Here is a 69843-nt window from a genome sequence, read left to right on the forward strand (position 1 = left end):
AGACTGCTCCTCCGGCTCTGAACACACAAAGGAAGCAGCAGAGCCAAACAGAAGCACGCACGCACACTTCTCATGGTCAGGACTGTCTGCAAGCAGAGAATCAGCTCCATATTACACAACTGTGACAGTGCAAGACTTCAGTGAGTGATCGCATGGAAAGACAACAACATATCCAACTGATGTACAAAAATAAAAATAGCTTTTTATTTCTTCAGCAATAAAAAGATGATGAAACACAAAATTCTTTAATACAGTTCTTTGCAAATCATTTTAGATCATCTGAATATTTAGTTTCTTAACCTTTCAATCATCCATACATTTGATCCTCCTGTTATAGTCTGCAGTATTCTCTGATTCATGCATAGATAAATCTTTGCAAACCTCGTCAAGAGCCAGCCAAAATCAATACTTACTCAGTCACCAATATCAAAAGTTGGTAACTTGACAAAAAGGCACTTCTCCCTCCTCTGTGTTAAAGACAGCAGCTCTTTTTATGCTCAGATGTCCTGTAATCTTGTATTTTCTGTCTCACAGCTTCTGCTTCTTCACCGGAGGAGCAATGTGCACCAAACACGGTCGGATGTTGAACTGGACTTGACGATGAGCCGCTCGTCCTTTGCTTCGTCTTCAACCACTTTAATCCTCGCCGTGACACTGCCCCTTCCCCTTCCCCTCTCTGTTTATCGTTTACATCTCTACACCCCATCGCCCTCCCCTCATTTCATCTCATTTCCTTTGCACTCAGTGCTATCTTATTCTTTCTAAAAATAACACAATAGTAATCACAATAGCTTGCTTGGAGTGACTTGAAAAGTTGCCCCAATTTGGAGTCAAAGCACAGCCCACCTCCACGTCCATTCAGAAGTTAAGCATGGAGACGCTGCGAGAAAACAGTAATTGTTGGGTGTTGAAATGTCCCATAAATTGTTCATCTTTTCATCATGCTTGTTAGTTTATGTTTTGGAAATCATCCGTGCAGACTGAGTGAACATCAAACATGACAGTGATAAGAACACTGTGGGAGACATGCCCATTTTGGTCTAATTTAACTGAATGTATTTAAGGAGTTTGAAACATTAAGGTGGTTGGGAGCTGGTTTAGATTTACTGACAACAGTGTGAGTGAGTCTGTTCTGTAACATGCATTAGCTGGAAATCACAGCAACTAAATAAGACATGAGGTGAGTGAGGTGAATTTTTTTTTGTGTGTCTTTGTTAATACCAATTAACAACACAGAATAAAAGTTTTTCACTGGCTGCCAGTTTTGAAACTTGTTCTTTGACTAATGTCAGTCTTTTCGATCTGACCCTCTGCATGACAGCCCCTCCTTGACGTGTTTTTACGCCTATGCCCCAGGAAAAAAAACATTGACTCTTAGAGGAACATGCTGTGAGAACACATCTTTCTTCCTTTCTACAGAGCACAGAGGAGAAGAGGTGAGTATAAAGAGGTTAGAAGGAGAAGTGACTGCAGATAAAGCCCCGTGGAGAAGAACAAGGAGGAAAAGTCTTACAGGGCCAGGAGGGCAACTCAACAAGACGAAGCCTATCTCATTTCCTGAGTCACCTCCATTCGGGCCCATCAAAGAACTTACTCTCATCCGACTAATGATATATTACGAGTGCAGCCAGATTACGATTGCTGGGTCCTTGAGGGCCTCAGGCTTACGAGCCGTTTCAGTTACCCACAGGTCACAGTAATGTCACACAGCAACAAACAGATGTACTGAGTTGTACCAGCAGCATTATTCAACATGACACGGAGCAGCACATGAACCTCAGACGATGTCATCTGTGTGATTCAAGATAAAACATACGTCATAGCAGGTCCTACTTGCCCATTCAACTGACTAATGACGTAGGCTGTTTACAATGAGCCTGATGCGTATCAGAGAGCACTTTATTCTCCGACTGTTCGCCCCGCTTAATATTCATGAAATGTTTAAGTTCTAAAGACGTTGTTAATAAAACGCAGCAATTGGCAGCAGTAAGGACAGGCTATTAGAAGACAATTGCAAATACTTATTCACTGTGGCAAAACTGAAGTAGGCAAACTGCGCTTTGGCCACAGCCACAATTTAAACGTCAAGACAAAGATCACAGATTAACCCAACATATCATCTGAAGTCTGAGCACAGATAATACAAATGGCACGTCTGGTTTAGGACAACAACATGAATGATAATGTGTTCATTAATGTATACAATTTTTTCAGAAAAGTAAAAAGTGCGATGTTTACAACACTACAAAAACTGTGACAATTTAAGTTCCAGCAAAAACTTTAGATTTAAAAGTGAAGGTAGTCTAGTAACCACATCATCAGTGCTTTAAAAGTCCAAGAACCTCCAGACAGAAATATTAGCCCCCACACAGCTCTTCCAAACAAACTAGTTTTATTTTGAATGCTTACATTATTTTACTTTACAAAATCTGCCAGGGGCAAAATTATTGGGCCACCCAATGCTAATTGATAATTGTGAATCCTTTTTGATGGATTAAAGCTTGCAGTCATTTGTTGTGAATTTCAACAAGTCTCAAACATGCCTCCTGAGTAATCTCAGCTCATTCTTCTTTAGCCAATCTGTCAAGCTGCTCTAGATTTGATGGTCTTCTCGGACTTTGCTCTTCTGTTCACCTCACAGATTTTCAATGGGATTCAAATGAGGTCAGTCAATAACTTTCACTTTGGTCTTCTTCAGGAGCATGTTTTGGGTCGTTATTGTGTTGGAAAACAAAGCACTGACCAGACTAGTTTTGTTGCTTACAGCTTGATATTTTCTTCAAAATCTTCACATATTCTTCTTTCTCCACATCCACAGCATAATACTCCCAACTCCTGTGTTTCACTGTGGGGACGGTGTTCTTTGGGTTGTAGCCGCTCCTTTTTTCTCCAAACATGAGCAGCATCTTTATGGTCAAAAAGCTGTAGCTTCATCTCATCTGTTCTTGTCCTTAGTATGCTTCAGTCTGACTTCAAGGTGTCTCTTCTGCACGAATAGTTTTCTCTTGCTAACCTCACAATCCATTCCTGTGCAGTCCTAGTCTTGTTCTGTGGCGCACTCTTTGTTTTTATACTGTGTATAAATTGGAAGATAACCCTCAGCTTTAACCTGATTTTATAAGTTTCAAGTATCGCAAAGTTAAAGTGCATCATTGCACAGCAGTGGTTTGTGCTTTGGCTCAATTAAAGTTTTTCCTTCTGCTGAAAAATCTTATGCGGAAACACAATTGATGCTTTCTAAAGGAAACTACTGTGTTTAGAAATGTTATGTTGAAAAGCCCTTGCTGTGTTTAAAAAGTACTTTTTCCTTAGTGGTCTGATATTACAAACCTATGTTTTAAAAACATTGTGAGGTGTGAATGCGACTCACAGTAAGACCAGGTTAGCTCTTTGCTTATATTGTGCACACGCGTACTGTTTACATTCATATTCAACATTTCTGTATTTACATAATTTAATCATTAAGAAATCCTTTTGTATGACTAACAAAGGGACACAAGACAAATATTTTACAGTTTTTTTTTTAATTTTTGTTGGAATGAGAGCTTCTGTTATGTACAATAGTGGACAGAAACAAATGTTACAGAAATTATAAATATACTCTTGCTCCATCTGGTGATATTCAGTACTGACCATATTATGTCACACTGATAATTATTCAATGTTCAAGTCAGCCCTCTGTTCCCTTTATAAATCAGTATAAGGTGAGCAGTACCTGTGCAGTACAATCAATATGTAACCAGAACGCAATTTAAAGACAAAATATGCAGATTGGCTGCCCCCTGATGGCTACTGTTAATGAGCTGGTTGGACAAAAACGGGAAGCAGAGGTTGGATGGCTGCCTTTGCTGACACACCAACATGTGGAGAATCCACTGTTTACTCTCGCAGAGATAAGGGGAGGAAGGTGAAGTAAGGGTGAGGAAGAAGAGACACATAACTAATCATCTTAGAACCTCAGCCAGTACATGGCACTGCGCATTCTGTTGTAGTCCGGTAACTGCTCAATGGGGCCTGGTGGAGAGAAGGAGGGACAGGTTACAGAAAATAGTTGCAGCATGAGCTGCATCCTTGCTGTGAAGAGACTAAAAGTACAGCAGAACTCACCGACAGCAGCCACAGCAGGACACTTATCGTAAATGTATTTGCAGCAGATGTCACGCACCATCTTGGGGGTCACAGCCTGAAAGGAAAGATTTAGAGTTAAAACGCTCATCCGGGAGAGACTACAGGACTAAGCCAAATCTGAGAAGGTACTGTATGATGCTGTGAAGACACAGAACATCGTGATCTTTTTGTCCTTTAGAGTAAACTTACATCAATCCGAGCATCCCACTCTGCTATAGGAATACGCCGGCCGTAGTTCAAAATGTGTCTGCCAATGTCATCACAGATTGGTGTTGTTCCTAGAAGGTAAACAGGAGTGTCAACTTATAATTCATGAGAGTGGTGTGTCCGAGTTCATAAAAAGAGAACGTTTTCATTCTTTTTTTCTGTGATTAAAACATACTGTACTGTGTGAGACTTTCAGGGATGCAGTGCACACAGTATCATCAGGTAGTGTCATTGCTCTCAAATTCATTCTGCTGCACATGTTCAGCTCAAAAACGTTTTAGGACTTTACTTTTTTGAAAGGAGCTTATGAAAAAGATCTAAAAATTCCAGGTTTTCAACGGTGTGCAAAAACTATATGCACATGTATAATCCATTACAGATATTACGTACCATTGAGCTGTCCAACCAGGCTAGCCTTCAGAGCATTCCTGCCTCTGGCGACATCACTCTCTGTCACTGTGGTGCACAGATTCATCCTGCAGGGAGCAAAATATGAAGGAATTAAACCTTTAGCAACAAACCACAGACTCTAATGTTCCCGTTGCATCTCTCTGTCCGTGAACCATTACTGACCAGGCATTCTGGGACCAGTGCATCATGTCGTCGATGTTGTTCTTATCGGCCACAAAGTAAATGCCCAGCAGGCCAGTGTCGCTGTAAGAGGAGTGGAAGGCCTGGAAGCTGTGACAGAGGTTATCCTCCACCGCCAGGCGAGCCAGGCGGCTGCTCAGGTGCTGAAAAAGAGAAGAAAAAGGAATATGTTATTATATTTCTTCATAACTAAAGAAGAAACCAAGAGTCAAGTTTTTCCAGTTGAAGTGATTCGTGTATTCAATAGCTGACACTCACAATATAATTACAGTATTACTAAAAAAAAAGTACTCTTTTTTGTTTACATTTTAATCACTTTCTTGTCAGACATAACAAAGACTTGTTCATCTCAGCAAGATCCTCCTTTCTGAGTTTAAATCTCAAATCTGATATACTATACACTGTGGCAGCAACACTTTTACCTGAGAACAAATAAAGCTTAAAAGATAAAGAACCAGCATGATGATGTCATGTTTGTGGACATTTCAATACTACAGTTACACTTTCATCGTTGCCGTCTGTTCTACACTGTACATTTTAAAAAATAAATAACATTTCCAACCTTTCCACCACCGTAGGTAAGGTCATAGCTGCCGATGATGGCGTTGGCCACCATAAGAGGCACGATGTCTGGACTAGCAGCACTAGCACCCTCCACGGCGATGGCAATGTGTGCCAAGGGAAAAGCATCGTCACGCATACGGACCTGAGGAGAGGAAGAAGACCATTTACCATAATTTTGAATGTCCCCACGTCTCATTCTAAACAAGAACCAGGTTTTTGAAATCTTTATAAACACAAATACTGAAGAAAAAAAAAATGAAGATGCAGTTTTTATTTGTTTTTTTAATTAACACATCTCACCTCACTGCCAGTAAACCGGCAGGGTGATAACACAGGGACAGCATCTCCCTCGTACTCAAAAGACACTCCACTGAAGTGAGACTTGGCCAAACCAACCAGCTCGTCGTGGCTCACACCTGTAGAGGAAACACACCAGATAAGCATCAAGGCTTTCAAGGAAATGTAGAGCATTACAATGCACCATAATGCGTCCTAACAGCGTAAGAGGAAGAACACCTACCTCCAGCAGCAGCGAGCACCATGCGAGGAGCTTTATAGTGGCTGTTGATGTAATCCACTAAATCCTGGCGGGTCAGATTCCTGTGAGCATTGTATAAAAGATTAGTCATTTTTTTACATAAAGGTGTAAATTGTGTGATTTTTTTGCTGTGTTAGTTAAAGAATTATAACAACTATCATTAGAGCTGTGCCATATCATATTGTCTGCAATAATACCAGTATAAATTTATATGCAGTATAAAAATTATTGCGATAGCAAACAGGTGACAATTTATTAGCTCCAAAAAAAAAAGAAAGAAAAAAAAAAAAAAAAAGTACAATATAAGCATATTTCCCTCATTGCTGGATTTTTCAAAAATGGCAATTTTGATTTTCGTGAAGGTTTCGGGAATCATCGAGTGACACCACTGACTAGCAAGTCGGTGGCAAACAGTCTGATGTCACATTTTCAGCTCGCCTAAGATCACTTGGAACATCAGCCAAGTAGGTAGTAAAAATAGTACCTGGTATCAGGTAGTACCACCTAAATGGAAAACCCTAAAAACTAAGTCAAGCTATACTGAGCCAACTCGAATAGCCCGAGTAGTCTTTCCCCTGACAGCTGTTCTAAGACATAATAATAATAATCTAGAGATATTCATGAGCAGGCAGCTCCTCCCACCTGGCACTGCTGGAGGGGCCCAGCACACTGTGTCCCAGAGCAGTCCCCTGGAAGGCTGTGGCATGCAGCAGGTCCAGGCAAACTTCCTGCAGGTTGCTCTCAACTTCCTCCAACTCACGCAGGACCACGCTCCGCTGCTGCTCGATTTCAGCCTCGTTAAGGGAGCAGCTCTGCACGACTTCTGACAGCAGCTCAACAGCTGGAAAACACAGATGTTGTTCACAACTAAGAGGAGAAATGCACATACTAGGTGCTAAGAAACAATGAAAGTTGGAATTTCTTCCCTTCATAGTAGAGAACCAAGTATAAATGACTGATTTATTGTTATATTCTCATTAAATAGTTTATCTCACTGTGATGTCTTGGCGATCACTGTATTATTAAAACTAGAGAAGAATCTGTGTTTTTTTTTTTTTTTTGCCTCTCACCTTTAGGCAGGTCTTTGGTCAGGGTCTTCATATAGTATGCAGTGTGCTCCCGGGAGGTGTAGGCGCTCAAGTGAGCACCCATAGACTCCACCTGCTGCTCAAGGGCTGTTTGTGGGTGCTTCTTGGTTCCCTGCAAAGAAGACAAAACACATTTACTGAAGGGGGGGATGTAATTGCAACCTCTGTCATTTTGGATATATAAATTCTACTTTAACAAATAGCCCTGTAGGATAGCAAAGGTCATGAAGTTTACCTTGAAAGCCATGTGCTCCAGGAAAAAGCCTGCTCCATTATTCTTCTCACTCTCGTAGCGACTGCCTGCACCGATCCACAGTCCAACCTGTGACAAAGAAGAGATGGCATGTGCTGAATAAATATGCTGAGGTTTACATGAGTAAAAGTGTCTATCGTGTGCTTAAACAACTCCAACTTATAGCATTATTTATGACGTGTTCTTACAGTGCATGTAGCATGTCCAGTCTCCTCAGACGCAACCCTCAAACCATTGTCCAGTGTAGTAAGACGGGTTTCAGGGGCTCCTGACAGACTCTGGGCATAGCTTACTGAGGCCTGTCCACGCCTCAAGGACAGCAGGATGGGCTGGAGAAGTTACAGATGCAAAACATTAAAACAATAAATTTTAAAATAGGACTCTGGAGAACCACTTTTATATTTTATTATACTACATAACATCCCAATATAAGAACATTTGGTGTACCATCCCAATGATCTATCTGCAAGTTCAAAAGGACTCTCCTGCTAGCGGTGGCTTTTAATTAAAATGATCCATTTTGTTCTGTGTTTACAACTGATTACCTGGGAGGAAAGCATGTTTTTTCTGACTTTGTATGCGCTAATAGGTAATAAATATCAGTTCATTAGCACAATCTTTATCACCTGCAGAATGAGTGATCAAAAAAAGAAAGGCTAACCCCAAATCCCTCTAGAGCAGTGTCTTTTTAAGACGGTACAGCTGTAATGACATGTCAGGGGCTGTCACTAGTAAACAGAACTGTACTGTTATTACAAAATCTGGTAAAATCTTGAATTTATGCTACAAGTATAACCCAACCTGGGTGTTATTACGACGTTTTCATGTTATTTTCGAGTTGACGTATTCGTTCTTATCCGGCTCTTCAGCCGCATCAACAACAGTAGTCATGTGTCTTTCCAAAGTCGCTACACTATCGGTGCTAGCCTCACTTGTCTTTGAGGGCAAGTGAGGACAAATAGCAAATGTTACCTCGTCAATGACCAAATTTAAGTAAAACGACAATAAGACTGCTTGAAAGATCTTTAATGAAGTGGACAAAGTGCTTTAGGTAGCTGTTACAATATGTATTGATTCATAAGCCGATTGACCTTGCATTCAGTGATAGCTAACTAATGCTAACCGGTTACAGACTCTCCATAGCTGTACAGCGAATAGCACAGCTAGCTAGCTTCCTGGCTAGCACGTACCAGAACACTTTTAGTGTTGCGGAACATTCCGCCAATATATTCCACATTTTTTAACAAAGTATTCTGTACGACCTTTAAAGAGATACTTACTCTGTGGGTTTTGGCAAGGGCTCGACCCACAGTGCTCCCCACTCGGCATACGGACGCAGCCATTTCTTCGTACGGTTACAGAAGGCAGTCTCGGCTGTTCGGTTGGTGCTAGATTGGATCTGTCGAAGGGACGACGCCGTGATTGGTTCTTACAGTGTGATGCAGGCGCCAGCACCTCTGCTATTATTGGTTTAGACTTCGTTAGCCGAAGGAAAGCAGCCAATCACAACACAATAGAGTTCCCCGCTGATCCAATCTAGTACAACCTAGGCGCGCTCATGTGTCTTCTTCGCGTGGACTTCCCTTACAGTACCGTTGAGCTGTGCATGATCGCCGCCACCTGTTCACTGTCGTTACTGACAGCTTCTCCATTCTGTTTACGGTATCTTCTGTTTGAGGAATTCATTAGCGAGTCTCAATGTCAGCGATATTAAATAATACTAAGCCTCATTAGCTTTTTGCATTTTACTCCATCTCTGTTAGAAAGAGATTTCCGGTGAGAGTGTAGTGATCTCCGTTTTTCACAAAAGCAATCCCAGTTCTTTCAGTCTATCTCCTCCTGATCGCTGTTGGTATATTTTAACCCCTCATACTTCTTTTCTGACCTTTTCATGATTATTTTGGGCTTTCTATATATAAAACTGTAATTAATGCAAAATCACCACTAAAATGAAATCGTTTATCTAGTTTCCACAATGTTATCTTATTAGATGTTACACATCTCTTCTGTTGTCAGACATTGTTGAGTTACCATCATAGGGTGAGAGAAAGAAGACGAGGAGGTGGCAGAAACCCACAGTTGGTGTTTTTGAGCTACATCCTTTAATGGTAGCTTAGGAAGAGACTTTACTTTTTCTGCTGAGGGACTCTTGTCTTTGATGGGGAACGGTGTTTTGGCACTGCACAGCTGGAGGACTTCAGGGGAGGAAGCGAGTAGGGGCATTTAACTCTGAATCCCTCAACACGTACTGTTGTACACATACTGAGGAACTTTCACAGCTGCCTAAAGATGAAAAATGACATCTGAAGTACTCCATCATTGTCTCCATTTAAATATACATAAAGCATAACGAAGGGAAAGCTGTTCCTGACCTTTTTATATATGAGCTGGAAGTCTCCTGTGTTTGCTGTGCGCTTAACTCTCCGATCCAGAACAACTCGTAAAGTGTCCTCCTGCACTGCAGCACAGAGATGGGCTGTCACAGGGGTTGATGGAGCCATGGTGGGACTAGAATTGATTTCTAACAACCACGGATGCAAGTCACGATCTGAAAAATGAACATGTTATAACATGTTAGCTGTTGATAATTATTCTGTTCTTATAACAGTAAAAATATTTAAATGTTATTTAAATGAAATGAATGCAGAGAGTGTAATGTGAAATACAGTGTGTCATGTATGGCGGGCCCATTGTACCTAGCATGAAATCAGCACCATAGAGCTCAAATGTGTTTTTGCGTGACTCTACCAGATCCTGTGCTGTCTGTAACGCATAGATGAGAGCTCTCTTCATTCATGGGACGACTACAGTATCCCACTGAGCTTCCCGGTCCTTGGTGCACAGAAATGTCTTGAACTGGTCAACCGACCACATATTGTCTACTGGAATGCTTCCGTGCCGCTGTAGCAAGGGCCTCAAGCTCTTCTGAATGGAGTTATTACACAAGTGCATGGAGCTTAAAAAATAAAAGACAAAATTGTTATTGGACAGAGGTAGAGTTTGTTAGGCTAGGATATAGAAGAGTGTTACAGGAGACACAAACTCAGGACATGCTTGTATATCAGCAGGTCATTTTGACTATGTCTACATGTCTAAGTACACTGAGTTGCTGCCATGTGATTGACTGATTGCATATTTGCATTAATGAGAAGTCAAACAAGTGGACCTAACAAATTGGCCGGTAAATATAGTTAACCAAATCCCACATGAGTTGCAACCTAGTTGGAACTATTTGAAGTTTGCAACAGCTTAATCCCTCCTGACAAAACTCATATAATTTCTTCATATATTTCTAATACACAAATTCCGAGGATTCCCACATTTCCTCCCCCTCAGCTCAATGGAAGCACTTACAGACTGTGCACTGTGGCTTTCTATTTGTTTGAAGTATGCGGAGGCAGATGTTAGAATTTGACTATACCCAGAGGAGAAAGTTAACAACTATTCAAATGATGCACAGATGGAAAATCAAATTTCCCGCCAAAAATGGCATGCAAAATAATGTTGCCCCTGTGCGGCCTTTCACTTCCTGTTTTTCTATTTTAATGTCAAACTGGTTTCATGTCTTCCCCTTCCTCTCATTTTCACCTCTTATGTTATTCATCTGACCTGTCCATTGAATCTAGCGTGTAAAGGCTGTGTGGAAAAGCGTAAGTAGCACTTTTTGTAGAACCACACGGTCAGAGGATTCCAGTCGGTGACCAGAAACCACTGGCGCACATCAAACTTGGTGTCATGGATAAGGAAGGGGCGCTCCAGGTACTTCTGTACCACCCATTTGTTTTCCTTGATAAGTTTTGGATCACCCTTCACCAGGTCGAGGATCTGGTCAAGACGATTAGCACATTTGATCCCTAGAAAGAAAGTAAAACAGATCAACCATGACTTTGTCAGACAATCTGGGAAAGGCCTGATTGTGCGTGGCCTTTCACCTCTGCCTCTGGACTTTGCTCCAGGTTTGATGATCCAGATGTTATGGATGCCTTCTATCTCCAGCTGGGGATTGACTATCTTCATCCTCTGCAGCATAGCCTTGCAGTGGATCACTAAATAATCACTGCTATCAATCTCTGCTCCACCACTGAGCAAGGAAGCACACAACAGAGTTGTACTTGACTGAGAAGAGCATGTTGGTCTGCTAAAGCCTCTGGATAATTCTCTAACACGCACATGGTGATGCATACTCACTGCACAACTAGATAGTAACTGTCTAAAAACTCTGCCCACTCCTGTGCGGGTGTTTGCTGTGTTTCCAAGTTAGTGTCTATGTCACTGTGCTCCAGACTCTGCAGAAAGTCCTCGCAAACTTTGAGTGCCTTGTTGATCGTTTGGGAAATATTCACTGGGCTAGACTGCCGTTTGCTTTGTTTCTTCTTACCTGAAGGAAAGAACGAAAAACACAGATCGCTCTCTCTTTTTTTCTTTGAACAGAGTAATATACACTTATGTGAGAAAAGGTCATACCCTTAACAGCTTGTATGGTGTGACTTATTCTCTCTCCCTGAACATATTGGTCCTTCTCCACAATGTACTTCAGAAGACTGGTGCACGCAGTCCTCCTGTAGTCATCTGCACAGAGATCAGAGATGTCATGGTGTGCGGGGCAAGCCGTGTGGTGTTGTGAGAAAAGGACCCAAGATGCAGGCACTGGCTGAGATGCGAGTGAGCTTTATTTACAGAAGGTGAAAGCAAACAAAAGCGAGGACAGAACTAAGACATAACCTAAACTGGGGCAACTAATAAACAAACCTGAAACGATAACATGCAGGGAGAAACATGGGATGAGAAGCAGAGAGAGATGCAGAGAACACCAACTAACGGACGGACCGGCAACCAGCAAAGGCAACCCCACACTATAAATATATACACAGAGGAACACAAAATGGCAAACCGAAGGGAGGCACAGCTGATCCTAATTAACAAGACGAGACACAGACCTTCAAAGTAAAACTGGAACCATCGAAAGAACTGCAGACACCGACTCAGGGACATGAAAGAGAGCATAGAGAGAGCACACCGACACATAACCAGACACACAAGGAGGCATGGGAAGAAAACCTCTCAGCTAGAATATATAATCAATAATAATAATGATAATATTAATAAACACAAAACGGTGGGTCACCGACCCAGCACCATGACAAGAGATGAGTAAAGCAGAAATAAAAACTGAAAAAATAAAAAAAACATTACAAAGAGGTACAGTACAAGAGGTCAAGCTTGAAAAGACATAAAAGGAGATCTAACCAATGAAGGCATGCCTCTCATCTAGTGCTGCTAGTCTGTAACAGCGGGGGAAGAATGTGTCTGGGTCAGCCGAATCAAACCAATGTAGTTTCCTCAGATTCAAACACAAGCCTGTCTGTAACGGGAAAGAGAAGTAATGATGGGGGGCACAGAGTTGGATCCTAAGGCTGTCTGAAATAACAACTGCAAATAAATGTACCTTGGTGGTCAAGTTGCCTGCCTTTGAAAAATGATTAGTTATCTGTTCCTTATGCAGGTTTTTTGTGTTGATGGCCTTTCTGCGGTTTGTCCAGTAGAAGTAAACCATTTCATTCCACACCAGGCGAGACTACAGAAATGAGCAGAGGAAAGAGATGAGATCTGAATCTGGGATTGGCTGTAATTTTAATCAGTTTAACCAAGGTTAACAATGTATACTTCCTCAACATGAAAAGCTGGTCTTACCATGACATTGTGAAGTCTGTCAGCATCTTTTTCTTTTTCAGCATCATTTGAGTTGTCTGAAAAGAAGAACCAAATGTTGATAAAATGATGGTGTGTGCAGAGATACCCACGATTAGTCTTCTGAGTCAGCCACGCTTCTAGCTCACCATCATCTCTATCACTACACACAGCATAATTCGAGTCGGTTCTGTTCCTACTGCTCTGATGGCGACGCACTCGGCGCTTAGAGTAGACCATACACCGCTCAACCCAGCCTCTAGCCCTCAGCCCTTCCCTGATAACAGGATACCTGCCCTGGATCGAGAACACCTTATGCATCTGAGAGGACAGAGAGCAGACAAACAAACAGTGGCTTCGCAATCCTGAAAACACATGAACGCTTTGAACACATTCAGGAGTGCAGGATTACCTTGACAGCTTTGTCTACGACAACCCTGGCTTCTCTCAGTCTATCCAGGTCAAGAGCAGGCAGGCTGACAAAATTGCGGCAGACCTCAGGATGGGTAGCTGGCATGCACAACCATATAAACAATCACATTCCAGTCATTGAAAAGAATATATTGACTGCATTTATTGGCTGGACAATAATCCTAATATAAGATAACCTTTATTAGTCCCAGAGGTGGGGAATTACTATTGTTACAGCAGCAGAGTCGACCGGAGGGCTAAATAGATGCACCACAACCTAAAAACAATAACACTATGCAAAATATGTAACATAAAATATATATGAATAAATGTTTAAAAAAATTACAACACTAAGAGCCAATTTAGAATCTCCAGCTGACCTAATGGTTGCCTGAGGAAGTTGGAGAACCCATGCAGACACAGGGAGAACATGTACCTTACATGTAGAAATCCCCCCAGGACCTTCACACCAACGTGCTGCTCATATTGCTCAGTTATGTAAACATGTACTTCTTTTTCTTTGTTTTTATTTTAGCCTAGGTTTTACCATATCAAGATATTTGTTTGGGCACATTGCATTTTACTGAGCTACATGCCATTTACTTATTTAAGCTATTTGTTAATTTTTTGTTTTAAATCTTCATTTTAACTGATGTAGCATTGATTTTCCCAACTTTGGGAAAATGATTCACTAAGCTGATTTCTGAGATGCAGAGTGAATCTACTTGTTTGCAGGTTGCTTTTGGCTTCCTCTTGGTCGTCTTTCTGTATCCCAGCATTCTCCATCTCGAACAAGCCTCTGATTCCCCCGTGTAACACAAAGAGTATCCCATGCAACTATCATATCAACTATTAAACTATCATGCAAGCTGGGGGAGGGGAGGGTGGGGTGGGGGGGACCCCAATGCATAAAGGACACTAAACACAAGTGTTGTTGGCACATGATAGGTACAGCATAACAAAGACTAGGGTAGTAATACCAGAGGCTAAAGGCTTAGTATCTTAAGTGAAGACCAAGGAACAAGCTCATGAAACTTTAATGCATAGTTTTGGCATTCAAACACTTAGCCACCTGTCCTGAGTGTGACCTCATGATTAATTCTGCATTTGTGATCTACAAGCCATGTCTGTGAAGAAAGAGGCCAAGTTGTCTTGAGGTGTGAAAACATACTGTTCATGTTTCAGTTCAACAATAATGGCTTCCTCTGAAAGAATTTCCTCTATTAAAGTTATAATCTGTACATTTAACAATAAAATGGGGTAATAAAATTTAAATAAATGTAAGGATTACTGGCACAAAACCTGGGAATCAACTGGGGAGCATTAGTTGATATTGATGGAGCCAGAAAGAAAATACAACCCAGTGATTTCCAGTTGCATTTGCCTGCTCCTTGGAAAGTTCAGACAGAGGCAGCATTTGCTTTTATAGTTTTGTATCTCTCACCGCTCTCTGGGCATGGAGCACAGTGTCCAGCTGTGGTCTGGTGTCCCTCTTGGTCCATGTGGACAGACCGATGAGACTCCATACTGACATCAGCTCTCATTCCTCAGGAGGATCATTGTGCTCTGCTTCATAGTTACACACAAAACGGGGACACGGTTTAATGCAGGGGTGGGCAATTAATTTGATACACCTGATACACCTGTCAGGTTTGTGTCTAATGCCCCTGCAGGGTGTGATATGTCCTTCAGTTACCTTTTGAACGGAAGGCCAGAAGTGGAGCCATAGATTTACACATATCAGTCTAGACACTAACAAGATTGTCTTGTCATTGCAGCGTAGCTAACCACAGTAAACTCACAAGCTGCTCCAATAAAACATGTCACCATCGCGTTTCTCCTCTCACCTGCTGAGACCCACAGGTGTCAGGAGCGCATGCTGAGCCTGAACCGTTACCTGTTTACTGTTGCCTTGGCAACTCGTGGAAAGCCGCTAACATTTCCGTCTTTATCTATTTGCGATGTGAGCAATATTTAGGCGTTAACATTAGCTACTCCGCTTGGTTAGTGTGTTGATGGAAATCGCTTAACATTTTACGTTTATGCCAAATATTATTTTATGGAATGCAATATATGTTTAATTCTTCATTTTCATTCTTTGTTATTATTAATTTTTACATTTTACCTGTTGCACTGTCATAAATATTTTCAGTGGTCTTAATTGCACAGTTGTATTGGTACTTTTTTGGTGGCACAAAGAAGAGCTAGGTACTTATTTATAATTAAACATTGTAGCTATCATATAATATAATATAATATTTGAATAATTATTTTATTTTTTTATTTTATTCTGGTTGTTCAGTGATGACACGACGAATCCTACTTCCGGGTCTAAAGTAGTCTGCGTTTAATATGGCTTTTGTGTTGTTAACATGTTTAATGTTATGTATTTTCTTCTATTTGATCTCAAAAAGCTCCTAAAACAGTCAGTGATCACTGTTGACCTCCCTCGGCTTTTATTACCGCTAATCATTTATTTAAGCTCAGTTTTTAAAACCTTAGGATGTAACTACAGCCCAGCCCATGCAGCAGTATATGAATGACTAACTTCGTATTGTGGATGGATTATCTCAGTTGTTCTCCTGGCTGAAGTTTGGTCCTTTTACAGCATCCTGCCGAGTGGAAAAAAAAGTTAGCTTGTTTATATTATGCTAACATAGCTGTGTCGCTAGCGGTCACGTAGCACATCATTATATACTGCTGTTTAGTTTTCTGTCTTCATTTATGCTGGAAGTGATAACAGAGCTGTACGTTTTAATTTGTTTCCAAAACCCCGCAGTCAGGACATGCTATATTGTATTTAGATAGAAGCTAGCGAGCTAACTCCCTGCTAACTTCTAACTCCGTTAAATGTCATAAATTCCGTTTTCATGGATGCCTGGATGTTAAACTCAATTGTTACACCTGGTAGAGCAGATCGCTGATCATTTTATTAAAGATGAAAGACTTTAGACAGTTTTTCAACTCTCAGTAATGCCACAGTGATCGTTTGATATATGGACCTGCAGCGGAATTTAGACCCAGACACGGCTAGTGACGTCAGACTGAACAACCGGATAAAATATTCTCCGTACGGCCGCCATCTTGGCTCTGGCTAGATGGAAGCAGAGCCGGTGTACGTCACGGCGTGTACATCCGCGCCCCCTTCACGGCTCTTGCCCAGGCAAATACCCGCCCTATATTCAAAAATACACCGAACTCTAAACCTCACCTCGGACACAAACTCAGAGGTTAAGAGTGGCTCAGATACAGTAAGTACAGCTTTTTCATGCACGTCAAATATACCACAACATTGGGAAAGTGGTGGGGCAAGTAGTCCTAAATAGTGTCAGCGGCTCTAGAGCTATGTTTTGGTCGATAAAAAGTCAGGCTAACATGCTAACACGATACCTTTAATGTCGTTCTCAGGTGTTGGAAAAGTTCTGCTTCGTCTCATTTAAAATGTGTGGAAGAACAGCATGCACCCTTGCTCCTGACGAGCTGAAACGAGCCTGCTCTTACAGAAACCGAAGGGGGCAGAGGAGACAGCCCCGCTGGAGGGATGGAGACGCGGACAACTATCGACCCTCCTACAATAAGAACCCGCAGTCCATGAGTCCCGTCCTGCTGTCACAGAGGCATTTTGACAAGGTAATTATAACGTATTAAGAAGCTAACATGTCAACTGTTTGTTATAGCTTAACTTATATTGGGGAAGCGCCCGAGGAAGGTGGAAGATGTGACGTTTTTAAGTGAAGTGGGGCTTTTGGTAGAGGACCCCAGGTGAAGTCAGTCACTGTCTAACCTCGTAATAAAACCTTATATATTTTATTACAGTTATAGAACTTAAAAACGTGATGTTAACATTTGCTAATGTATTTCTTGTGTCTGTTGACCGACTATGTATTAAATATTACAGGCTTCAAAAACATATTCTGTCCTTCTGGGTTTTTTTCATTGAATATTGTGTCCGTCTTTTGTCTTCAGGATGCTCCTGTGGATAAGTGTGTGTTGGCCTCAATGCGGTGGGGTCTGGTACCCTCATGGTTTAAGGAGAGTGACCCCAGCAAGATGCAATACAGTACCAGCAATTGCCGCAGTGAGAATATATTGCAGAAGAAGTCCTACAAGGTGCTTTACCTAGTAGCAAGCGATGTTACATTTCCTGTGCATCACGTGTTGCTTTACTTGTCGGTTTTTGTTACATAGGAGTGTCTTAACCATTTTACCATCTCCCTGTAGGACCCTATGTTGAAAGGACAGCGCTGTGTCATTCTAGCTGATGGTTTCTATGAGTGGCAAAAGGTTGAAAAAGGCAAGCAGCCTTTCTTCATCTACTTCCCTCAGACTCAGTCAGGACCCAGCCAGGAGAAAAGAAAGAACTCAGACTCTGAGTCAGTGCGCCCTCCAGCCAAAGCCTCCTCTGGTTTGATGAAGGTTTGCTTTGGGTTTTCTGTTGCAATATAAGCTCCACAAACATTTTTTTCATCTACTTCAAAAGTAGAGAGAATGCAGCTTAGGCGGATATTAAGTTTCCTGTGTGGGAGATGAGCCAAGATAAAAATGTGCATGTGTCCACCAGGTGTTTCTGTTGCATTGTTGAAATCCCCATTATACTCTGTATTTAACAGGGAGGAGAAGCTGCAGGTGAGTGGACAGGATGGAGGTTGCTAACTATGGCAGGAGTGTTTGACTGCTGGACACCACCTGGAGGTGGAGAACCCCTTTACTCATATAGTGTAATAACTGTGAATGCTTCCCCAAATCTGCAAAGCATCCATGATAGGTAAGAATCCCAGACCAGGAAACATGCTCTTAATTCGTGCTGTGTAAAATCATAAATCATTGTGACTGCTTTTTAGGATGCCAGCGATCCTTGATGGGGAGGAAGAGGTTAGGCAATGGCTGGATTTTGGGGAGGTGAAGTCTCTAGAAGCTCTCAAACTGCTCCAGTCAAAAAATATTTTGACTTTTCACCCCGTCTCTTCGTTTGTCAACAACACGCGCAACAACTCTCCAGAATGCCTCCAACCAGTGGATCTCAACAGCAAAAAGGTATCAGATATAATGATGTGGTTGGGAATTTTAGCCATTTTGTACTAACAAGAGCGGTTACAGCTGAGAAATTTGACTCTTTCACTCATAGGAACCCAAGTCCACAGCAAGCAGTAAGATGATGGCAAGCTGGCTGTCGAGCAGTTCACCTTCAAAGAGGAAGGAGTCCCACACAAGTGAAAGTAAAGAAGAGCAAGCAAGCAAGCCACAGAATCAGCGCAAGTCTGCAGGAGGACTTCAGCAGTGGCTTCAGGGAACCAACAAGAAACCAAGAACAAAGTAAATACATGAACTGAAAACTCGACAGTGTTTGAAAGACCATTCATGCCTTACTTGTTGTACTCTGCTGCTGTACAATTGTATAAGAAAAAGTTTAAACTTTTAAGAAAATTTAACTTGTACTTATGAATACTTTAAATGTAATTCATTGTTCTACAACAATTTAAGAGTTCATCAATAAATGTCAGACACAATAATGCAAGGTTTTTTTTTATTACCCTTATTACTTGAAACAATGTAAATGCTATGCATTATCATATTAATAATATAATAATGATGAATGCCAACACTCCCCCCCACATTTGTCCTTCAGAGTTACAGTATGTATGTCATCTTGTTTCAAAGTTTTAAAATAATACGAACAGACAGTTAAAGATCTGATCAGTTAAAAGAAATGTCAAGCACTTGAATCGTATGCCAACACGAGCATCTGGCAGAGTCAGATATGGAGATTTACAACACAACTTTATGTTTTCCCCACACAATGATTGAGAGGTCTGCAAATATACAAAGTTGCAACAGTTGACAATAAAAAGAAATGTACTAGCTAATAGTACTGGGTTATGAATGACAATTTGTACTCGAGAAAAATCTCTCCTCTAGGACTATCTGGTAGACTGACATGCTGTCTTGATTTGGTTCATGTCAAATGTTCTATCTGGAATTTTACAACCTTCATTTCCCCAGCAGAGGAACAGCACTTGGACGCAGGAACTGAGTCTGTATTCACACAATGTTCTCCACCTGAGCTACAATTGTGTTTATTGTGGCTCCAAAATGAGATGTTTCAGTAAGTTTTCAGTTACCGAAGATGAAAGCAAAAAAGAATCTGTACACACTTGTCTAATGGACTTGTTATCGATCTGCATTTCCAATTCTATACCAATTACTAAGAATCAGCAGGCAGTATGATGATATCATCTACACTTTTACACAGTATCCCTGTTTAAGTGTCAGAATTATGTTTTTTAAAGATTTTTATGAGGTCAAGTGAAACCACATTAACAAGTGTTTCAGAGTGAAACTAACATAAGCCACAACACAAATGAGTAAGAAGGGGGAGCAGTGTTTCTACTATTCATGCAGCAGCAGTGGGCTGTGAAAGTAAGAAAACCACTAAAAAAAAAAAAAAGAAGTTTAAATTAAATTAGAAATACAAATAACTAAAGAAGTAATGCTTTGATTTCCCACTTGGACATATTCAAATAAAAACTGTTACAACCAAAACTGGGACTGAAAGCATTGATAAACATAGAACTCCAAGTGAGATCAGCCCATACCACCACTGCCATGAAAAAGTATGAGAAAACACTGGGAAGTCATAGGCTTAATACAAATAAATGTTGTATTGTTCCCTCGAGGTGTTCTTTGGGCTAGGAAATTTAGATTTTTATAGAAAATGTGTACTTTGTATACATAAGGAGGTGAGTGCAGCATGTTTGTGTATACTAGTATTCTCAATAAGTGGGATGCTGCTTGTATGTTGGGCAATAGGGAATAACATAGTGAGCCATGGGAAAGAGGATATATAGACAAGGCAAGACAGGGTAGTGAGGGCATGACAACCCTCTGAAGATCTTCAGAGTCCTCAGCAGCTGCAGGTCTCTGCTGACGGCTTGGCTCGCTCGTTTCTGTCCAGTTTAATTGGCTCAGGGAACTCGTTGTACAACTCCACCTCGGTCTCCTGAAATCAAACAAGGTAACAGAGTCTGTGTGCAGCTCTACAGCTCAGTCTCCATGAAGTTGTGTGTCTAAAACTGCCCAACAGCTTTCCTGCTGACATCACCTTACCTGTTTAAGAGCATTGCGTGCAATAGTTTGGAAGGCCTGCTCCACATTGATTGCTTCCTTGGCGCTGGTTTCAAAATATGGGATGTTGTTCTTGCTCTGGCACCAAGCTTGTGCTCGCTTGGTTGTTACCTGAAACACAAAGAAGATGGTGAGGTTAAAAACATCTGGCAAAACACAAGTTATTCTTGTTTCATTAAGCCATTCGTATGACAAATTACCAACACCTGTCACACATTTTCGATAAAAGATGATGCATCACTTACATGATGTAACACGTCTGACACAGTTACATTTGAACACACCTGTCTGTTTTCCAAGTCGATCTTGTTGCCCAGCACCACAAAGGGGAAGTTTTCAGGGTCTCGTGGGCTGGCCTGAATCAAGAACTCGTCCCTCCAGCTGTCTAGGGTCTTGAAGGTATTGGGTGCAGTGACGTCAAACACCAGGACGCAGCAGTCTGCTCCACGGTAGAATGCCACACCTAAAGACTGGAACCTCTCCTGACCTGCTGTGTCCCAAATCTAAGAGACAAGAATCTTTATGCTTACAGGCCCCAAATAAACAGAAATTTAAAAAAAACAAACAAAAAAAACCCAACAACACTGGTTTGTATGGTTGAAATTAACCACATCTAACTTTTACCCCTAATTTGAGTTTCTCACTTTTTTTTGTAGTTTTTAAGAAATAAAAATGAGAAAAAAGTATAACTAGTTTAATAGCCTTTGCAGGTCAGACGGTCACCTACATTGTCCAGTTTCAAAACTCATCTTAAAACGCATTTATACTTCCTGGCTTTTGACCCAGCATGAGACATTGATCTTAGTTGTTTTAACTGATTTATAGTTGCCTATTTTTACTTCTTTTTTATTGTTTTCAATGTACTTATTCATTTTTGTGTATAGCGCTTTGTGTCCGCTGCAGCTGTTTATAAAGTGCTTTATCAACAAAGTTGCCATGGTACATAAGACTTAACATTTCCATTCAGTTTTTCAGTATTCTTGTGAGCATATTTTGGCAGTACCTGCATTGTGACAAGTCTGTCATCCACCATTACTTCTTTTGTCAGGAAATCAGCGCCTATTGTGGCTTTGTACTGGTTGCTGAACTTCTTATTCACATATTGATTCATCAACGAGGTCTTCCCAACTCTAGAACAAAAATTGCAGAACAATATTTAACACACATGAAGGGAAGAAACAAACGAAACAAAATCACCACAATGAACTCATTTGTAAAGCTTATAAATCCTACTTATTCCTACTGGTGTCTAATTTGAAGTGAGCCATTATTCAGACCCCTTTAGCATTGAAGCAGCTGCTCAGCATCACTTACCCTGAGTCTCCAAGGATGATGACTTTGAGTAATACTTTCTTCCTCGACGTCATTGTGCCACAGCCGCGAAGACAACAAACTTTATTAGAAGAGAAGAGAAGTAAGCACTAGAAAAGCTTAAATGAGACAAACGAGACTAAGACTAAGTGCACCAACTGCTCCTGTACTTGTCTTTTCTTCACTTTGGTAACAAAGAAAACGGCTACACTGTACCACGAGGCTCAAAATATAACAATGCAATGTTGAGGCCGTTGATCTGAGCTGACATTTGGTTCTTTTTGTTATGCTGTAAAGTATTCATTTTGTTCTATTTATATATTTCATATACACCATTCAATGGAATAAACTACATTGTTTCATTTTGAAGCAACCATTCTTGGAGGTTTATAAAAACAAACGTCAAAAGAAATGGAAGCATGCCCAGTTACTCCAAAATGGGTATGAATTCATTTTGATGATGTCTTCTCTGAAATATGCATTTATCCAAATACAAGGCAGGTATTGCACACCGTTTAGCTTCACAATTTAATTCATAAGTCTTAATAAACAGTTCCCGTTTGTTAAATTTGAGGAAATGGGACAATGTATTATAGTTGTCAGCCATTTTCTATTCTCCCCCCCCCACCCCCCTCAAATGTAGTACATCCTCCTCTCATTGTTTAATCTCTGTTAAGGGGTGACACAAAATCCAAGAGCTGCAATAAACATCCCAGACCCTGCTGATCACAAGTCTAGTTCGTTTGTTTGTATGTGTATAACTAAAATCCAGATGTCAAATATCCTCATCCTTTGTGCCTGCTCAAGACATCACTGAGCATTTCCGACTTGGACCGAGTGTGCTACGTACTAATAACTACCTTTCACTGCTGTAGTGACCAAAGTCCAAACTCAATTACAGAAAGGCTTTATCAGTCCAATCGGGATTTTTTTTTTTTTTTTTATCTTGGAGACAACATTACTGAAAGAAGGTACAGAGCCTAATCACAGATTATGCTGTGTTTCACAGATCACCCCATTATGAGAACAAGTAACCACGGCTCGAGGCAAAACTAGCATAGCGCTATGCGGCTCTCATAATCTGTGCCCCATGACACTGTGTCAGCGACTGATCACATGGTTAAAACACAGGACCAACGGAACCATGACTTGGCAAGCATGTTGAGCATAATAAGTACTTTAGCTGGCCTCGGTGCACCAAGGGGTAGGATCCATCGATAAGGACTCAACTGTAAATCCGGCTAACTATAGTTATTTTCACTTTATACATTGTAAAACAATGTTGCACTTGCATTGAAGCAAACTGTCGTGAAGACTTTGAACGTATTTGCAAGGGGCTAGCTAGTCAGAAAAAAATTACATTTAAAACACTAAACGCTACATAGTTAATTGAGTAAATCCAACAAAAGGGTGAAGCTTGAAAACACTGTCATTAATAAATACAACATAATTTCAAAACAATGGGGGTTGGAGCGTTTTTCCTTTTCTTTTTTGGACAGTGTCGACTAGCTACCACATCTGTGACACTTCTGATTTTTTGCTAACGTTTCGTTAGCTACGCAAGCCTGATTGACCAATTTAAAACTTAGATAACGACATCTATACTCTTATCATATGCTATCACTAAAATAAACAATCAAAGTCACCACAAACCAACCTGGGCAGTGGTCCTTCAACAAACAGATGTCAAAAGTGGACTTTTCCTTTGCTTCGTCTGGAAGGCTAACGCACAGGCTAGCGAGCAAGCTAACGGCTCCTCCAAATGTCTGGCGTAACAAAACAACACGTACACAGCGTCGACAGCTAATTTATTTCTGACAACGAGCCCCTCAAATGACCCTTTTTATCGAAATCAATACTGCCAGTGCCGAAGTTTAACTCCCTTCGTCTAACGATTTTGTAAAATGCTCTTGTCCAGTTCCCGTTGACGCTCGCTTTTCCTGTCGAGCTAGCGTGCTAGCTTTTAGCGGAGCTATGTTCACTTCCTCCAAAACAAGAACCGTCATGAGCGCTGACGTCACGCGCTACCGTGACACACAGCTGCTAATGTTTGCCCATACTGTATATATAACATTATGGAAGGACTTCGACCTTTATATATGGAGTAAAATAAACAACCTTGACTACCCTTCAATGATGAAAGTAAGGAAACTTATTCTTATTATGAAATTCCACTATTTTATTTCGTTACGGAGTTTCTATAACTATGAAGCTAAAATTACCCATCCAACCATGTTGTATATGTTGTTGAAATCTATAACTTATAAGAATTGAAGTTGTTTTTGTCCAATGTCACCTCATTTTTAAAGATCTTCCATCAGTTCATCAGATTATTATTGTTATGATTATTGTTTGTTTGTTTGTTTTTTACTTAAAATTTTTTGTTAAAAGCTGAAACTTCATAACCATTGTCAGTTTATCCAACGTACCGGTACTTGACAAATAGGGAAACTTGGCAGAAAGGTTTTAACTTTAACTTACTCCATTCGCAATAAGTCAAAAGTCACTCCTGATCTGCTGCCGAAACCCGGGATCGAACCAGGGACCTTTAGATCTTCAGTCTAACGCTCTCCCAACTGAGCTATTTCGGCTATATATGGGCTGGGGAAAGAAATACAAACTGGCGACTGGCCAGATGGTAGAACTGAAGCATTTCAGATTGTTTATTTGAAATTCAGGATCAGTCATTGACCCTAGCTGGGGCAGAATTAAACATACACTATCTACCAATTGGTAGGTTGGTTCCCCAATTCCTGGCTCTTGTAATCTGTATTTCAAAGTGTCCTGAGGTAAGATATTGAACACAGAGCTGCCTCTGATGCAGTAGCGGTTTTTGATACGGGCCACACGGGCGGTTGCCCGGGGCGGCATCGTGGTGGGGGGCGGCAGAACGGGCATCGGCAAAAAAAAAAATTCTCGTACTCATGCTGCCCCGACGTCATGCCAGCGCATAGGGAATGGCATAGGCACCGATCGGTTTTCTATCGCCCATTTGCTGGGAGTAAGAGCGCCCTCGGATTGCGAGGTGCGCCTGCTGCTTGCGGCACAGGGAGGAGAGGGTGGGGCGGCGGGGGACTTATAATGCACCGATGTTTTTCCGAAATTCTATACGCGCTGAAGTCAAAGTAAACTTTATTGTCATCTCCACTACATACAGTACAGTATATAGAGAGACGAGGCTCCAGTTACAGCAGTGCAAGTAAACAAACAATAAATATAAGAAGAGTAAGAAAATAAATATACACTTTAGGGACCAGGGGTAAAGGGATCAATAACAATTTGAAATTTATAATTTACAGTTTGATGATTTAAAGTCTCACACACAACCCGTCGAAAGGGGAGGGGGCCGGCTGCTTCCAAATAGAGCACATTTCATTCATAATGATGTAAATCCAAGCCCATTATGTATTCATGATTTGAATCCTGGGTTGTGTGAAATTCCAGAAATAAACCCTAGACAAAGTGAATCTGTGAACTAAGGTGTAGGTCTATTAGGTTATGTTGTGGTGATCCTCGAGTTGGGGGATTTGTGTTCATACTGGAGTGCAAAATTAAAAGCAATGGAAGATAGAAAAGAAAAGTTCAAAGCCATCAGGTGCTCAGTTTAGAAAAAAGAGAAAAGAAGAGGAGGAGAAATGAGCAAAAGATGCAGGTAAGCAGATGTGTCATTGGATAATGGCAGGTCATCCTGAAACAATCAGAATCAGAATACTTTATTAATCCCTAAGGAAATAATGTGCGTCACAGTTGCTCCAAGAAGAAATGATAAAAATGGTAACAGTAACAGACTAAATTCCAAACAATACATTATGATTTTAATATTAATTAGTCATTCAGTTGTTGATTCGTCCTGTTCTCATTGTATGATGAATTATGATGGCTGTTTGGTAGCCGTTTGCATACAATGCATACTCTCCCTCTCTTCATATGTGTGTGTGTGTGTTTCTCTGGTGAAATTCATTATGGTTCTGACAACAGTTCTATGTTAATGTACAATCTTTAATATGTTTTGCGTGTGTGTGCGTGTGCGCGGGGGGGGGGGCGTCAGAGGGAGGTCTCGCCCAGGGCGCCAAACAGGCTCGGACCGCCACTGCTCTGATGCATCCATTGCAGTGTATGCGTGAGTGTTAGACAATGTACAAAGGTATAGTAAAGACTGCTTTGAGTGCTTAGTTAGATTAGAAAAGTGCTACAGGCTATGGGTATATATGAAATGAAGCTACACGTGGCAAATGATTGGCCTGTTCATTACTATCAATTCCTCCTGTGAATTTCCTGCTACTTTTTCAACAAAGTTTTTGAATTTACCAGTTAGAAAAAAAAACAATCATCATCTCAATACAGGGAATTATAATCATTATAGTGATATAAGCAAATTCCTGGAGGAGATCATTGAAAATATTAGAATGAGTGTGAGGGAATGTACAAAGAAGTGAAAAAACTTGGGGTACAAAAAAACCCCTCACCACAACAAATAATGGGACACGGGACAGAAATAAGTATTGTGTTAGTTTCTATTGGCTTGTACTGCATATAAAACACCAGGCCATGACCACAGGGTATTTAATATGTTATCCACCAGCACAAGCATAAATACACCAACGACATTAGCCACTTACCTACCGCGAAGTTTAAATCACTCATTAGTTTGTGTTTCTACAACTCGCTTGCTGCTATTTTCTGATTCTTCCTCTTTTCTCCTGAGGGATTTGATACATTATTTATCTGACCCATGTTTAGAATTTGCTGTATTAGCTGCCAAAACCCAGGATTGAACAAGGGTGCTTTTTTCGTATATAGCACAGTAGTAACAAAATTCGAGAATGACCATAACCCTGTCCTGAGAATTGTGACTGTGGGTTCCCCAGAAAGACAAAAATCTGCTGGTCTTTGAGGGATGATGGGAGAACCTCAAAGAATGAAATGGTAAAACAGCACAGGACTGATCATATGCACATGAAGCACATGAAGAAAAAAGATCATAGAGGTGAAGGATGATTTAAGCAATACTGCCTTGATGCAGAAATGTGAGTTGATCAAGTGATGCACACAATGGTTAGCATTTTGATCTCATACAATATGAATTACAGGTTCAAGGCCGCATACCTCCGTACTTATGCAATTACTGTGACACAAACTAAATACAGTCTAAAAGCCATCCCAAATTCTGCCGAAACCCGGGATCGAACCAGGGACCTTCAGATCTTCCGTCTAACGCTATCCCAACTGAGCTATTTCGGCCTCTTGAGTCACATAAAAAGACAAACATATAGCTCGCTAGCCTATAATATAACTAAAACGTTTAAGATTGCTTGACACTGAGAATCAGTCATTGACCCCAGCTTTATAAATTATATCTCTTTATAAATTAATCCCTGCACAATTCTTTCTACGGTGGCCACTGTGTCTCTCTTGTGAGTGTAAGCTGTTAGTCTGCTGCTTACCTCAGCTGTCAATATATGTCCACATCTATTTATTCTAGAGGCTGTAAAAGTTTGTGAAAGTAATCACAGTAATTGTAAAGTCATTCAAGATAAATTAAATGATAAATGCTGCTGTTTTCTGTCGGTTGCCAGCGTTAATGAAAACGATGTGAAAATGTAATCAAAATGTTTAGGTCACTTGAGCCGGATGTTACCTGGCATAATATCAGCTTATAACGAGCTGTTTAGCTAGCTCTCATCAGCTGTCTGACAAGAGCTAGCTAAACACAATAAGTAATTGTGTCAATATCTGGAAGAAAGGAGTATGTTTAGTCCAATGTGTATTATATAATTCAGAAGATGCGGCTTGGGGTCAGGAGAAAGATGAGGACCTTTTACCAGAAGCTGGTCATGTTGTTTCTTTCCTTCATGTTTCACTTCTTTGTGAAGGTGGCTCCTTCTCAGATGATAAAATATAGGTATGATCCTTGAAGGTTCACACATTAATTTAAAATTGCCTCCAAGGAACATAGATTAGATTAGATTAAATTAGATAAAACTTTATTAATCCTTCGGGTGGGTTCCTCCGGGAAATTCTGTTTCCAATAGCACAGCACCGATAGAAGTTACAGAATGTGAGCAGAAATATACCATATATACACATATATAAATACAGAGTATACAAAAGGGATAAATAGAATAAATAGGAATAAGAATACAAGGGAATTGCACATTTCACATATTGAAGTCTATTGCACTGTTGGATATTAACGAAAAGTATTGCACAGTGAAGAGGCACTACAGCTTAGTTGTCCCCCTCCTGTTTCCCCTCCCTCTCCCCTACAGAGAGGAGTTAAACAGTTTGATGGTGTGTGGGACAAAGGAGTTTTTAAGTCTGTTGGTTCTTGACTTTGGGAGAAGCAACCTGTCACTGAACAGACTCCTCTGGTTGTTTATGGCCGTGTGCAGAGGATGCCCAGCACTGTCCATAATGTCCAGCAGTTTCTTTAGTGTCTTTTTTTCTGCATTGTCACCAGAGTGTCCAGCTTCATGCCGACCACAGAGCCAGCCTTCCTGATCAGTTTATCCAGCCTGGATGAGTCCTTTGCTGTGCTGCTCCCCCAGCACACCACAGCATAGAAGAGTACTCCAGCAACCACCGACTGGTAAAACATCCTCAGGAGCTTCCTGCAGATGTTAAAAGACCTCAGCCTCCTAAGGAAGTACAGTCGGCTTTGGGCTTTTTTTATACAGGTGCTCTATGTTGCATGACCAGTCCACGTACATGAGTGTGTACCAATTCTCTTCTCTTCTGCCTTTTGTAATGGGATTAAGACAGAATGGTATATTGATGATGGTGCGAAAACATGGTGGCTTCCAAAAAAACATCCACAGCTCTGTATATTTACTGAATTAATTGATTGTTGATTTAATGTATTCTAAGTGTATGAGAATGCATCAGTTTGTCGGAAGATGCATTACACAATAATCAATGCAGATTCATGAGTAATCATTGTTTGTTTTTTCTATTAAAGAACCCAAAGAGTTAATGACTGTACTTTCAAGACTACTCATTTTAAACTGAAAAACAGTCAATGGAGTAGACGTATACTACCTTTTTCTGTATTAAAAGCTTATCTCAGAATCTCGGACAAACAAAGCACTATGCAACCATTCAACAGTCTGTAGTAGCAACACAAATATATGAAAAAGCAAAAAAAAAGAAGAAAAGCTAGTTGAGTGTTGTAATTATTTTTGTAGTTGATTCCCCCCTTCATCTTTTAACATTTTTAAAATCGTTTACCAAATGTAATACCAGATATGATGTACATACTGTGATAGTACGCTCAGTGTGCTGTAAAACCAAAAACCAATGTGGTAAGAGAAAAACTTAACGGCGGAAAAACGGCGAGGTGTATCTTTAAAATGTTTCCCCAATGCTGCCGAAACCCGGGATCGAACCAGGGACCTTTAGATCTTCAGTCTAACGCTCTCCCAACTGAGCTATTTCGGCTCGCTGTACCGTGTACAAACATGCTGATCTACGTCATCACAGCCAGAAATGGTAGTAACACAATAAGCTTGTTGTTATTCCAGTGATAAATTGAGACGACCACCATCATTATGTTTGACTTTTGCGCTGTAGAAAAAAACGACAAACTGTATGATTCCTTTATTTTGCAAAACAGTTTTTGAAAGCCACGTTAATTGACGGCTTTTCTGTTTCGCAACCGGTTCCGACGTACTGCACGTTGAAAAAGTGCGCGTAGTGACGTCATCACGTCGTACTGAATGAGGCGTCATCCTTTTCGATGTAGAGCGGCACGGCGGCCTTTCTTTGCTGCTCTACAATTCTTCCTCTCTTAACCCAGTAACTACAGCATTTCAGCTCCTATCTTATTTTAACCATGACCCAAACCTCCCCGCTTTTCACCGCCTACCTGCTGCTCCTGGCTGCTCTGGGTCCGCAGGTTTCAGCGGACGGTTTGGTAAACGAGGATGTGAAGAGGACAGTGGACCTGAGCACGCATCTGGCCAAGATCACTGCCGAAATCGTGCTGTCCAACCAGGGGAACTCGGCCGTGCACAGTTTCATACTCGCAGTGGAGGAGGGCCTGGCTCCGCATCTGGCATACATCGGAGCTTCGGTGAGCTAAACATCAGTGAATGAAACTGCGCTAACACCTCCGCCTGTAGCCGGCTAGCTAGCTTTAGCTTGTTAGCTGTTCTGTTGCAAACTACACATGCAGTGCTGTGCACTGTCTTTACAACTTGCAGTTTTTTATTTTTGTGAGGTGCCAACAGCAAACCTGCAGAAGTCAGTGCCCTCCCGTAGTAAAAGGTCACGGCTTGTTCATTGAATGCATGGAAGCAAAGCTACTGGCTATGTGTGATTCAACAGTGTGATTCTGTTGGCAGTGAGCTCTGCAAGTGGGGAGTCACATAGACACAGTTAGCTAACAGTAGCAAGTATTACGAGCTCGGTATGTGCAGTGCATTCGCCCCAGTTCGGGAAATGTAGTTATTTATGCCCAGAAGAGCCATATTTATTTTAAAGTGCTATGGATGTGGGTAACAAGACAATGACTTCCGCAGGGCTCCACGCTCTGTCAGTGGCTGAATGACACGTATGCGCTGGGCAGCTTACTTCCGTGTGTGACTGCGCACAGGCCTGCCCCCTTCCACTATGAATGAAACCGTAACAATGCTCCTGTTTGACAGAATAATGACACAATAACAGATACGTTACAAACGATTCCCTCAAAGTCCTATAGTGTTGAAGCACGATCCTATATGCCTGTGTTTGTGGCACTCCTGCATCATCATAACAATGTTAGTCGAGTAACAACATTGCTACTGACCAATGAAGTTAGCATTAGCCAAGAAGTTAGCTAATGCTATTTAAAAAAAAGCTGTCACTAGCAAACCAACGACACTAACCTAAATTGGCTAACAGCAAACCTAACTCTATAAAATATTTGTTACATTTCATAAAGTAATGAAGAAATTACTTGAAACGCTTACCATTTATTCAAGAAGAGACTTATCGTGCAAGTAACTGCATACATTACACAAATATTCTCCGACTGCCTGCTTTCACAGGTGAAGGGTGATGAAGAGGAGGATGGCACACTTGAACTACAGCAGACAACAATTCAGGGTCAAAGGTGAGAGATCAGACACTGTCTACTAAGCAGATTATAAAGACCTTACATGATGAAAACAGACTGCAGAACTGGTGCATTTGAAGCACCATTTTATTTTCTGGAAGATGGTAGGGTTGCTGGTTTCTGGCGAAAATCACAGTCATGATTATTTTTGATCAATATCCAAAACAGGATTTCTTAACTTGGACGTGCACGTCCAAGACGTGCATGTCCCGAGAATCTGATGTGATCCATCAAATATGTCTTACCTGTGCTCCTCTCTGTCATCTCTTCTGCAACAGTGGGGAGTTTTATAAAGTGCAGCTGCCCTCCAGCTTGGCTGCAGGTGCTCAGCTGAAGACCAAGGTGGAGATGACGTTCAGCCACGTCCTGAAGCCCTTCCCCACACACATCACCCAGGCTGAGCGTCAGCTGGTGATTTTCCAGGGGGACCACTACTTCTACTCCCCGTATCCAACCCGCACCCAGACCACACGCGTCCGCCTTGCGTCCAAGACCGCGGAGAGCTACACAAAGCTGGGCAACCCAAGCAAAACCGATGAGATTATTGAGTATGGACCCTTCCGCGACATTGCTCCGTTTAGCAAGGTACAACTCTGACCAGGTTTGATTAGCTTATAGCGAAGCTACAAAACAGCTGCTAAACTGATCTGCTGTTTGCTTGTGTTCTCCTCTGTCCAGGACGCAATGAAGATCCATTATGAAAACAACACACCCTTCCTCACCATCAGCAGCATCACTCGAACCATTGAGGTGTCTCACTGGGGCAACATTGCAGTGGAAGAAACCATCGACCTGAGGCACACCGGAGCCATTCTGAAGGGCCCCTTTTCACGTTATGATTACCAGCGTCAGTCAGACAGCGGCATCTCATCTATCAAGTCCTTCAAGGTTTGTTTCTTCTAGACACCCAACCAGTGTCATTTGAGCTTTCACAGTTTCTCTGATAATTATATAGATTCTCCTCACCAGACTATCCTCCCTGCCTCGGCCCAAGACGTTTACTATCGGGATGAGATTGGAAACATCTCCACCTCCCACTTGCAGGTTCTGGATGACTCAGTGGAGGTAGAGGTCAGGCCTCGTTTTCCTTTGTTTGGAGGCTGGAAGACTCACTACATAATTGGCTACAATCTGCCTAGTTATGAGTACCTTTACATGCTGGGTGAGTCGATTTCTGATCACCAGTTTTGTTAATTAATCTCTGGATGCCTTAGCTTATATGTCATGCCATTGTATATCCCAGGTGATCAGTATGCATTGAAGATGAGACTTGTTGACCATGTGTATGATGACCAGGTGATTGATGAAATGACTGTGAAAATCATCCTGCCAGAGGGAGCCAGGTCAGTGCAAACACACCTAAAGTATCTCCTTTGAGGAGTGTTTACAGGGCTTGGTATTTATTTTCCCTTCTATATCTTTGTCTTGTCTTCTCAGAAACATTCATGTGGATACACCTTACAAAATCAGCCGCATGCCGAACCAGCTGCACTATACATACCTGGACACTTTTGGGCGGCCAGTGCTGGTGGCCACCAAGAACAACCTGGTGGAGCAGCACATTCAGGATTTCGTGGTAAGATGCACCGTAGAAGAAGCCAAAAATCCATTCATGGTGTCTCAGGTTTGAGGTTATTCAGATCAGAAGTGGTTTTCTCTTTGTAACTAAGGAAGCTGTTAGAACCTGTCACTCTTTATCAATATGGAGTATCATCAGGGTGAGGGTATAATGCCACAGTAAAATTAGGCTTGGAGGCTCTTAGCTGCATCATCTTTGAGCTCATAGTTCAAAAATAGGTCTCCACTAACGACCATCTGTGCTGATGCTAACATGGTAGAGACGTGTTTTATGCGTATACACGAACACTTAATATTTAGAAGCAGGTTTTTGAGTTGTTACCACAAGTTTATGAACCACGTGTCCAAGTATGTTGAAGCTGTACAGTTTGTTTTTTCTTGGCTTCAACAGATCTTGGCAGACACCTGTCTGCACTGAATACTTCACAACAGCAACATTTTACACACTGATTTAATTATTTGATAATTTGATCATCTTTCTTCTTGCCGTAGCATTAGGTCAGTGAGCTTGGTATTTAATATCATCTGCATAGAGGTTATATCGAGTCATAGCATTTCTTTTTTACAATTGTAATCTCTTTCTGTCTGTCTAAAAAAGGGGGTTAACACTTCACGCTGAAGAAACTTTCTTGGCAAATCTTTTTGTTAACTTTCCTGAGTACTTGTTAATTATTTTGAGTTTAGGGAAAAATTGTAACTTATAGGCTGACACACTGACTGGATCACAGTGGCTTTGGCTCAAGTACAGCCAGAGATCCTTACTGCTTTTCTCCACACATTTTATGTTATTTTTGCAACAAAATGGAAAAAAAGAAAGGGAAAGAAAAAAAAAAAAAAAGCTTCATGCTCGATAGTGTTGGGGGAAATACTGCAGCCTGATTAGACTGGCAGAAGAGTTGTGTGAATGTGCTGAGCAGTAAAATTGAGAGCTGTATAAAAATGGCAGTAATCCGGGGGGGGGTTCCCGCAATTAATCATCATGATGTAATTATTGATTGCACAACACATTGGCTATATAATAATGACAGCGCTGACATTTAAACTGTTTCCATGTGATTCTTTGTGCCCCCTCTCTCCTGATCACCAGGTTCACTATAACTTCAATAAGATCCTGATGCTGCAGGAGCCTCTCTTGGTTGTAGGTGCCTTCTACATACTCTTCTTCACCGTCATCATCTATGTACGTCTGGACTTCGCCATCACAAAGGTATGAAAACACCTTTCTAGTTGATGTTGACCGCATTTTACCTGATCTCCCCTCATTAAGCAGCTACCCTGCACAAAAGTAGATTTATGGTGTTCATTCTGTTCATTTCACTTTGTTTTCTTGTCTTTACTCAGGATCCAGCTGCTGAGGTTCGCATGAAGGTCGCATCCATCACAGAGCAGGTGCTCACTCTGGTCAACAAACGTCTGGGCCTGTACCGCCACATGGACGAGGTGGTCAACCGCTACAAGCAGTCCCGCGACACGGGGGGGCTCAACAGCGGCCGGAAGACTCTGGAGGCCGACCACCGCACTCTCACCAATGAAATCAGCTCGCTGCAGGCCCGCCTCAAGGCAGAGGGCTCTGACCTGGCCGACAAGGTGAGTGATTTTGGGAGATTGTGAGGAAAATTAGATTTTTATTAATGGGACGCGCAGCAGTAGTGCCTTACCTCTCTGTCCCATCAGGTCGGAGAGGTGCAGAAGCTGGACGGCCAGGTGAAGGAGCTGGTGTGCCGCTCCTGCCAGGAAGCGGAGAGGCTGGTGGCGGGGAAAGTCAAGAAGGAGGCCTACATCGAGAGCGAGAAGAATCTGACCAGCAAGAGGCAAGAGCTCGTCGGCCGCATCGACAGTCTGCTGGATGCCCTTTAAACTGCGACACGCTGACAGGCACCCTTGCCGTAACATAAACCAACTGTTTGTATGAGAATCTGATGAAGTGACTCATGCTCACACTTTTCTTGTTTTAGTATTTTACTATCCAGACATGGACTATGAACACCGGCTCTTACGGTAGTGACGGGTTTATCCAAACACTCGTGCCTTGCGATAAACTTGAAGTCACTAAGCTCTAGAGCAGCTTCATCACAACTGTTTGGCTTTTTTTGTTTGTTTTTCTTCTTGTTGGTTTTTCAGTGGAGCTAAAACTTTGTCACAGATTTGTTCTTCCGTTCCATGTTCAAATCTCTCTTTTTTTTCCACTCTGAAGTTAAGGGTTAAGGGACTGTTTTTTGAAACGAATAGCTGAACGGCCCGAGTGTTTTCAGTCTCCTGTCTTTACTCGTATGCTGTACTTTAAAACTGAATCATCTCTAACTTTTAAGTTCGAAGATGACTTGCTTTTTTTTTTGCCATCTGTTTATCTTTTTTGCACTTGCATTTTGTTTTTGCTCTCCCCTGCCCGACGTGTGTATTTGAAAAAAATCCAAAGCTCTGATTCTGCCATCCCAAAATGCTTGTTTTAGATGTCCCTCAGTCTTATGTTCTACATTTTTCTTGGTATAAATGTTTTTTTGACTGTGAGATTAAACAATAAAAGAGATTATCTTGTATGTGAGAAAAGACATTGAAGCTGGAAAACACGTTTGTGAAATGGGCAGTAATGTGGAAAACTGTCAAATTTGAAATAAAGTTTTGAGACACTCATTCTTGTTGGAAGTTGTGATTTTGGCATGCAGTACCCCTGGTTCATCATAAGGGGGTGTGCTTGTGTCAATAACTAACGTGTTACCATGCTGAAGAAAAAAAGTCAAACCCTATTAAACTGCATTTTGATCCCACTTGTACCTTCGAATACCGAGATAACTAAAATTTACGCTGTGCCATCCTGACATCATCAAAACAAGAAAAAGCGACTTTTCCACACTGACTAGTTCATTTAAAACTGGCACTTCAAAGGGAATTTCCTGCTCATTGTTGCATTCCTTGCTTGAAAGTAACCCCACCTATGGCCTTCTCCTACCCAGTCAGCAGAGGAGCTGACCTGCCTCAAGCACAGTATGAGCTCAGGACAAACAGAAGGGTCAGTCTGAGGTCATCACTTTCCCTCAGAGGTCACCAGGGGTCCTGGCAGGTCATTTCCTGCTCCATAATAACAGCCCAGTTCCCCTCACAATGACAGTGTGCGCATATTGTATGTGCCATACAATAATCATTCAGTAAATACGCAGCAGGGAGAGAGCAAAGACAATGTCTGTTAGCACTGATGCTTGGTTGCTGGTGAAAGACCACACAATGGTGATTTTGTTTGTATGTTTTTACTCGAGTGGAGATTTGGAGCGGCGCGAGTCCAGAGAGCCACACAGACTCATTCTCACAGCAGCGGGCTCACGTCCACCTCAGCACCAGAGACGGGTTTTTTTATGCGCAAGTGTTAAATGACATTGAGACCTTAAAGACAGAACACTATACATCGATCAGCCACTTAATTAGGTATTCCTGTTCAACTGCTCGTTATAGCAGATGCCTCATGAGCCAATCTAGCAACATGTAGTGAAGAAAACTTACTGAAGTTCAAACCGAGCATCAGAATGGGGAAGAAAGGTGATTTAAGTGACATGGATGTTAGTGCCAGGTGGGCTGAAACTGCTGATCTACTGGGAGCGGCGGTTCTCTGGGTGAAAATGCCTTGTCAGAGGGCTCAAATCTTCTCAAACTGATTCCTTGAACGTGACATGAATCTAATGGAGCACCTTTGGGACGCGGGTGAACAGGAAATTGGGCAAATCTGCTGGACGACACAAAATTTTCTGAACACCTTACTGGATCTGCTAGAGAGGTGTAACTAATGAAGTGGCCAGTGAGCTTACTTTCTCTCTAACTTCAGAGCAGCACTTCATCATACAGAGGTAACCTTGTGATGGAGACTAATATATATGCAACACATCTTTTAAAATGAATGACACCAACATAATTTATCAAGTTGCAAGTTAAACATGAACTTATTTAGTTAATCTTTCGTGGAGTTACGAAACTTTAAATGTTTATTTTAAATTGAAGCAAGTTTCTGCCTTAATGCCTGCAATCATGACAGGGACGAAGTTGTGTATCGTATATCAGCAAACACATACTGAACAAAATGTTCACTGAAATAGGCCAAATTACCAGTTTATAGCTCTTTGGGAATCATTTTGTTGTTCCAATACAAGTTTATACCCACCAAACGGTTTTCTTTGGCATTTCTATAGATTCAAATAAAGAAATGGGAACAGCCTAAAGATGCAATTTAAAATTATTCAAAAGTCAATGTCCAAATAAAAACTTAAAAAGACCTTCAGCAGACCTTCACTTTAAAAATGAAAAGAAAGTCTGGCCTACAGAAGATATTAAGAAATAAAGAGTGGCTCCAGACTTTTGCACACTACTGCAGGCTGTGTCTTTTTCCCCCAGAATAACCTACAAAAGGACCAGAAGGTATCAAAACTAGAAATTGGAACGCTCTTACAGTTGTACGTAAACTCTACTTGTATTGTCTCTGGTATTTTACTCCGACGGAGATGCCATCGAACGTGGCTGCACCTTAATGCTCGTGTCAAACATGAGTCTGTTGATGCATTCGCTTCCCTACACGGCTGTTTGTCTTGTTGTGGCTCATTGGAGGCCTTTCAGTCTTTTCAGTTCTGGGCCAGGATATGATTACCGGTCACAGAAGAGCTGCGGTTTATCTGTTGGTGTAAACCGAGCAAAATACTGTTTGAACCGGAATTCGTGTGCAGCACTGTATCCTGATGTGGCAAACCGTGTGTGTGTGTGTGTGTGTGTGTTTGAGGTGGATGGTGGGGTTTGTGCAGGGTGTTGGACTGGTTGGGCCATGCGGTTGAGCTGTCACGGTCCCCCCTCAGGCATGGAGTCGATTATTATCTTCCTTTCCTGAAGTATAGTAATGATGCAGAGTGTGTTCATTCTTTATCTGCCAGAAATAATGAATATGCAAAAAAAAAGAAGGGGAAAAAAGATTTGGAGTCAAACTAGATATCAGTTGAAGAGAAGAGGTAATCCACAAGTCCCTAGGCTTGGTGACGTGGTGGTGATTGATTACATTGAGGGCTCACCTGCAGTACTCTCCCTCTTAATCTTTCTTGCTCTCAAATACACACACACACACACACACACACACAACTACACACACACACAAAGAGAGAGAGAGGCAGAAGTCACCAGTCAGGGAACAATATCCTGCTCAGAGGACCCTTCACAGCACACTCTCATAAATCACTGAGACAGAGCCACCACCCTCACTGTCAGCATGTTATTATGCGCACACTCTCAGGTCCACGCTCCTCATGACATACATTCATTCAGTTCATCCACTCCTCATACTCAGCCATAAAGGAATATCATCAAAAAGAAGAAATATGAGTCAAATCTAACCGCAAAACTCGCCCTCAAACACACGCCTCACCTGCACTGATTCCCTCTGGCTCCGCTTAAAACATTTTTTTTTTTTACAACAGGAGCTCTGTGTCCCACTCTGCCACGGCCCTCTGCACCGGCCATTCCTCAGTGACAGGGCGCCGGGATGAGGGGATGAGAGGCTCTTGAAGGGCGAGGTGAGGAGTGGATGAAAGCCCCCGCGGCTCAGGTCCCAGGGCTCTGCCTCCTGTGCAGGTGGCAGGTGTGATGTGGCCGAGTGCAGAAGCGTCAGAGTGAGGAAGAGGAGGACAATGAAGGCGTCTGTAGCCCCGGTTGCAGCTGCAGGAGGCGGGGAGGAGCGAGGCTGACAGATATGACATTCAGACAGGCAGAGGAAGGGAAGGACAGTGTAGGAGCGCAGAGATGGAGATGGGACTTCAAACAGAGGATAGGGGGTTGGGTGGGGGGGCATTCTTGTCTGGTATGGAGAAGGTGGGGATGGAGGGGCAGTGAGAACGATGGATGGCACAAAAAACAACAACAACCCCCCTCCCCCCATGAATCCAGAGTTCACCGTTGTGGTCCTCTTGTGCAGATGTTTACACCGTGCACGCTCACTCAAAGCCCCTGCCTATATCTCTGTGCATATTGATGTCAGCCTCCTTCCCTGTATGGATTTGTATTGATGAGACAGTAATCCTCTTCCCTTGCCGTCCTTATGTGCAACTGTCCACAGCTCCCACTAAGACCCACTGATCTCTGCCACATGGCGCTCCATCAAAGCACCGATGGTCATGCCTCTCAGGGCAAGTTTTTGGCAAAAAAAACGTGCCCGTGCAGCTCATGTCTGTCCCTCAGTGCAGGGGATAAGCTGCAGATGAAGGCCTGACGCTACTTTGTATCATCTTGGATCATACGAAGACAAGTGAAACAAAGCTGCTCTCTGTTAAAAGCCACTCTCGTCGGAGCATGTGCACGGGCACACACACGTTTCCTACTTTCTCTATCAGACCTGATTAGAGTGACAGGGGCACTTCCCATTGGCTGTGAGAGTGGCCCTCTCCTTCCCAGGGCAGCCAATTTCCCCTACTCCAGAGCTGATAGGAAACTTTGATTGTCCACTGAGCTCAGAAGAGACAAAGAGAGTTTTCCTCTCGCAATCCACATATCACTCCATCAGATCTCTTCCTACAATACAGCCCCCCGCCCCCACCCCCCTGCAAACACACACTTTATTTTTTTCCTTCTCTCCTCCTTTCCTCCATCATTTCTCCCTCCTGAATTTTGGAAGCCTAATTTACACGGGCTCCACATTGTGAGTCCATTAAACTGGTACTGACTGCTTTGATGGGCAGGAAGTTTCACTTCATGTGGTGACATCTGCATCCTGTGACACAATCCTGCCCTACGTACATGATTTACTCTCTCAGCTTACCACTATCCTCTAATAGCAGTCTGCTATTAGCACGGGTGGATGTGACCAGCAGCATTTGCATACTGGTACGTGTGCATGGTGGGTGTGAAGAGGACCCAGAATGAGCAAGGCGTCAAAACATGTGGGGAGAACCAACAGGAAACATCTCCCCCTTCTCTCTCTCTCTCCACCCTCTCTGAGAACACACTTCCTGTCAGAACTCCTCAAACTTCCTGTCCAGCCACCGGGAATCCCAGCTGGAACATTCCAGCTGTGCACTAGTCTCCCTCCCTTGCTGTACTGCTTGAATATCACCGTTTCTTTATTACCCAGTCTTCAGAGACTCGGAAAGTATTTGCAGCCTTTCACTTTCTTTGCACAATTTAGCCTGTTTTATGTGATACATGGGAACGCGAACACATTTGTTTTGTATATCAACGTAAGTGTCATAATGACAGAGAGAAAACATTTTATAAGTTAATTTATTTATTTTTAATGTTTTAAAGAAAAAGACAGAGACATTTGCCAAACTGAACAGAGTAAGGTACGAGAGTAATGTACCCGTTATATGTAAAGCTCACAATTCACTTTAAACCACAAACTCAAGGGAACTCTCTGTAGACTTCTGTTAGAAATTTGGAAAAGCACATTTCACAGGTATGAAATAATTTAAAAAGTCTTGGATATTCTCAAGAAGCCTGTTAAACAACAACAGTGAAATAGTAACAGAGAGACTGATCCTTCTCAGCTGCCCTCCATCAAGTCAGACATTTACCCTTAGAACAGCCACCGTAACTATATAATGTTGCCACATCCACATATTTAGTAAAATACAACATTAAAGGACATTCCCTGGTCTGATGAGATAAAAGCTGAACTATCTGGGTATAGCTCGAAGCACAGCGTCTGGCACACCCCGTGTTCATCACTTTGACTACTAAAGCCACCTACAGAGAAGGACGGTGACGCATCGTGACTAGAGGGGAACTTCTCAGCAGCAGGAAAAGGGAGACTGGACTGAACTGAGTGAAGAATGAATGCAGCCAATTACACCGAAGACCCTGAAAAGGTGATCAGAGACTGGTGCAACAGTTCAGCTTTCATAGCACAGCTTCCTATCCCGCCTGATAGAGTCCAAGGACAAATACACACAGGTGTAGCCTTGGAATGTTTTACCCAAAGGTTTTAAAAAATATGAAAGTAAGAGTAAGGCCAATGAAAGTAAGAGCGCACAAAACAGGCTGATCAATGAGGAGTATACAAATATATATAAAGATGAATAATTCTATATACTAGCAGAGCAAATGATTATGGAAACAAAGTGGGGAAACTACAGGGATAAAAATGGAGCCTATGCTTTCACTGCAGATGGTTTAGTCAGCTTGTTAGACCTCAGTATTTGAACCAGCTCCACCCACAACGTCTGGTGCAGCAGACAGGCAATTCAAAAGGTGGGAAACAAAAAACAAACATATTAATGCAATGACAGAGCAATGTTAGCCGCACGTCCTCGCCATCACTGAAGACCACAAAGCAGTGTCAAAGTGTGTATTTATTTGAATCTGGGTGCACCGTGTAGCTCCAGCAACTGCAGCAAAAGCGAACTTCAAATTAGCTGTGGTAGAGGTGTGGAAGAGTGTGAAACCATAAATGTGAATGAGTTATGAGTGCAGTGTAGAGAGGGGATAAATATTAGCAAAAAAATGTTATTTCAGGTGGGTGGATGTGGGTACATTCGCTATCACTTGGAGAGAGAGAGACGATAGCCAAGAGCAGTGTGATAAAGTGCACTAATCCAGGCCTGCAGATTCTATGACCCAATGATCTGCTGCTGAAAACATGATGGAACACTTTTAATTTAAAAACTAAATCCATATGACGTTTTGAACTGCTGATTGTAGAGCAGGACTGCAACAGAAGTGTTAAAGTGAGGGAGATTTGCTTTCTGAATCCAAGTACTGTACGTTTGTCCTACAGTACATCCCTTTCTCGCCAGGGGTCGCTATATAACAGCACATGGTCTCCTGGCCAGCTGTCTCTCCTGCAGAAACTCGCAGTCTCAGTCCTGGGGATAACCGTGGTCTCGCTGTCTCCTCACAAGGCTCCAGTTTACATGACTAGTTTTTGAAGCGCAGTAAAACGGGACAGTGCCATTAGTCTAATGGCAATAAATCAAATGACACACGCATGTTTATGAATGTGCCCTCACGCGTGGGGCCATATGGCAGCGAAAAGAGCAGGATTGGTGACTTTGTATATGACCTTTTCGGAAAGAGAGCTAATCCCGAGCCATAATAGACTCCGGGACCGATATGGAAAACTGCTGCACCGTTATCTCGGTTGTCTAGGAGACCATCAGAGCACCGGGCCGGTGGAGATGCCGTGGTATTAAAAGGGGGGGTGCGTGCTAGTGTGTGTGTGTCAACTGGAGACTGTTTTCTTTTTTTCTGTTTTTTCTATAAGTGTCATTCTTGAATGCTGCATCTCGTGCTCGATTAAGAACACACAACTATTTTCTTACCACATTTACAACGAAGCCTGTTTTTAGTGGTGAAGTTACAAGTTCCATTTTAAAGAAAGGTCAGTCCCCAGAACAGTGGATTGGACAGATTAAAATGCACTTTAGTGACATCAATTGTAAAATTTAGACGAAGCTGAACTGAATTGTGGCGGACGAGGCGCATTCATTCAACCAAATGCCACAGCAGTTTGTTTAAGTGATAACACGGGCCTTTAAAGCGAGGCCCTGTTGTGGAGGAGCAGGCCTGCTGACCGGACAAATCAGAGAAAACTAACGGTGCATGTTAAGCGGCTTATCCCATTGTGGAAATGAAGATAATCCTATCGTGTTCCGATGTGTTTATTAGGACGGAATCATTTTCACAAGTGCAATTATAGCTGGAAATTGAGCTTTATCACCTTATCTGTAGGCTACTGTAGATAGCCTGATTCCCAACCTACTAAAAAAAAAACTACTGAAATTTAGTTTGGAAATGTGTGACAATATTGCCTCATTTAGTAAAATCCCAAAATAAGCTGTATCATAAATTCCCAAAAGATGGGATGCATTTTAAAAAAGACGAAGAAGAAGAAAGAGGAGAGACAGATTAATCTAACACATAGAAAAGGATGAGGCTAATCAGAGAGATAGCATCACGGCGTGCGGTGATATGTAAAGTGCGTGCACCAGTGGTCCGGCCAATAAACTCCTTCTAATGTCAAATAGAGCTTATATTAGTTGCAGCGGAAAACGTGTAAATACGTCTCATTCCCTGCGCTCTGTCTCTATCAACCTGCGGGATCCCCCCCACCCCCCCACAAATGATGCATTAGATGCATTGAATGTATTTGTTGTGCAAGTTTGAAAAGGCGGCGATAATCTGGGAGTGAGAGATAAGGAACACCAATTTATTCAGCAGCACTTTGGACCCCGCTTCCAGCCTCGGTCGGTGCTGACACCCCCAGCAGTTTGCTGATAACGATTAGGCCATTTATTATCTTCACAGAGAACAAAGATTGCGCGGTGCCGATGAAATATTACCCCTGGTAATAATCAGAAGGAGAAGGACCCTGGCATCTAATGCAGTGTGCATATAATATCTCCCTGACGAAAGCCGTGCACACACACACACTCGCGCACCCACACATACACACGGAGTATGTGCAGAACGCACAGAAAACGCATTAACAAAACAAATACTATTTATTAAATATTGCTAAATATTTATTATAATATTAAGTTTTAGTGAATTTGAAACATTCAACTTATTGGAAAAGTAATAATATTGATGTATTTGAGAGACATAAAAAAACAACTACCGAATAAATTGTAACTGTTGTTAAAAGACACATATGTGAACTCACATTTATTGGGTTTGCATTATCAACTTAATAAAAATACACAACGTTGTTTAGTCCACAACAACTCGCTAAAATAACCTAAAATAAGCCAACAGTTTTCAGATTTAAAATATTAAAAACAAATAAAACAAAAAAGAATGCTTTATTTCAAAACCGCAAAACCTTATACTTTTAGACTGTTAAGAGTCCAAATAATACTGAGAAAGTATAAAAAGTGCTTATGTTAGCCTATTGGCGTCTATTATTCGTGCCTCCAAGCTTTTTGCTCTGACGAGTCCAAACATTAAAACAAATGTTTACCAATTCAGCAATTCAGTCAGACTTCACATTTTCTTTTCTTTTCTCTTCCCTTTTTGTTCCATGTGTGTATGTGTGTGTGCGCGCACTCTGGGGAGCACGGGCCCCGAGTTGCAGAGGTCCTCGCGCCCCTTGCACCTGCCTGGCTTCGGCGCAACGCACGAGCCCAGGTCGCGTGCAAGAGATTTTAGAGGCTTTGCATGTTTTACAAAGTTGTTGTTGCTGTGTGGGATATAAAGCCCCCCCAAACACACACAGACATAAAAAAAACGGGGTGGAGGGGGAGGGATGGGTATTTTTCTTTCTTTTTTAAACATGTTTAACTCAGTGTTTTGGGCGGGAGGTGGGGGGGGGGGGGGGGGGGGGGTTCTCTCAAATCAAATATCTCAGTAAGTCAATTAGGACCGAGGCTCTCGGTCTATCCGAGTTGTTACAAAAAGCGAAAAGAAAACAACAAGAAAAGAAGATAGAGCATTTATTATCACTAAAAAGTAGCTTTTAGACTTTAATTATTGAGCAAGGAAAGCTTTAGAAAGAGCACCGTGCATTTCCCAGCTATGCAATTTCTAAGTTCACTCCCCCGGTCACAAGCCTCAGGTTCAGCCCCAAATTAATCATAATGACTGCGCATTATGCAGCTGGGACAAGTTGGGTTCGGGGACTCTGCTCGCTCCCTTGGTGGCTCCAACATCTAGCGAAGTTCTTTATTTCCCTGCATGTATGTAGACCATATATTAAATCCACAGGCTCAGGTAAGCAGCACATCAGTCTGTCAGGGCAGAGCTCACAGTGACCTCGAGGAACGTTGATATACATTTTAAAAACAAAAGGATGAAATGCTGAAAAGCACGTGAGACACAAGCTATCCTAAAGTATGTTGAGAACCTCTCGGGGACAGGTACCGCTGCCAGTTTTTTGTATTTAACCAGGACCCGGAAGACAGGCTGCTGGCTGACGTGCCATTACGCTGCTGTGTGCCCGCAGCCTCTCACACAGGCACACAAGTTTTTTTTTTCTTCTTCATTTTTTTTTAATGCTCATATTCACAGAGGTTTGGACAGAGCGAGAATAGAGGGGGGATACTGCAGACACTCACCGCTCTCCGCTCCGTGACGACACAGCACACAGAGCAGCGACCATCAGGCCACCGGGTTTTCCATTTAGTCTCGACAGCATCATAAAAACGGGGCAGATCTGGACACCTCTTCGGTTTGGTCGTTCATTTTGCACCGTTATTATTATTGTTATCATTTATTTTTGGAGGAGGAGGAGAAGGAGGGGAGGGCAGAGAAGACGCGAAGCTGCGCAGTGAATCAGATGGTTCCACTTTCTCCGGTTTGACTTTGTCTGCTGTTCAAGACTGGTGGAGGTAAGCCAATTACTGCGTTTTTAAACTATCTGAACTTTAAAATATTATTTATGATTTTATTTTATTTTTATTTGATATTTTGTAATTATATATGAGGCTATTCAAAGTAAGGTACTGGTAATAATAATTGCTACAGGCTCAGCATAAAAAAAGAAAAACGGTTGCTTGTGCATTATTTTCATGGCTATCGAGGAATAAAGTACACTGATCGCACGTGCACTCTTTATGAACTCTTTATTTATAATTATACATCCCCACTGTCACAGATATTTGGATATTAGGCCAAATATAACCCTCCGCAACATCTCTAAAGCGGTACAGTGATATTATATGTTTGATGCAGTCATACGTTGTAATGTATTTTATCATTCATTACTCATATTATTATTCGTCATTATTATTCATATTCACTGCAAGCGCGCTGTTTTTCTTTTAATTTCTACAGCACCGCTTGTTTTTCCCGAATGATCGACCAAAAAAGTTCAAGATTAAGTCCGGGTTAACAAAACGGATGTATGTGTGCCATAGCTTCTTAAAATAAATAAATAAATAAATCCTTTTTAACGTGGCTCACTTTTCGTGTTGCCGTGGGAAGGGTGTTCTGGCCCCGAAAAAGGAAAAGAAAAAAGAAACTAAATTGTTTAGTGTATCATCAGCGAGATATTAGTGACGACAAAGGTATTCAATTGTCACGCTTTAAAACGCATAATGACTCGAGTAACCCTCTTTGATCAGTAGAAGGAACAATCACATCACTACACTGGTGGAGCTGAGACAGGGGGAGGGCTGGTGCGTCTCCGCAGGCACGCAGGAGTGCCTTTCTTTTTCTTCCACCCTCTCTTACCTGTGCTGCTGGGTCTGCTTTATGTGTGCATGATTTAAGAGGCATGGCGTGATTGTGTGTGACTATACAAAGGGGTTTTTTCCTTCCCACTGTCACCAAGTGTTTGCTCATGGAGGCTCTGCGTTACCACGGGGTCTCTCCCTTACAATATAAAGGCAACTGTTGTTAAGATTTGGGGCTGTCTAAATAAAGCTGTGAATTGAATTGAAATGATTACAGCAAAGAACAGTGGCATGAAGATGGAGTTGTGAGTAAACATGGTAAGAGGTCCAAATGTGTTTTTTTTGTTTTTGTATTTATAGCTCCAATAAGTGGTTTTGACTGTAAAACTAGGTTCACCTTGCGGTCTGTAATCACTTTTTGTTGAGTGTGTGCAGTCCATGTTAATGTCCTACCCGCTTTTTCTGAAATGTCATTATTTTTGATTCAAAAATGACTTAAATGGGAGACTGTGCTGCTCTTAGGCTCCCTCTCTCAGCAGTTATATGGTGGGTGCTTGTGTCTATAAAGCCCCCCACCCACCCAGTGCCCTGGCTCGATCTAATTAGCCGTGAGTAAAGGGGACAATAATGCTTCAGCTGGTTTCTGTCATTCTCTTCTCTCTGGCTCTGCTTATCTTCACAAGCCCCACAGTGGCTCTTCACACCCCCATCCCCCCAAAACACACACACACACACACACACACACACACACACACACACACACACACACACATAGTTGGGCACACAGTCACACACCTACACTGGATAATGATGGATGACCGTGCCCAATGGGAACAAACAGGTAGATAAAGCCAATCCCATTTAATAACAGCATGGATCGGAATGATAATCTTGTTGTTCATTAGCCACTGTGGCTGCACGGTGATACAGTTGTTGCACACAGTTCTCGCCCAGCTCAGGAGGCGTTGTGCGAGGGGACGCGTTCTCCGCTCTTTGGATGGCATCGCCGGGTGAAACAATACTGCTGTGTCCTTGAGAAAGACAGAGGGAAAAAGGCAACAGCAACTCCCCCACCCCCCGTCCTCTCCCACTAACCCTCCATCACCCTCTCCCATCTTTTTGTTCCAGCAAAGATACAAATGGGATTAATGAAGGTATAAATTACAGAGGGGGTAAATCCTGCTGAGTAATCCATTTGGCAAACATGCAAACAACAATGGGAATACTACAGCAGCTATCCTGAGCCTGACTCACTCTCCCAGTGGTTAACACAGCCAGAATGCAACACAGACCGGCAAGTCTGAGCCACAGTGTGCAGTGTCCTTTCACTGATGGCTACAGGATCAAGAGCATTGCTGCATACTCACTGACGCTCAAACAGAGGGAGTCCTTGTTGCTTAGGGTTCAAGCATGTGACAGCAATTACTGTGCGGCATTAAATTGTGGGTAATTGGTGCAGTATTGTTGATTGATGCAGTGTAAATTACAACACAATATTTGTCACTGACAATTAATAAGCATATTAAGGTAGACTTCACTCCACCTGCCAACTGTGGCTTCTTTTCCACTGGAATGTCAGTTATTGGAGTCGCTGGCCCTCTGCTGCCACACATGTTGTAATTTGTTGATTTTAGGAGTTGACAAGCTCAAAGGGCTGAGCTCATCAACTCGCTGCCTCTGGCAACATGCCCGAGATTTAATGACTGATGACTGACACACACACACAGGCGCGCAGTTATACCGCAGGTATGACATCAAACGTGATTATCGCCTAAATGACCTGTGCCGTGTCATCACGGCAACCCCCCGCAGGCCCCCACCCACACTGCTCAGCTCCTAGTTAGATTTTGTGACGTTGGATCCCGGCGTCGGCGTGGCGGCCAGTCTGTTCAGGGCACCTTCCAATTACTCCTTGTCAATCACACAAACGCAGCGGCAGTGCACGTAGATCTACTTGCGCACAAATAACAGCGCATGTGCTGCTCATTTTACGCACGCTTTCAATAAACAAAGAAATAAATACAAGAAAAAATATAATTGGACAGAAACGCATTTTTTCCCTTTTTGTCTAAAGATTAAATACCCCGCCAGGTTTCATTTTTGTTTTTGTGGGCAGTTTGTGAATGAGCGCATCGGGAGACGCTCTGACTGTCACCCACTGACTTTTCGTACCCTACGTGCAACGTGAGGCCTTGCGCCTATCCCCTTTTGTCTGGCCGAATTATCAACGGGCGTCATTAGAAATGCAAACTATGTTTTGATTGCTCTGCCCCCGAGACAAAAACCACTGTTTTCACAAAAGGAATGTCGTGCTACTAATTAAAGACAATTAGGCGCTCCCAACAATGGGAGGGGGGCAATTCGGGGTCATAAATCGACTCCTCCTCTGTTGGTTTAAGAGGTGCTGAAATTGCTTTTTGTATTTACATGGGGAAGACAACAATCAAAATACTTACGCTTATTGCTAGTAATAAGGATTGATATGCAGCTTTAACCGGTCAACTGTGGCATAAAACCAAAAGACATTCGCAAGTGGGTGCGAATTTTAAATATCACCCACGAGTATTAAAAAAACGAAAGGTTTAACAATATTTTGTAAATGGGTTTATAGAGACCAAGGGGAGCTACGCCTGCATGGGTACGTTGTAAAAAGCTAACACTGGGCCATATATATTAAGGTGTAAATTTCACACATTGTTAGGCTCTGTCTTCAGCCCGTCGCTAAAAAGGCAGATTATCAGAGGTCGATTGCTCATTTCGTTTGAGCTTCATGAGCGAAAAAAAAAGATCCCCGAGAAATTACACTGCTGATTGATAAGTCTTTTAGTTTTTCGGTGCAGGAAAATGAAAATTGAAAGAAGGAGAGCAGGGACGCATTTAGCCAATTGCAGCAGTGCCCGCTATGATTGGTCCAGACCGACGCCCCGCCCCCCATGGCTTGATATGGGAATTTACTGGCGCCAGCCGCATCAGTCTGCCCCACATCTCATTAATGCGCCTGAGCACTGCAAGGATCAAGAGGTTTACACATCCAGGGCTCTGTATACCATCAGCTGATCACAACTGCAACAGGTATCCAGAGGAGACATTTAAGTGTTTTCTTTATGCGGATACAGGATGCGTTGCTTCGACTTGGAGACAGCGATGTCTTGTTTTTTCCGACTTGTAATGGCAGGAACCCTAAATTGTGCAAAGTTTACTTTACGTGTCACCCGCTATAATTAGATAAAAAACGAAGGGTGCTTCGATTTTGCATGGAAGGAGAGACGTGTCGTTAAACTAATATGTTGCTTTCGTCTCTTTGCAGGTATCCCAGAGGAGAAGAAGGGAGAGCGAGTTATTTAAGGATTCTATTTCTGCTGTAAATCACAGTTCAGGAACTATATTTTAAGGAGGAATCGACTTCCACTTGGAGGCAAATAAAGCCTAAACAGAGAGGCATTCAAGGGGAGAGGGGAAAAAATAGAGACTGTCAGCTCAGACATGGAGGTCACAGCGGCAGATCAGTCTCGGTGGATGGCGCACCATCATGCTGTGCTGAACGGTCAGCACCCGGACTCTCACCACCACAGCCTGAGCCACAACTACATGGAGCCCATGGCGCCTTTACTGCCGCAGGACGAGGTTGATATGTTTCTGAACCACTTGGACTCTCAAGGGAACCCCTACTACACCAACTCCCGAGCAAGGGTCACCTACAGCCAAGCACACGGTAAGATGCGCTCAAGTTTACGATCACCAAGTGTGAGGCCAGATAAGATAAGATGTCTGAAAATACAATATAAATAAAATTGTATTTAAAAAAATCCATTTATAGATCCATGTTTTAAAAGAGTCGTATAATACCATAATTTTAATGTGTGTGTGTGATATTAAAGGCTAATGATTTTTGTGTGTAAAAAAGCTTATTGCCAGCCTAACAACAAAAGCCTCTGCAGCAATTAGTTAGAAAAAGTCCTTCTTGACTTTCCTGGGTCAATTCACCAACATAAAAGGAATTTCTAACAAATGACAGCAAGAGGAAAGGGAAGTATGTCACTTAACCCCTCTCTGTTGGGGCAGGAGTTTCTGGAGGGAGAGAGGCACTTCCCGGATATAAAATAAAAAGCGCAAATTTACTAATAACAACCTTTAGTCCGAGAGCTGCTGCGGACGAAAAGATAATGCCCAGACAAGGAGCGCTGTTTATTTAACACTTTTGTAGGCTTTCATAATGCTATATCGGCTGCTTTCATTTAATGGAAACTATTTGTAGAGAGGTTACTTAATTTCGATTTAAAAAAAATAAATCTATTATTTAAAATCAACTACGAATATTTTATCTACATCTGGAGCTAAATGTCGGATTTGAGAAATTCAGGGAATTTAACAGGTAAGATTTTTTTTAACTGAGTTGTAAACTAATGATAAGACTTGTGAATTACTGAGAAATTAAAGCAGAATACAGCCATATTAAATAGACTGTTATGGTTTTCAGCTCGCCTCACTGGGAACCAGGTCTGCCGGCCACACCTCATCCACAGCCCCGGTATTCCCTGGCTGGACCCCGGTAAAGCAGCTCTGTCTGCTGCACACCACCACAACGCATGGGCGGTCAGCCACTTCAGCAAACCCGGCCTTCACCCCGCCGGCTCCGGCTACCCCTGTAGTAGCAGCACCGGCACCGCTCCGGTGTCTTCGCTCACTCCAGCGTCGCATTCCAGCCCGCACTTGTACAGTTTCCCCCCTACCCCTCCAAAAGACGTGTCCCCGGACCCCGGCCCTACCTCTCCGACCTCCACCTCAACCAGGATGGATGAGAAAGAGTCGATAAAGTACCAAGTGCCGCTGACGGACGGCATGAAAATGGAGAGCTGCAGTCCGCTCCGCAGCGGCCTGGCCTCGATGAACAGCCAGGCCCCAGCCACGCATCACCCTATCCCAACCTACCCGGCCTACTCTCTCTCTACACCCCACGAATACGGCGGCAGTCTCTTCCATCCCGGCAGCCTGCTCGGCGGGTCCTCGTCCAGCTTTACGCCCAAATGCAAAAGCAAAGCCAGATCGAGCTCAGGTGAGTCTCACGTGTGTTTTGAGCCCCCCTCCCCCCTTTTTCTCATCAGATGGCAGATCAAATCGATAAGGCCTAATTAAATGGTTATGGTTTATTCAGCTGAGCGGTGAAGCGTTGCGCAATATAGGTTAGTTTACACAACCAATCATCGGTTGATGAATATTTCATTGGTCTCCACGTAAAGGTGATATTAGTATTTCCACTATGGTGCGAGCATCATTTTATTCTTTTATTTTCTCTTTCATTTATTCACAGGTGTAATTACATTTATCAATTTCTTAATGCTTGTATTATGTAAACTTCGTGGCTCAGACTTGTTGCTCCAGTGAGTTGCTTATACGGAAAAAAGAGCGATAATTTCCACATCGGACACTGTCAAGTCTTATTTCACCCATTACACTTTTTTTCATACTTGTGTGATTCATTCTCTTAAAATGTCAGTGTAATCGAGGCGAATAGGCAAAAAATAGAGAACGAAAGTGGGATTATATAATTTTTGGGACTGACTGGTTATTCATATGTATATGTTTTTACATATAAATAACAACTAAACGATGCATATAAACTGGTTAAGTATATGTTTTTAAAAATAAGTGAAATAATTTAGCCGCTTTTTGAGCAGAGAGAAAAAAGTCCAACACTGACATTTTTTTACACACTAACTTTACATTCAGACGCCACACCATCAACGGTGCTCAGGCAGGTACATGTTCGTGCCACAGGCTTGTTTTCTTTTAAACGTGGCCTTTATTGCGCTTAAAAAACGAGGGAGTCACGACGCCCTGGCTCCTGCCATATCCTGTATACCTCCAAGTGAACAAATCACGACCTCCACCCCGCCCACCGCTCTCCCCAGCACTAACAAAGCACAGGCGACAGAGCCCTGCTGTTTGTGTTTTTAAGCACGGCCTTGGCCCGCTGTGCTGACATGAAGTGGAGGGGCGAGCAAGTTCACAGCAGATCTGATTCTCCGTGAAGATGAGAGTGCATTCTGGTGCAATGAGCAACCATGGATTTTTAAAAAAGGACTCAAGCAGTTTCCCATTTCCCCTTAATTTTAAAGACATTAAAATGTTCATAATAAAGCAGCATATTTTCTGACTGTCTGGACAGGATTTTGATTCAATATGCTGCATGTGCTGGGAGTCAAATTTAAGGGGGGATACTTAGACTTTATGCCTGACACTAATGGGCAGACATTTGAAAAAACAACTCAGCCTGCTTAATGAGTGTGTAATTTCCCTACATTGTTCCAGCTGTGGTGCACTGAGTTACTGGACAAAAGAAAGAATGGACGTGAAATAACAAAAAATGCAGTGTGTTAACAAATTGTTCCAAATGTAGCTTTGCAATTATCTGCATTGTCATCCTTTGTCGCCGTGCTTTTTAACACACCTGGGGAATGCTCGGTGCCTGATAATACTGAGCGAATATGAGCTGTTGTGGTGGAGAAATGTTATACTGTGACATTTAAAAGAGCCTGACCAGACTGTGCCTGAATCAGCAACACAAACATATCTGCCACGACGTTAGAAAAAGAAAAAAAAGGCTCTTATCTATCAAAGTCAATGTCCAGTGCCAGTAATTGTGATTGATTGTTGGACAAAATGCCACAATGACATTTTCTCTGTCAGCACGAATACCTCACGGTACGGCTTCCTGTTGAACTGTCCCTCAAACCCACAGCTCCTTCCCCTCGTGCAGCTCACCTTATGCACGGAGCTGTTTCGCCTTCCCATTTGTTTTTCGTATTTCAACACTGAGCATTGTGCAAGGCAAAAAGTTGTAAGTCATTGTGGGCGAATATGTAAAACATATTAATGAGACTGCTTGTGTGTGGTCGCTTGACTTGTGAAATTCTTTAAGGGGAAGAGAAGGGAGGTACGAAAACACAAGAAATGCATTTCAAAAGGAACCTAGCCTTTTTTTTCCTTTTTGCTCAGGTCAGGTCCTATTGTGGTGCAAGGGTGGGACTTTGGGTGTCGCTGGCATTATAACAGAAATAATGAGGTGATGCTCTAGGGAGAGGGGAACACCTGAATTAAATGAGCTTTGGTTTAGCAACAGGCTGTTTGAAGTCAAACCTGAACGGGGGAAGAAAAACTTGTGGGAATAGTTTTTCTTTAAGCAGCTTGTACAGAAGAGAATGCGCACACACAGGACACTGACTATTGATCCAGTCACCAAGAATGATAGAAACTATATTACAACTTGTGCTGATACAATGCTGTCTCACTGCTGTTTCTGACACCAACCAGCACGCAAGCTTCTCATCAAACACTTTCCGACACATTTAATACCACCTACACACACTTACTTTCCTCTCGTGGGTGCCCACTAAGCTGATCAATAATGTAGGCTTAATTTGATGGTGTGTCTCACTCTTCTTGTTGGACACCTCTGGACATGTTCTGGCTGTCTGTGGCCTCCCCACTCCAGATCAATTTACATAGAGGTGTCTGTGTCCTGGGCAGCCGTGCACACTTGGTACACCTGCACACTGATATGGATGTTTGTCACTACCCCAATTTTTGACTTCATATTACAAGGCCATCTGAGGTCATGCACCACTCTACTATAACTACCTGACCAGGTTGTGCTACACAGCTGCTATATGCTGCTCCACAAAGAGGGGGGAACTTTTTAATTATATAAAATTTCCTTTTGTCTCCTCCTCTTGAACTATATGCAGAGGGCCGTGAATGTGTAAACTGTGGTGCTACGTCCACCCCGCTGTGGCGGCGGGACGGTACCGGCCACTACCTGTGCAACGCCTGCGGACTGTACCACAAGATGAACGGCCAGAACCGACCACTTATCAAGCCCAAACGGAGACTGGTGAGTCCTACATCTCGCTCCATCCCCTCACTCTGAGAGAAGGCACCCAAATATGAGCACAAAGCAGATGCCGGCAGCACAATTCCAGGAAAGTTATATTTTCCCTATGATCTTCCTGGAATTGTTTGTCCCTCTCACCCCCCGATGATCCGCCTTCATGGCCTGTTACAATACTGCTACTATTGCCATTGTTCCTGCTATCATTATTGCTGGTACTTCTGATACTGTTACTGATACCAATGCCCATGCTGCTTTAGTTAACACCATGCTTGAGTAAATGAAAGGCAGCAATGACAGAGAGGAATCCTGTGGTGGCTGTGCCATGTTGCAGAGCTGCTCAGTCTTTATTCACAATAAACCCGCTAAAAACGGGGCTATCTATCTATCTATCTATCTATCTATCTATCTATCTATCTATCTATCTATCTATCTATCTAGTATGCTTTATATATATTTTGTTAAAATATTTTATAGATATAATTTGTAATCAAATTGCATAATAATACTAATACTAATAATAATAATAATAATGTGCCGATTTATATTAATTAAGGTATTAAAAAAATAAGGTCTAAACTAATAAATTGTTTTGAGCTGCGTAACCTTTGACTTCGTTCACACAACCTCATTATGATGGCTCTGATGGTCTTCATTAACACTTTCTGCTAAATTCGAAAAATTCCACCGCATTTTTTTTCCTGAAATACTAAAACTCGTTTTTGAAATGATCGTTTTTCGTGTTGTTCCTTGACGATTTCCACGTCGTTCCTATTCGTAAAAGAGAAAAAAAGTCCATTACATTTTCCACTGGGTCGGCCCATGTGGCTGTAGCTTTTGCATTTTCAGCTCAAGTGTTTTTCAGAGTTGTGTTCAAAGGGGCATCCAGTTGTTTCCTATCCGGATATCTGGCCGGCCCAGATAAGGAAGTCAGGCTCCCGGCTGTTTCCGCCTTCAACCAGCGCTCTGCATTCTCTATGGCTAGACTGACATATACTATAAAGAGATTATCACAACACTGGAGGAGCCGCTTATGTGTGAAGAGACAGACCGCGAGGGGCGGGGACTGGAAAATAAATGGATTTATGTTGTTCTCTTGTTTGTCATTATCGGTGGGCAGTGCTAGGCTTAACGCACAGTCGCTTTGCATTTTTTAAATTTAAATTATGATGCATTTATATTTTACCTCATATGAAAATGACCTGGGTTGTTGTTGCTGCTGCTACTCGCCAGGTAAACAGCAACGACTCCACCTGAAATGAATTAAAAGACTAACCTGGATGCTGCACGCACGGCACGGAACCGGAGGCTCCTTGCATGTGAAGCTAATGCTTTTTATTATGTGTGGAAAATCGATCCGTAATGGGCACGGCGGCATATTGTCAGACAGGACACCGTGTCTCACACGACTCGCAGCCCATTTTTTTTTTCTTGGATCGTGATAAAATGCAGAGTTTACGCAGGACCTCCATTAATAGGATACTTATCATTAAATAAAATTACTAGCGGGCCTGTAGAGTAGCGTGAGAGACGTCTGCAGGGGGGGGGGAGAAAGAAAAAAATGGCTCCATGTCTTATTGCACAAATTACAAAATTTGATCATAGTTGTAGCGGGCGACATACATGCAATTGATTCAATAGAGAAGTTAAGTAATTTCTCCAGTCTGTGTGTCGCTTCTTTTGATGTTTGTCTGCACATATTTGTGCGGTCAGAGATGGGACCTCACGTGCCGCCGTTTAAGAAGTTTAAGAAACACCTCCCGTTAACTTTCCCGTCGTGTCGCACATTTTCTGGGATAAGGTATCAGTGTTACGGCTTTATTTTAATCTAAATGATGCTTCTGCTGCTGCTAATGGTTCAGACGAAATCTACTGTGATGCGCCTGCGCTGACCTCCCTTCCACAAGTGACCGAGTTTAGTATTTATGATGCATTTTTCCTGCTTCCTTCAGTCCGCTGCTAGACGTGCAGGCACCTGCTGTGCAAACTGCCAGACCACCACCACCACCCTTTGGAGGCGCAACGGGAACGGAGATCCGGTGTGCAACGCCTGCGGCCTTTACTTTAAACTGCACAATGTAAGTAGCTTCGGGAGGGGGGGGGAGAAAAATGAGTGTGGGGTTTGGAAAGGAAGGAGGAGGGGAGGGCTGCTGGTCCTTAACTGGTTAAGTGGGCGGACAGCTCGTATCGATTTAGGAGCACAGAAAGTGAGAGTGGGGAGGCAAAGCCTGCTCACACTGTCGAGCAGAACCCACCGGGCGGCTTTTTTATTAAACCATCGTTGTTTCAATGGGGGGCGTTACTCCCCAGAGAGGCTGCCGGGTGGGACTGTCATTCAGTGTAACGGCGTCGGTTACACTGATGAGGATTTGTCTGCTGGCTGCTCCTTTCAGAGCCCAGCCTGGTCCTCATCCCGGTGTATTCATTAATGAGCACTGTGGTTCTGTTTGGTTTGGACAATTAAACAAAAGATTAAAAAACCCACACGCCCCTGACTTGCTTTATAATGGAGCTATATATGCAAAACAGCTGCTCATTATTTATAGCCTTTTATGAATAACGCTGAGGTTATTCATAAAAGGCTATTGGGATAGTAAAAAAACAGTAAACATGCAACATGTGACATATTTCTGCTAAGATTTAAAATAAAGAGGCTGTAAAGGAGCTGTGACAGTAACCTAAACCTAAATGTCTACAATGCTGTATTCACACTGTCAGTGGTGCTTTTGTTCGCCACGCCTGAGCTAATGTGCCGCTCTTCTGCTCTTCACAGGTCAACAGACCTCTGACCATGAAGAAAGAAGGCATCCAGACACGCAACCGCAAGATGTCCAGCAAGTCCAAGAGGAACAAACGATCAGGGGACGGCTTTGACGAGCTCTCCAAATGCATGCAGGACAAGGCCTCTCCCTTTGGTGGTGCGCCTGGCCTCGCCAGTCACATGACCCACATGGGTCACCTGCCCCCCTTCAGCCACTCGGGACACATGCTGCCAACGCCCACGCCCATTCACCCTTCATTCGGTCACCCCCACCACTCCAATCGCTCGCCGGTCTGGGCTGAGCCTCACTGAGGCCTTTTCAGACCCAGAGCCCCCCTCGCCTGTAGGAGTCATCACATCGCCATAAACACTAAATGGCCTCCCGAGTCACGACAGCTGAGCAGCCTTGTTTCGTGTACAGTGGTTGTAGGGAAAAGACTTTCAGTCGGACTTGATGACTTATGGCTGCGTCACGGCTGACTTCACTGATGAGCCGCTGCGGAGAGCGAGACTTAAGTGGACTCTGTAAAGAGCTAATGTGAGGAGGGGTTCGTTAGTCCTTGGGTGACAGGGGATAGCAGGATTGGAGATGTTTGTCATTCTTTTTTTGCTTATTTTTTACTAAGTCACTTTGGTACCCACCTCTCCTTGATCCTGCAACAGGAAACTCATGAGAGGGCTTAAAAAGAACCGCTGTTTTCACCTCACGACCATCTCATTATATACTGAGACACACGCGCCCTGTCCATCCCCAGGCTGTCGTTCACGACTGCTCCTCAGTGCTGGAAGTCTTCAGACTGGCTAAACAGACTGCCGCAGAAGTCATGCGCCCCTGTTCCTGACCAGTCAGATCCAACCAACAGTACACCCCAAAACCAGTGCCCCTCTAACATGCTGGATTGTACACACCACCTGTTTTTGATAACAGAGTTTTATGAAAACAAAGCAAACAAACAAACAAAAAAAACGCAGTAAATAGAGTGTTTATAAATGCTTAATTGCTATTATTGTTGTTATATTGTTATAATTATTGCTACGATAATTTATTTTCACTCTTTAAGCTTTTGTCCAACACAAGGAAAACGTCTGATTTTAATTTTGTGGTTATTATGTAAAGAAAACACTGACCTGTCTTAGATGAAAAAGTCCCTGAGCTGTACGTTTTTATCATTTTTCCATCTCACACAGAAAAGGAAATAAAGTTTAATACTGAGGTAAGATCTGTCTCTATCCTTATACGCTGCACACATTCCAACTGACAAAGGGCAGTAAAGAGAAGAAAAACAGCGTGACCACTCCTTGCCTTTAAAAAAACCCAACTTCTATACCTGAGCCCAGTTTGTTTTTAAACTACTCCTGCTATGTTGGTGGATTTCTCATTGTGATTCTGTTTGTTTAAGGTTTGATAATGTACCTCTTTGATAGAACACATCATGTGTCTGAAGTGTTTTCACAGTAATGTGCACACAGACAGACATTATGGCCTGAACGGTCCTTTTAATGAAGACTACTTGATTATTAAAATCATAAGTGATATCAGATGTATCAAGGGAAGCTCTGTGATCCCTTAAGCGTGGTAATGCTTTGGTCAGGCTCCTCCTCTATCTGTGATGGCTCGTTGTTAAGAAAAGGCCTCTTTGTGGAGTTAAAGCCCCGGGCTGGACCATTGTACCCAGACAGCAGGCTCCAACCAAGGGCTCCCAAGTCATACAGTCATACATATGCACAGACCCACATGCTCTCACACAAATGCAAACCCTAATTCACACCTAATTTAACCAAGTAATACATGCAAGGTCTCCTTCTTCTTTACTTTTAAAAAAAAATCTCTAACAGCCAAATTCTTGATGAATTTGCATGTGAAAAATACTGAGTCATGAGTTCAGTTCAGCAGGAGCTGCTCTTGCTCCCCGCGTCTGTCGGAGTAGCCCTCTCTCTCTCTGCCTCGGCCAGGGTGATTGGAGTGAGAGGAAGGACAGTGGGTCTTTAGTGGGAGAGAGAAGAGGAAGGAAAGGCAATCAGGCGACCTGAGCAAACACATGGGGGTCTGCTTGAACCCTTCGCACACAGATGTGCTCGCAGCTGAGGCTGCCAGGAAGCAGGCGTCAGCTCTGTTTCTCCCTCATCTCCTCCTCTTTTTCTTTCTCTTTTGTTTATCTTTTTTTCACTCTCCCTCTTCGTGCTCTCTCATTATTTTCTGTTTGTCTTCTATTCTTCCCTCCGCGCTTGTCGTTCTGCTTCTTCCCTCCCATTTGGACGATTACAGTAAAATAACGGGGCTGGAGAAACTTTGAACAGAGCCAGCCGCTAATGAGTCTGCTCGATTAGGGCCAATTTGAGGTCATCATCGCTGAGTTCAGCGTGCCCTCACACACCCACAGCACAAACCATCCGATTAAACGGTCTACGGTGAAATCAGACAACTACCCCTCCCTGAACCCTCCACCCTCCTCACATCTGCTGGACTGCTGCAGAGGTTGATCTGCTGGGGTTTCCCAGAGTCTTGATCCGTTCACATTGAAAATAATATTTATCCAGGCTTTACATATAGAGGGCATGTTGCTATCCAGTGAAGCTGGAAGGCTCTGTGGTTAGCTTATGCTACATTGTAGCAAACTCCCAACACTGACTGGCTCGACATGCATGAACACAGCACTGAAGGACTGCATGTGAATGTCTGTTTTCACTGAGGGGGTGGGATCATCTTGATCCACTTGCTGAACGTAAGTGAAAACGTAACGCTCCACTGCCAGCAAGCAGCCTAGCATCTGTGTGTAGCACAGTGTTTTTGGAGCTGGGCCTTGCACGGGCCACGAGTCCAGCGAGTTGTGCACCGCTATAGTCAGCGAGCCTGCTCGGCCGGGCTTGGCCAGACTCCCGGACTGAGAGAGGGAGACGGAGAGAGCCAGCTCTCCTCAATGAGGCCCTCCAGAGGGAAGGAGAAGCTCTCCCAAAAATAATACCAGAGTCTGCCAGGCCAGCAGCTCGCAAGCACATATGCAGACATGAACATGCAAGTGCACATGCATACAAGGTTGGTGTGGTGTGTGACCAAGCATCATAAACCTGGTGTGCATATTTGTAGGAAGCAGGCCTACATTTTAACTCACATGCCTCACAAGGGTTAGGTAGCATTAGGTAGCGGGCACAAGGCACGCACGCTTGCACATGAAATGACTTCTGGGTGAAGTATTTCGGTGTCTGCGTGTGCCACTCCTGCTCAATTTTCTACCCCATTAAATTGATTCAGTTTCTGCAACAAGAGGGTTTTGTATCCTTTTTACTCACTAGGTCTCACCAAACCAACAGCTACATTGAAGAAGACATCTCCTTCTAACTCACATCCTGAGTTATGTGACACAAAAAAGAAAAAAAAAAGCTGTAAAATAGGATGTTACTTATCTTCCCTATCAGAGTGGCATTCCATAGAGGAGATGAAGAGGAGAGATCTCAGATGCGTTGGCGGGGTTGAACATGGTGGCCACCTAGATCAGAGCACCGAGAGGTTTACGACTTCAACCTGGAACTGGATGTTTCAACTCATCTCGACTCCCTGCCTCCTTCTCCTTCTCCCCTCCGCTCTTCCGCTTGTACTCAACCTCCCTCGCCACCATCCCCACCACCACTCATTCCCCCCCTGCGCTCGCATATAACTAACCATCTCTTCATTTTCCCCCCACTCCATCCCCCTACTACTCCCACTTTCTTCTTGTCTCCCACTCCTCCAGCGTATTTGTTTTTCCATCAAATTGAATTAGCGGAATCAAAAGGTATCCCGACCATCCCCTCGCAAAGTTGAGTTAGGGAGAGAGAGACGTAGAAGATGAAAGGAAGTGCAGTGCAGTTCAAATGCAGGTCTCCCAATGTGTGTGTGTTGCAATGGGGGTTGACCTTTGTCTGGGCCTAGCTAAAAAAGCATCCCTCCTTCCTCAGACCCCTATAAGGATATTAAGACTGCTAGTCAGGACAGTATTTAGATAATACAAACACAGGGCATTTATTCATGCCTTGGGTCGCTATAAAGTTCCCCAAGTAGTTCATTTGTGGAGTCAAAAACAGAACTTAAGTCATGCTATGATGAAGCATTAACTGAGCTTTTAGCTGTTTGAACTGTAATGGTTACCAAGTTAGCGTTTGAGCTATATAAAGAGGCCGACACGTGAACTTCCTCTTTTCACGGATCAAGAGAAATTCATAGAAATACCCGTCTGACTGAGCCTGACAGGAAAAAGGTGTGTATGTTCAGTAAAGCACCTGGTGAACACTATTCATGGAAACCTCTACTGATACACACCATTTGTCACTCGAGCAACTCTTCTAAGATTAATCAAGTATAGCACGTAGCAATGATGTGATGAGCGGGGCTCTGACAGTCATAGCTGTCACTCAGAGAGCGATCCAGAGCTGACAGGAGATTATCTGCGATGACCTCTGCTGACAGGAAACTACCGCATCCTGACCCGCTAGAACACCAAATCTCACCAATGATCTCTCCATGTGTCGAAAATTATTCAGAAGAAGTGTTTTGATCTTGGGTAATCTTTCACTTTTTTATGACCTTCACGGCCCTTGACACTTTATTTTCTTCCCCTTCGCGCTGAGCACTGAAAGGCCACCCGCTAGTGACAGCTGCATGCCAAGCTTGACTGAGGACACAGCTTTTTCAAAGCACTGAAAAAAAAGAAAAACAGGAAGCGAGAAGTTCAAACAGGAAATACTTCTGTTGTACTATTAAGACCAATTAAGACCACAGAGGTCTGACAGAGACAGCGAAAAAAGAGATTGATTACAAGGGATGCGTGGTTGTACAGTATTTAAGAGTAATTCTGTGCAAAGTTTCATGCTTCAGGGCAGCGTTTGTGGTATGAGTACCTAATGCTAAAAATCACTCTGCCACTGACTTTAGAAAAATGTTCACTATTTGCTGAATTTTTTGAGGTCGGGACGATTTTGTCCCACAAACTATATCAGGGCATGAGAGCCAACCACACAACTCTTCTATATGTAATATATATTTCTTGATTACCCAAGATCATGTTACATCATTTGAATCACCTCAAATAGGCCTTACAGTATAAGAGTTAAAGAAAAAACAAGTGTGTAAATAAAAAGGTAAAATGTTTTAACCCCAGGAGACTATTTCGTGATTTATTTGGTCAGCATCAGTAAGTTTGGATAGCTTGTTAATATGAAACTTGAAAAGTGAAAGAGGGAAATAAAACCCACCTTACTGTCATAGTTTGTGGTTAACGAAAAGGTTTCTGGGAGTGGTGCTCTAATACTGAAAGACGTTTCTGAATTATGCATTCAGTTATAGTTCTTTTCCGCTTCCCACATCGTACTCCACAATGATTATTTGTCCTACTCTGGGGGAGTCGCTTCCATGCTAAAACACAGCGGATACAAAATTCCTACACCTTCCAGCTCTCCTAACCACAGGAAGTTTGTTGCGATTCAGCCTGAGACCTTAATAAATTAGCATCAGTCATCCAACTGCTGAACTCTTTTGCACCAATGCGTTCATCCTTTGTTTGTAATTTGTCTGTAACCTGCTGAGAAGTCCATGTCGGAAGCAGGGTGTGGACATGCAGAGCACCCTTCCCTCAGCTCACCCTGAAAAACGAGGTCAGCCTCCTCACACCTGGGACAGGGAGCATTCAGGATGTTCACCTGGGACAGGTAGTGTTCACGTTCTCATTCATGCTGTGTTATGCTGCACTAAGGCCCTCCTGCTCACCTGCTCCAACAGGCAAAATTCATCCCCACTGTCTGAGGACAAATGAGCCCATTCATCTGCAGGCTCCCATTGACAAACTGGTGGGCAAGTACAGTACAAATACCTCGGAGGGCTCAGGGGAGTGGGCGTCTGGACCTGCCATCCTCTTCCGCACCCATATAATGTCCCACACCATTCCCAGCCCCGGTCCCGCTCCTCTCGCTTTCATTCACAGGTAACTGGAGAAAGCTTCGAGTGGGGGAGTTGAGGGCATCCTGGAACAAAGCCAGGAGTGAACGGATAGGACCCAGGTGCCTACCCCTGGATGGATCCTCTGGACACTCCCACTGGAAAATGATGACCAGACAGAGAACAGGAGGACAGTAGAAGCCCACAGAGACCTGATGTGCCAAGCTCAGACTCCCAAGCTGTTCAAGTCGCTATTGTAGACCAACGATAGTTGCTTGTGAGGTGGATTAAGTGACAGAGCTGCTCTGTGGCTGCCCTGAATTTAATTTCAAGCCTCCTTAATTCTCATGGACCAACTTGTCCTTGCAACAAAGCATGGCTACCCCTAATGCACTGAGGTATTCAGGTTCTCCCAGATTACCTGCTTCCACTGAAAGCACGAATCAAGTTTGCATAAATGCGCTGGTACACCAGAGAAACCTTGCTGCTAAATTTCACAGGATCCAGATCTCATTTCGGTCTTGCGAGTCCAGTCGCTCATGCGGAAAACACTACATCGGGTGTAGCGCATTCCTAGACAACATTTATCTGTTTATCTCCAGGAAAAGATCTTGTTGTGTCTCTGACTTTGTTAATACAGATAAGAAGACACGGTAACATATACAGGACATTTTTATTCAGCAAAAACTAATTTTTAAAAAAGGCACAATGTGATCAATGAGAGAGGTCAGAGTGTTATTTTTAATAGGAAAAACTGCATGACGACTGCTCTTAGATCCAAACCAGAGATAAAAGAAGAAAACCTTTTGGTTTCTAGACAGATTTGAACATTTAGATATCACAAACCCGTTTTTGCAGTCACTATATTTATCCATGACTTACTCTTGTCTTGTCTCTTCCATAGCATGTTTTTACTCTATGCTTTGCACTTTTCTTTTTGCTTTCCCTTCATCTTCTATGTAGCTGTGAGAGATGGCTGCCCTCGTTGAACCTGGTGTCTGCTGGAGTTCTTTCTCTTCACCACTGCCACGTCACCAAGCAGCAGTTCTCTCTTTAATATTCAAGGGAATCTACCTTACTTTATAAAGCACATTGAGAAGACTGTCATTGTGAATTGGCACTAAGAAAACAAAAAATAAAACCAAAACAAAAGCAGCAAATAAGTAAGGTCAGTAAGACTACAGCCTTGAACTTCTTTACAACAAGAAACCTTAACTTTTGTGTACTGGACAGACAAATCTGCTTACACAACTTCTGTTTCACTTCAAACAAGTTTCAGAACAGGAGATGTGCGCAGACCTGGAACCATAACACTGCCGATGCCAGAATTCAGTGGAGACAGGAATTATCAGAGGCATCATACGTGCGCACACTCACACATGCACTGCAGGCCTATCTGTTGACGATCGGTATGAGAAAGGTGTTGTGCTCACTCATTGGCTCAGTGGGATGTTGCAACCCCAGCACCTAACTGGTCCTTATCTCCCCTGAGCAGACTGCACAGCTTGATATGCATCTGTCATATTTGTCGGAAAGAAAGACACAGCGGTGAAAGCACGATGAGTCAAAAAAAACGGGCCAGTGACATAAACTCACTTCCCTGTGGTTTCTGCATGACCATGATCATTTGCTTGTTTGCATGGACTCCTTGGCCGAGTGGATGTTCGTCTCGAATGCAACGGATGCACCACGTTAAACGTCGCTATTTGCATTCGTACACTGTAAAGCACCTGATCGCGGACCGTGCTTGTGCTTGTAGGCCTGCACAGGTGTACATCTGCGCAGTACTACCCATAAGAAAACACACAAGAAGCAGATTGTCATCATTCCATCATGGTCATCACCATAACTTCAGATAAGGCCCTGTCCTCTTGTCGTCATAGAAGCCTTGCATCAGTTCCATCTACTGCTGTGGCTAGCAGAAGATCTGACTGTGCGGGTATGAATGTCTATGTGAGGGTTATATGAACTGATAAGAGCCGGGAGACAGCAGAGCAACACGTTTACCACCGAGCTGCTCACGGTACTAAGGGTTGCCAAGAACATAGACGATGGTGAGAGGTTTAACTGTCACAGGGAGCTTCTTCATACATGTTCCTGGTGCATCTACACCTGCAGAAATCCAGCAAGAAACTCTCAAACAGATCCTGCATAACATCTCAGACGTCCCATCCTCTACTTCTTCTCCACCTGGGTGGGGCACTTAAAGAGGCCTGCGGTCATGTGGGCAGGTATAATCTCACTTCTCTTGCTCTGGTGAAGTCGAGTACATTTCCCTATTGCTATGTTTATGCCCCTGATTGACTTCTAGCTTGCCAAACCATCATTAATTGGCATCACACATGCTCTCACACACACACACAAACACGGAACATCTAATCCAGCTAATCCACCCAGCCAATTGGTAACATGGTTAATCACCCGTGTAAAAAATAAAAACAAGACCAAATTGACTGATAGAATTATTTCATTTACACGTCTGATTAAAACATTTCACAACTGCCATGGTTCACTGGAGATCATCTCGGGGAAAAAAAGGAAAAGAAAACAACCCATGAAAATTAATTAAAAAGTCAGCGCAGTAAATGGCTTCATTTAATTATTGGCGCAAATAACAAGCTCTGTAGTATGATAACTGGCAAGTACAGACACATCAAATTAGCTGAGGAAGAAAAATAAGGAATCGGGGAGCCACTTTGAAACTCTTTAAAAGGGCAGGACGGACTTCTTGAAACAGGAGACACTTTCTCCAAACAAGGGAAGCACTCTCCTGGAAAGGAAGAATGAGCATTTTACAACATGCTTTCAGGCAGCAGAAATGCTTGCTGGACACAAGCTCGTTTGACCTCGGGTCACTACCCAACAGCCTTTGCTCCTTGCGTGACATCATAGGCTGCGGCCGGTCACGGCGAAGTGTTGGTGAGACTGCTGGGTGCGGGACCGAACAGGAAAGCGGAGCACACAGAAGCAGAGAAAGTCAGAATGAGACAAAGGAAAAGTGTGGCGGCTGAGAGAGGGCTCTCTGATTTGTTTCCTTGGCAGGATGACAAAACTGTGTGGAATGCAGTGGAGAGGGGAAAGAGAACTGATCGCAAGCCCGAGAACGAAAAGAGGGGAAAATATAGTCGACAGACTAGTGGAGAGGGGCCGGGCTGACCAAGCTAAAATGCCAGGGCCTTCCATTGATTCACTTCCCCTTTCCCACCCTATTAACATTCTCTCTATCCCTTCCTCAACTATTCAGCTATTAGCTAAACGCCTTCTTGTTCTTTCAGTATTAAAAATAATCCCTATACACTGACACAAAACACTTGTACACACTGAAGTTGGAAACAATGTGTACACAACACAGTAAAGTCAGCAGAGTCTACAGTGATTGAGACAGATTCACAGATGCTCATGCACACACACACACACACACACACACACACACACACACACACACACGCAAACACAATTACAATGAAGAGGGCAACGGGCTGCCTCTGTCAGCTACATTTCACAGTGGCCTATCATGGCCAGGCTTACCAGGCCTGCGGCCAACCGAGGCTTGCGCATTGGGTAAACACCACCACCTCGGCCACATGGAACACGCAATCCTACTCACACACACAGCCTGGCTGATTAATAGAGTGTGAGCATTAGATATGACAGGATTAGTAAGCCTCTGTGATAAAGAGTTCCAGAAAGCCACTGTGGTTCCTTTCAGCATCGCTTGCGTCCATACATTGTCTATTGACTATGGACTCTTGTCAAGCCAGTGAGGAAAAGTGGTCTGAAACAGCACCTTGGCATAATCTTTCGTTTTTAATTTGAAAGTGATGAAATGCTCTGCCTCGGTGAAGTATTTTTAATACCGACATTATACTTCACAGGCCGTGTACTGAAAGCTGGCAGGAGATCCAAGATCCAAGTTTCTAGGACACACACGTGCGCACACACACACATATACTATCAAAGGACAGTGAGAACATTAGCAGGTCCCAGCTCTACGGCACAGGTTCTTAGCGTTCATTAGACTTCTTAAAAGAGTGTGAAGCTGTCTGCGTCCAGCACTGACAGCAGTGCATCCTCTCATATGGTGGTTTATTAAGAAGACTGAACTGAAGCCACATGTTTACACAATGCTAAGTCAGGTCACGAGTCATTTGTGCAGTTATTCAACAGCTTGAATGTAGTTTGGCTTCATTATATGCCCATCATGTGACAGTAGTCAGCCAGAGCGCCCCCCTCCACGGCTCCATAGCTCCTCTTCCCTGTTCTGTGTCTGCTCATGCCCGTCTCCCACCCTCACTCCCCCCCACCTTCTACTGGCGCCTGTACGGTTAGTTAGGGATCGCCACAGGACATCATGTGACAAACAAGCAAACACACACAAACATGCCGCCGCAGTGCGCACGCGTACACACACACAGGCACGCATGCGCACACATCAGCAGATGTAGAAGCATGTAAACTACAAGCAGCAACACACTCATTCATCATTCTCCCTTCCGTTGACTGCTTTCATGTGGGCTAAGTTGAATGGGCAGTGGAGCTTCTCAACAATAGGATCCATTCTACTGGCAGCACCAAGGCTGTGTGTCCGTGTGTGTTAGTCCCAGCAGTGGCCAGACACACCTTGAGGCAAAATGTTATCACTTACTCACTGCACTTATGGCCTTGCCCAATCCAGAATTTGCTACTTGTTTTTCTATGTGACAAGTCAATTAATGCTACTTATGAATCAGAGTTTCCACGCTATTTTATGCTCCGTCTTTTGACGACACCACTGCTATTAATATTTCCTGGAAAAAAGAATCATGCACTTTGATTTACTTTGGGGGGGGGGGGGGGGGGGGGGGGGATTTCTCAGTTTTGTTAAGGATGAATGTTGGAACAACATGAAATATGAAGATCTTGAAAGCATGCCATTATGAGGATAACACGCTGTCGGTCCTCAATAATCAATATCCTTACTCCTTACCTAAACTATCCAATCCAGCCTAGCCTCCCTTGAATCCCCCCTCCCTCCATGCTTTCCCCTTCTTGTCTGGCAGACCTCCAGTGCCTGAAACTCTAGACGTTGCTAGTTCTGCCCTTTCTACAAAATTTAGGAAGCCATTAGCAAAAGCAAATCATTACTGGAGGAAAAAGGAGAGAGTGAGAGAGAAAGGGAGTAAGAGATCGAACAACAGACACATACAGAAACAGACACAGAGATATCAGATATCTCTTGTTTTCAGTCAGTCAATTAAAATAATACCCAGGTAGTGATTTTACTAATACACAATGGAATGATAGACATAATACAAAGTATAGCAAAGAGAGAACGCTGCTCCCTTTGCTCCGGCAGGCCTTGCAAATGCGTGAGCTATTTTCATAAGAGGCAAGCTGAACACTGAGCACGAGCCGACTTCAGCGATGTCAACATATTCATCTTGTGTCCACACAATTAGCATTAACAACAACAAAAAAAAGTGGAGATGACAAAGATGCACATGAAACAATGACAACACGCAACTGATTCCTCTTTTCATGCCCTCCAAAAGTTCTGCTTTTTCTGACTCTCATTGTCAGTTACTTTCTCTCTGTCGTTACTGCACCATCACCAACGCTAATCCAGGTCAAATGTAAACAAGCTCAGGTCTTCATTCCTCACTTAAACCGTATCAAATGTATCAAAGCCGAGGCTCAGCGGCGTCCCCTGCTACAGAGGGGTCAGGCCGGGGCCACACGGGGCCACACACTCTACTCAATTAGCTCGAGAGCCAGTTAGTCTGTCCGACCAACACCGTGTGCGTTTCAGCACGTGTATGTGCCACACGGAGACGGTTGCTGAGCGCCCGCGTCCACGAGTCTGCTTGCGTACGCAGCGCGACGTGCGAGTGCGTAATCATATGTGAGTGTGTGTGACTGGATGTAAATGGCGCTCTGTAGTAGGTTAATAGGTCAGTTCACGGTTATAAAGGGCATGTGTATGTGTATATAATCAAACGTGTGTGTGCGCGCGCCTGCATGTGTGTCTACCAGAGACATAAAGTCTCAAAGCTCCATCAACCAAAAAGGGAAAATATGTGAAAGGTTGTCTGCAGGCTAAGGACAATAATGCCGTCTGTGTCTGCACCAACATTATTTCTCTGGTTAAGTCAGAAGCCCCGGAGGAGTCCTAGATGGCCTTGAGAGCAAGTTGCCTCTTTTTCTAGCAACCCTCCATATTCTTTCATTTTTTCTCCTTTTAACACAGAATAACACAGAGTACAATCCCTTTCCCAGAAGCTGCTGAAGGCTACATCTGTTCTTTAGTTTACTATGTTAAATAAGCATGTTCAAACAAAAAAGAAAAATTACAAAACACAACTTCTTAATCACAAGGCCACAAGTTATATAATGTAGTTAAAATTAATTACAACTTATAAAAGAGCTAACTTTGTCTATTTAGTTGATGAACAAAAATCTAACACTACAGTCTTATTAAAGCCACGCTTGGACACTGAGGGGCGACTCTCACTGCTTATACTGAATAGTTTTCTCTAGATAAAATCCTTGAGTTTACCCTTTGACCTTTACTCCAACATGTGGTTGCAGCCATGGTTGATGCATATGTGGGAATCAACCACAACTAAAGCTATCATTATTAAACTATCTTGTTCTGCCCTGCAACAGCAGGAAGACACGAAGCATCCCAGGAGACTTTAATTATCAAGGGTTTTTTTCTCTTCAAACTGCATGAGCTATAAATGTTTTATTGCCTATTCACAAGCCAACTGGATACACACAAACAAACAAACAGATAAACATACCACACACAGCCCTATAAAATTAGCTGGATAATAACCAATTTTATTATTTGTAATGAATTGTCACCAGAGCGATTTCTCTCCAATCAAGCAATCAGTACCAATATGGTCCAAATGTTTTCTGGGCCCCGGAGGTCCCTTTGGGGGCCCTCCAGTATAAGGGATCCTCCTCCCAATCTGAGTCCCAAGCCAATCACTCTTCCTCAGGCATTCAGCTGTCAATCTGACCCGGATCTGGGAACCTGGTCTTATCTGATCCCTCAAGCCTCCCCTGAGGATGAGGAGCCGAGGTGATGGGGCGTCCCAGCCAAGCCAAGCCATGTCTACATACCTCAATAAGCAGTTATTGCCTAACTTTCAATCAGAGACGTACAACCTGTGAGAATGTGTCCTAATAGGTGGTTTCACGGGTCCTAATATATGATTGATGTCACAAAATATATTTAAATGAAGCTGAGGATATATTAACAGTTAGACATCTCTGACAAGATGAAACTGTTGAAAACCATCAGACAACCAAAAGGAATAGAGCCATAAATGAAAAGTTCCCATATTCTGGAAAATAAATAAATTGTTATGACTAATAAATTCACATTAAGCAGCATTTTAATGTCGATGTTCGTGCACAATTACGGAAAAATGTAGCGACAGCAGTCCTGGGTTTATTTTGATTTGTTTTGATTGCGCACGCAGTAAAAACTGTGTTAATGTGAGTAGACAGACCATCCCTCTGAGAAAAGTTGACTCTGATGCAAAGTCAGTTTACCCAGTATAACCTTGTAAAATGAAAACAAGACATTTCTTTTTGACAATGCTTTCTGTAACTGGTCCCTACACACACATGCATGAGTGGTCTTGGTGTGTTCTTGCCCC

At 42.9% G+C, this 69843-nt stretch overlaps 6 protein-coding genes and 3 non-coding genes across 12 annotated transcripts; 3 read left to right on the plus strand and 6 right to left on the minus strand.

The window, feature by feature from the left end:
* Window positions 1-3507: 3507 nt before the first annotated feature.
* On the minus strand, window positions 3508-8870 carry uqcrc1 (ubiquinol-cytochrome c reductase core protein 1). The gene is made up of 13 exons (XM_004545334.4): window positions 8650-8870; window positions 7558-7698; window positions 7352-7438; window positions 7099-7228; window positions 6671-6869; window positions 6011-6090; window positions 5791-5906; window positions 5489-5632; window positions 4909-5069; window positions 4726-4811; window positions 4318-4406; window positions 4108-4183; window positions 3508-4014 (listed from the first exon to the last, which is right to left on the minus strand). The coding sequence occupies exons 1-13, from the start codon at window positions 8710-8712 to the stop codon at window positions 3950-3952; spliced, it is 1437 nt and encodes a 478-aa protein (XP_004545391.1). The 5' UTR covers window positions 8713-8870; the 3' UTR covers window positions 3508-3949.
* A 582-nt stretch (window positions 8871-9452) lies between these two features.
* LOC101465051 (tubulin monoglycylase TTLL3) lies at window positions 9453-15529 on the minus strand. Its single transcript, XM_076883799.1, is given in 15 exon segments — window positions 9453-9652; window positions 9742-9917; window positions 10066-10325; window positions 10979-11001; window positions 11003-11223; window positions 11302-11450; window positions 11558-11747; window positions 11834-11938; window positions 12617-12731; window positions 12816-12944; window positions 13061-13116; window positions 13207-13378; window positions 13470-13567; window positions 14913-15037; window positions 15165-15529. Coding segments are annotated over 14 exon segments (1839 nt in total). The 5' UTR covers window positions 15013-15037; window positions 15165-15529; the 3' UTR covers window positions 9453-9607.
* Window positions 15530-15658: 129 nt separating this feature from the next.
* hmces (5-hydroxymethylcytosine binding, ES cell specific) lies at window positions 15659-18978 on the plus strand. Of its 2 annotated transcripts, XM_012917527.4 has the most exons (8): window positions 15659-15676; window positions 16567-16719; window positions 16877-17098; window positions 17435-17578; window positions 17690-17884; window positions 18079-18233; window positions 18310-18502; window positions 18594-18978. In XM_012917527.4, exons 2-8 carry the CDS (start codon window positions 16567-16569, stop codon window positions 18783-18785), a joined length of 1254 nt encoding a protein of 417 aa, XP_012772981.2. In that variant the 5' UTR covers window positions 15659-15676; the 3' UTR covers window positions 18786-18978. The 2 variants fall into 2 exon arrangements, with proteins under 2 accessions (XP_012772981.2, XP_004545386.2); XM_004545329.6 differs by lacking the exon at window positions 15659-15676 and having other exon boundaries at window positions 16517-16719.
* On the minus strand, window positions 18976-23897 carry rab7a (RAB7a, member RAS oncogene family). The gene is made up of 6 exons (XM_004545333.5): window positions 23559-23897; window positions 21905-21983; window positions 21594-21720; window positions 20875-21093; window positions 20573-20701; window positions 18976-20465 (listed from the first exon to the last, which is right to left on the minus strand). The coding sequence occupies exons 2-6, from the start codon at window positions 21955-21957 to the stop codon at window positions 20370-20372; spliced, it is 624 nt and encodes a 207-aa protein (XP_004545390.1). The 5' UTR covers window positions 21958-21983; window positions 23559-23897; the 3' UTR covers window positions 18976-20369.
* Window positions 23898-24419: 522 nt separating this feature from the next.
* On the minus strand, window positions 24420-24492 carry trnaf-gaa (transfer RNA phenylalanine (anticodon GAA)). The gene has a single exon. It is a non-coding gene; the product is annotated as a tRNA-Phe (tRNA).
* A 2577-nt stretch (window positions 24493-27069) lies between these two features.
* On the minus strand, window positions 27070-27142 carry trnaf-gaa (transfer RNA phenylalanine (anticodon GAA)). Its single transcript has one exon. It is a non-coding gene; the product is annotated as a tRNA-Phe (tRNA).
* A 2123-nt stretch (window positions 27143-29265) lies between these two features.
* trnaf-gaa (transfer RNA phenylalanine (anticodon GAA)) lies at window positions 29266-29338 on the minus strand. The gene has a single exon. It is a non-coding gene; the product is annotated as a tRNA-Phe (tRNA).
* Window positions 29339-29602: 264 nt separating this feature from the next.
* Window positions 29603-35204, plus strand: rpn1 (ribophorin I). The gene is made up of 10 exons (XM_004545328.4): window positions 29603-29972; window positions 30928-30992; window positions 31274-31580; window positions 31674-31883; window positions 31965-32157; window positions 32239-32338; window positions 32433-32571; window positions 33661-33780; window positions 33915-34160; window positions 34248-35204. The coding sequence occupies exons 1-10, from the start codon at window positions 29733-29735 to the stop codon at window positions 34428-34430; spliced, it is 1803 nt and encodes a 600-aa protein (XP_004545385.1). The 5' UTR covers window positions 29603-29732; the 3' UTR covers window positions 34431-35204.
* Window positions 35205-44425: 9221 nt separating this feature from the next.
* gata2a (GATA binding protein 2a) lies at window positions 44426-57504 on the plus strand. 3 transcript variants are annotated; one of them, XM_076883803.1, is made up of 6 exons: window positions 44426-44851; window positions 48945-49349; window positions 50115-50690; window positions 53383-53528; window positions 55478-55603; window positions 56299-57504. In XM_076883803.1, the coding sequence occupies exons 2-6, from the start codon at window positions 49121-49123 to the stop codon at window positions 56596-56598; spliced, it is 1377 nt and encodes a 458-aa protein (XP_076739918.1). In that variant the 5' UTR covers window positions 44426-44851; window positions 48945-49120; the 3' UTR covers window positions 56599-57504. The 3 variants fall into 3 exon arrangements, with proteins under 3 accessions (XP_076739918.1, XP_004545382.1, XP_076739919.1); XM_004545325.2 differs by lacking the exon at window positions 44426-44851 and adding an exon at window positions 48616-48709; XM_076883804.1 differs by lacking the exons at window positions 44426-44851; window positions 48945-49349 and adding an exon at window positions 49787-50009.
* Window positions 57505-69843: the final 12339 nt, after the last annotated feature.

Source organism: Maylandia zebra, linkage group LG5, assembly GCF_041146795.1.
Source record: "Maylandia zebra isolate NMK-2024a linkage group LG5, Mzebra_GT3a, whole genome shotgun sequence".
NCBI classification, from domain to species: Eukaryota; Metazoa; Chordata; class Actinopteri; order Cichliformes; family Cichlidae; genus Maylandia; species Maylandia zebra.

Bases quoted from the DNA above. Each gene is read 5' to 3' on its own strand.
- rpn1 (XM_004545328.4), top strand. From the start codon at position 29,733: ATGACCCAAACCTCCCCGCTTTTCACCGCCTACCTGCTGCTCCTGGCT. The intron at 30,993-31,273 runs GTGAGAGATCAG...CTTCTGCAACAG, and splicing joins ACAACAATTCAGGGTCAAAG to TGGGGAGTTTTATAAAGTGC. The intron at 34,161-34,247 runs GTGAGTGATTTT...CTGTCCCATCAG, and splicing joins GCTCTGACCTGGCCGACAAG to GTCGGAGAGGTGCAGAAGCT.
- gata2a (XM_076883803.1), top strand. From the start codon at position 49,121: ATGGAGGTCACAGCGGCAGATCAGTCTCGGTGGATGGCGCACCATCAT. The intron at 49,350-50,114 runs GTAAGATGCGCT...TATGGTTTTCAG, and splicing joins CACCTACAGCCAAGCACACG to CTCGCCTCACTGGGAACCAG. The intron at 53,529-55,477 runs GTGAGTCCTACA...TGCTTCCTTCAG, and splicing joins TCAAGCCCAAACGGAGACTG to TCCGCTGCTAGACGTGCAGG.
- hmces (XM_012917527.4), top strand. From the start codon at position 16,567: ATGGAAGCAGAGCCGGTGTACGTCACGGCGTGTACATCCGCGCCCCCT. The intron at 17,099-17,434 runs GTAATTATAACG...TTTTGTCTTCAG, and splicing joins CACAGAGGCATTTTGACAAG to GATGCTCCTGTGGATAAGTG. The intron at 18,234-18,309 runs GTAAGAATCCCA...ACTGCTTTTTAG, and splicing joins CTGCAAAGCATCCATGATAG to GATGCCAGCGATCCTTGATG.
- uqcrc1 (XM_004545334.4), bottom strand. From the start codon at position 8,712: ATGGCTGCGTCCGTATGCCGAGTGGGGAGCACTGTGGGTCGAGCCCTT. The intron at 7,699-8,649 runs GTAAGTATCTCT...TAACTTCTCCAG, and splicing joins CCCTTGCCAAAACCCACAGA to CCCATCCTGCTGTCCTTGAG. The intron at 4,407-4,725 runs GTACGTAATATC...TTTACCTTCTAG, and splicing joins CCTGGTTGGACAGCTCAATG to GAACAACACCAATCTGTGAT.
- rab7a (XM_004545333.5), bottom strand. From the start codon at position 21,957: ATGACGTCGAGGAAGAAAGTATTACTCAAAGTCATCATCCTTGGAGAC. The intron at 21,721-21,904 runs GTAAGTGATGCT...TTTTTGTTCTAG, and splicing joins ATCATCCTTGGAGACTCAGG to AGTTGGGAAGACCTCGTTGA. The intron at 20,702-20,874 runs GTGTGTTCAAAT...TTTGTGTTTCAG, and splicing joins TCGACTTGGAAAACAGACAG to GTAACAACCAAGCGAGCACA.